This window comes from Cajanus cajan, chromosome 7 (assembly GCF_000230855.2).
Source record: "Cajanus cajan strain Asha chromosome 7, NIPB_CcT2T_4, whole genome shotgun sequence".
Lineage (NCBI taxonomy): Eukaryota > Viridiplantae > Streptophyta > Magnoliopsida > Fabales > Fabaceae > Cajanus > Cajanus cajan.
The window spans coordinates 55,298,162-55,360,892 of record NC_138523.1 but is presented as its reverse complement, the minus strand read 5'-3'; the positions used below and the strand labels follow the sequence as shown (position 1 = coordinate 55,360,892).

Genomic DNA, 62,731 nt, shown 5'->3' with positions numbered 1-62,731 from the left:
AGACATTTATTTTTAGGTCAATAGTTAATTACTTTATTTGATGAAACATAATACATATGGTTGTTTCAACATATTATTAGATTTTAAATTTTAAAATGATATTTTTAAAAAGAGGAGGGTTCAAACGACACTGGTGTAACTTTTATTAAGTGTTACACCACTCAATTGAATTTACAAAATTTGTATTTAATATAAAAGTTATTGAGCGGTGTAACACTTAATAAAAGTTACATCGGTGTCGTTTGAACCCTCCTCTTTTAAAAATAATAATAATAATTTAATTAAAAAATATTTTAAAGATGAGTTTTAAAAAAATAATTAATTTATATATCTTTTATAAATAATTTTTTTAGAATGAATTTAAAAAAATATAAAAAATAGCTCTTGAAGAAATTATATAAATATTAATATAAAAACTTTTCTTTTAAAGAAAGTCTAAAACAAAGACTTTATTTATTTCATGCTTAGACGAACTTTGTATGCATAAACTTTACATGAGAAAATCCAATAAATACCATAAATCGACATTTTGATCATTTGAGAGAAGATTTGTAGTTTGAAGGATGAAAGTTAGTTTATTGTCCATGAAGACAAACATTGGTTAATGTTAATGGTGCATATCTTCATATAGAAGCAAATAAATGTTTGGATCATCTTGTTAACATTGAACACGCAAGTTCTTTTGGGCGTACTTTCATAGATTAGGTATTTTTTGTGTAGTCCCTTTCTGTGATATGTTTTTAAATATTTACATTAGCGCTGACCAATGGTATCATTAAATACGTTGTATTGTATAATAAATTTTTAATAATCCTTGTGCTGCATATTCTTTGATATTATCCCGAGTTGAAAGTAAAAACACGTGGATCCACATCATTTTTTTTTCTTTCTATTTTTTCTTTTATTTTCTCCATTTGTGTGTTTAATAAAGAAGAAAAATAAGTGAAAAATAGAATAAAGTGAAATAAAAAAGAAATATAAGAGTAAAAATAGATATAAAAAATAGAGTAGAAATTTGATTGTTTGATTAAACAATAAGTAAAAAATAGATAATAAATAATATTATATAATATTATGCATGTTTAATAAGATAAAAAGAAATAAGTGAGAATAAAGTACAAAAAAAAGAGAATAAATAAATAACACAGTAAAAAGAAATAAAAAAATATTTTAAAAATTAATTATTATTATTAAATTTTTTAATCATTTAAATAAAAAATTATATAACTAAATAAATAATATTCTGAAATAAAATAAATAAATAATTAAAATTAAATGATAATTTAAAAATAATATTTTTAGATTAAAAATTAATTAATAATAAGTTTAAATTAAATTAAATAAATAAAATTTTAAACTATTATTCAAATAATCATAATTTTATTCAAATAAAAGTCGAAAGTTTATGTTTTCAAAAGAAAACGTATTTGAATAAAAATTTTATTTATTCAAATCAGTAAAAACTCTTTCACGTGAATAGTGATTTTTTTGAATGTGACTAATGTTTTATTTGAATATTTGAATATGTTTATGTTCTAAGCGCGTATTATTTATTTATTTGCGAAGAAATCAAAAGGCGTAGATTTCATTTGTTTTTTTTTTTTTTTTTTTTTTAATTTTTTCGTTGACAACCAAACGATTAAGAATTTTTCTCTTTTTGCTATTTCGTCTCCCTATTTACTATTTTTTCACTATTTCGTTCGTAACAAATGAAGTGTACATAATTTTCTCTTTATTGTATTATCCCACTCTTAGGCAACAATATTCTCTCCTACATTCTTTGTATCTAATTTTAGTGACTAAAAGACTTACCTAAATTATTAAATTTTTTTATATTTTTGTTTTAAATATACATAGTAACGGACTTATATTATAATGATGATAGACAAATATATCCTCCCACTTTAATTAAATTATTAATATATATTTAAAAATATTATATTTTATATATTATACTCATTGATGATTATTTTTATTTTTATATAATTTTATACATATAATGAGTGATACTAAACATGATATTAGTTAAATTAAATATCAATACATTTAAGGTTGAAACTTGAAAGTCTTGAAAGGACATGTCCTATTTTAATCCATAATAATTCAAATGTGTCTTGGGACTGAATTGCATTCTCTTGTGAAGTTAAATAGTAATATACAAAAAATATTGGGAAGCATCTTGGTCTCTTTTGAAATTAATAGAAAATACACAAAAAAATATTGGCAAGCATCCAAGACCAAGAGTAAAGAAAAAAAAAAAGTGGAATGGACTGGGTTACCATTACCAACCCTATTGACCCAACATTTAAAATGTGGATGATGCATGCCGTTTTAGATAATCCTTCATTCCTTGCTTTTTGAGCTTCAAACACAAGCTAGCTACCCCCTCATCCCTTCTTTTCAAAACCCTAATTCCTCTTTCTCCTTCCAATCCTCATTCCACCAGATCGGCTTCGCTTCTTCCTCAGGTGTGCCTCCCAATTCTCTTCTTTTCACATGATCACTTTCTTTCAATTTCGACATGATTTGCTTGATGAAATCTCCACATTCCAATTATGCATTTTTCGTTCTCTGTGGCATCAGATGTTGTAAATCATACGTAATTTGTATGTCTCTTGCGGTTATTTTCTGGAGATTAACGGGAATTTACGTTCCTGATCTTTGTATGTCCCAATTTTCAAGATTATCTCACCATTATCTGTTTTGTGAATACAAAAAATCCTCAGGTGGATGATTTATTGATTGATATCAAACAGTACTAAGTTACAAAAATTAATTGGGGTTGTTATGATTGGAGTTTGTTATTTTTATGTTGTTTCTTCTTCTTTTTCTTACAATTGAACATTAGTTGTTGGTGTGCCTGTGATCAGATTGGAATTTTATTGTTGTATCGGTTTATTGCAACAAATAAACAATATTCGGATGGAAAATTATCGAATGATTTGTTGTTTGTTTCATTAACCTTATTGGTGAGATTATGACTGCATGTAATGGTATGCCCTTTTTTCTTTTTGGTTCATATGATTTGATTTTGCAGGAGTTATGTCTTTTGCACGGAATTTTCAAGCAGAAGATCGTAATTTACATAGTGGTCACTGGTCCACCTGTGATGGAAACAACTTTGGCAACAACAATAGGAAAAGAAGCAGGAACAATTATTATAACAGGAATTTTAACATTTACAATGACAACCGGACAAATTTTGGGGACCATGGTTGCACCTTTAATTTTTACATGGCTGATCATGCTAATTATGTTAGATATGATGCTGTTGCGTCATCTTTGAAAAGGAGAAAATATCCTGCCCCTGTTTGGCAAGAAAGTCAGAAATACTATGTTCCACCCACCATCCATGACAATAACCCTTCATCATGTAATTTTCTAGCTCCTCCTTCAAGATCTGATGGTGATGCCTCTACTTCAACTAGCTGTAAGCTCGACTGCTCTATTTTTGAAGATGATAAACCTGTTTTCATGTCAAGGGAGGAGATTGATAGACACTCTCCATCAAGAAAAGATGGTATTGATGTACATCATGAGACACACTTGCGCTACTCCTATTGTGCCTTCCTTCAGAATCTTGGAATGCGTCTTGAGCTGTAAGATTCATATTATTGGTCATACACACACACACACTTAAGGAGCCTATCAGATGAAAACTCGTAGCTACTGTGAGAAATGAGAACTTTGTCACATGGTTTTTTTTCTTCTTAATTAAAAATTCACAAGTTTCTAAAAGATCACACGAGATATGCAACTGAAAACGCAATCTGAATCGTTAATTTAATCTATTCGTTATGGTTAAATGTTATCATTTCTCACAATAACTACAAGCTCTCACCTCTCAAACCCTAAACTTCAAATATATATTTAAAAAAGAACACTCCTAGTGATGTTAGTATGCGATCTTGGTTTGTGGATTTAATTCACTTCCTAATACTATTTGGCACTAGCATAAAATCTTGTGATGTTCATTTTGCAGGCCTCAAACCACCATCGGGACAGCTATGGTTCTGTGCCATCGTTTCTTTATTCGACGATCACATGCTTGCCATGACAAATTTGTGAGTTTTTATTTGTCCTCTGGCTCTAAATACACGTTTACATTTCTTACTTAATGCTTCAGTGAGAACCACATCATTCATAGTTATTTTCTACTGTTAGAAATGTACAGAATTTTTTTTTTATGGATCTGTATGTTGCAGCTGGTGCTTTTTATTTTATATAAATTAATTGTGCAATGTTATTTGTAACTTGTTCCTTCAAGTTGCATCTCTATGGCCAAGCTGTTTTTCAATTAATTTTGATCTCTTCTACAGTTGATTGCTACTGCTGCTCTTTTTCTTGCTGCGAAGTCAGAGGAAACTCCACGCCCGTTGAACAATGTATTGAGAACATCCAGTGAATTTCTACACAAACAAGATTTTTCTTTGATATCCTACCGATTTCCTGTTGTGAGTATAGATCAACCTAGCTAAAATCTCTTTTTATTATTACCATTGGAAGAGATGCAAACCAAATAATAGCCTCTATTAATTTTCATATGGATATGCCTGGTATGCCTATAAAATTACCCATGCATATGTTTGCTGATTCACCATAAAATTTTAGATAGGTATTTTTTTATTGAATAGAATATCAACTCAAATGAGTCAAAATTTCTCTTAAAATTGAATACTTGTCAAACTTTTATTGTAAACTTTCATTTATATTAACTTGATTTGAGTTTTTTGGCAGGATTGGTTTGAACAGTATCGTGAACGGGTGCTTGAGGCTGAACAACTGATACTTACTACTTTAAATTTTGAACTAAACGTGCAACATCCATATGCACCTCTTACCTCTGTTCTTAACAAATTGGGTCTATCAAAGACTGTTTTGGTGAATCTGGCATTAAACTTGGTCAGTGAAGGGTGAGTTTTCGTATTTTTCAATCATATACTTTATGTTTTCAATCGTGATGTTTGTTTTTATACCATTCACTTTTAGGACAAAACTAGTTGCCTCAAATCTTTATGCTCTGGTCTGAGCTATTGACTGATGTTCTCTTCAGGTATCCTATTTGTTGGTTCTGCTAGGCTCTTATGTAACAAAGTGAGAGTGACTGGAATAATAAAACCTAGTGTAGGAAACAGGACATGGGGCTTTGGTTGTTAAATCTCAAGCAATAGAATGCCTTGAGGTCTGGAGATCTAGTGGCTTGGAAGATACCTTGGTGTCTCCCCTTCTAAATTTTGGTTCAAAATAGTGTTGATTCTCTCAATATTATGCTTTAGCCCAACTTCTGTGTAGCTATACTGTCATGGGATATTGATTGTTTTGGCATCCATATAATTGCAGGATCTTCACAAGATTAACGTGCTGGCTTGTATGATATTCTTATCTGGCGGATTGATATGCTGTGCATCAAAAGTTTTGTTTTACATCTGAAGTTGAACTGCTGATGTCTAATGGATTGCTTTACCTTGAATATTTCCCTTCAACTTTTCTTTCGGCTACCCAAGATAGCCACAAGAGCCCTAAGCCCCCAACTCAGATTTTCTCTCCAACCTCAAACACCTTGTATATGCTGATTCATTAGCTAAATGGGCTCTCTATAATTTTAAATATCTTGAGTTGAAACTTGAAAGATCATAAAATGACCTGACAATCAAAAACCATCAAAAAGAAAAGAGAGAAGCGACCAGTCTTAAATTCAAACATGGAAAGAATCTTGTTCTGAAACAAATTTTGATTAATAATTACTCATTAATCAAAATAGTTTAAGATTTATTACCATGACTACTAAGCCTAGGAGCTGACTGATGTCCTAACAGCTCTCACTGTTCCAATTAACACTAACAACATGAAAAGTCAGTGTCTCTAGTACTATGTTTTTGCTTTTTTTCCTTTTCTTAAATGAAAAGAAACCACTTGCCAGTATGTGTGTATTGATCTGGTGAGAAAATAGTTACTAGGATAAACTTGCTGATAGAATTCTCTCTTTCAAAGTGTTTCCTTTGTGGTCAGTAATATAATTGCCAAATTTTGGGTTTTTGAAAGGTTTCTTAGTTTCCCCTTCATTTCCAACCCCATTGAATATTTGGGTAACTCAAAACGAATTAGTTTAATCAAACTTGATTCTTTTTTCACAGGTGTTTTAAATTTGGTTGTAATTCTGTTCTATTTTCAATCCATAAGATGTTTACACTCTATCCAATGATTTGTTGATGTATATGGAAAAAAGTTTGACTATGAAACTACCTAAAAAATCATATTCTTAAATGATGTGTGAAAAATGATTGGATGATATTGTTCAAAATTTTATGTTAAATTATATGAATATATGTTGACATTTATTCTAATTTTAACCTAACAATCTCTCTCTCTCTCTTTTCTAAAAAGATCAAATATCTTGGTCCTTTTAATGCCATCTTGTACAAATCACCTGTTGAAAAGTTTCTCCTTTGTTTGTTCACATTATTGTCTGTAATGGGAATGGAAACTTTAAAATTTGTATGGCTTTTATTTGGAACAGAAGAAGTTTGAATTTTTTAACTCAAAATTGTTAACTTATCTCACGTAGTGGGACAAGTCTTTGTTATTGTTTGTTTGATAACTCAAAATTGTGAGAATTCACTTCCTTGTAGTGAAGAGCAAATAATTTGTTAGTTTTAACATTAATGAGGGTGTACTCTTTATAGGTGGCCATTGTTATTTATAATTTTGATAAGCTCTTCCTTCATGTTAACACTTGGGTTGCAGCCAAAGTTATTGAAAATCTGACACGAGAAGCCATTAAGTTAGATACATGTGTTAAACATTTGAAGATGTCTTAAAACTTATATATATATTGTCAGTCAATAAATTGTCTTAGTAGTAACTTTGATTATAGGATCATACTTTGTCCTTTATTTATGTAGTATTTCTCTCCTAGCTATAGAAGTTCTCAAATTGTTTGTTGAATATAATTATGCTCATGTTCTCCATTCCCCTCGGAAAATGTAATACTGAAGCTGACTCACTATGCTTTCATTCATTTGGCATCTAGTAGTCTTTTTTTATTTTTTTTTTATGTCAGCCTTAGTTCTTTGGAAATGTTATTGGCTGGAGAGGTTGATCTTTATTTAAATCCCTGCATCTTCATGAAATATCAATACCAATGGTACTAGTGTTATATGTTGGTACAGTGGGCCTGCTAAATTTCAATGGGGATTATATATGAAAGAGCTTTGATTCCATCTGAGTTGAATTACTCAAATGTTTGCACAACTTAAAATCCTTCTTTGTCAGTTTGTGGGGATGGGTTGTGGACAGTGGCTCTCTTGTCATTACCTAAGGAAATTTTGTACTAGTCCTATTGGTGTTGTGCCAAGCAGCCCTTCTTTTTATCCTTCTCTTCTCCATTTGGATTTACAATTAATATTTTCATTGCATAAGAAAAGTAATGTACTTCATTGCCTGTGCTCAATCTTGAAGGACAAGGAGGATTTGAAAAGAGGAACATTTTCTTTCTCCCGTTCTATTTTGTTACGTTCTGTTTTAGTCCTTGTTTCACTAAAAACAGGCCAGTTGGTATTTAGGTGGATGTGATGTAGTGGTTCTGTTCAGCCTACATACCTTGTCATAAGCCTACATACCCTGTTCTGCAAATTTGTACTTTTTAAAAATAGTACTAGATTGGTTAGGGTTTGGTTTTAGTAGTATCCCTTCTTTTGATGGAGAGCCGCAAGTCCCTTTAATCTCCCCTCAGATCACAATAAGGACCTCTAAGTTGAAAAAAATAGAAAGTGCTTAGAACATGGGACATATATGTTCTTGTACCTTCCATGTATGCTTTTTGCATCAATTTCTTCTTTTTGGGCAAGGGAAATTCAAAAATTCTTTTCTTTTCTTTTCTTTTTTGATGTTTTATATTATGTAATGATTTTTAAAATTGTAATTTACACAATTACACCTGCAACATGGACATTCACTGGATTTGTTCAATAGTGTATTGAATAAGTTGCACTTGAAACATTACAACGAGCAATTGTGCATGGTAGCAAGGCTCTCCAGGTCAAAATATTGAGAAGATATGGCATTGGCATTAGCTTTGAATGATTCAATTGTTTGCAATATGCAGCACAACACTCCATGCATGCTTTGTTATTTTAGTTGCATAAATTTCTGGAGTTTAGAGCTCCCTCAGCAGAGTTGGGTCTGGAAGTCTGATAAATTCTCTAGATGAATGTAAATTGCTATAGTTTGGTACTCTTATCAGCAATCCTGCACAGATTCTTGGAATTGTATTCTTCCTGAGTTGCTGCTTTTCTAGTTGGTAAGGAAAGTTAATAAATTTGTTTTCCTCTTGGTATGAATGTTAAATACTATTGTATTGTCTAGTTCATATTACTGCTCATTTTAATAGCTGACATGATCTGTCATGGTGGGAACATATGCTAAGTTGGTGCCTCTGATGGTTAGTTTGACTATTTATGTATATCTATGTATCTAAATTTTGTGTTGAGCGATGCTGGCTGTAGTGATGACTGTCTTGTTTAGTCTGTGACGCTGAAAAATGTTTTGTAGGCTTCGGAGCTCGCTGTGGCTTCAATTTAAACCCCATCATATTGCTGCTGGAGCTGCATATCTTGCGGCCAAGTTTCTGAACATGGATCTCGCTGCTTATCAGAACATCTGGCAAGAGTTCCAGACAACACCATCCATTCTTCAAGGTATTCCCCATTATAATTATCAAGTAACATTGCTGGATGTATAGTTCTGTTCTGTAGTTATTGGTTCAATAGCAATAGATAAGTCCATTGTAGTTTATTAAGTTTGACATGTATTTTGAATCTTCCTTTATTGGTTATTAATATTGGTTCTCACATTGATGCAGATGTATCACAGCAATTAATGGAGCTCTTCTAAAAGTATGGAAGAACTAGATTACTGCATCCTTCTTAGTAGAGTAGGCTTTGAGTGTATAAATCAAAATGTCGTATACCTGGGAGGGAGAGCCACAGATCATTATATTTAGGAACTTCAACATATATTTTCGTGAGTTGCAGGATTAGTGGGTGCGACCTACGGATTTTTAATTGTTACCAACTTCTCTGAATCCTCTGCTTAAAATGTCGAGCATGCTTTGCGTTCATTGTTGTCGATCCTTTGTGATCTCTACTGCCAATGTCATAATATCAATTGTGGTCGAGTTTAGTGAATGAGATGCCTACTCCGATCGCACACAGATTTGTGACTTTGAATGTGCAACAATTATTATTGGCTTTGGAAATTATATTATTTTATTGGCTGCCTTCCTGACCCTGGTCTATGGCTACCATTCCATCACCCTAACTGTCTGTTTGTTAAGGTGGAAATGGAAGGAGGAGAAATAGAAGGGGGATTTTATGAAAGAAAAATCCAATTGATTTGTTTAGTTATGATCATTGGTGCAAATATTGGTTAAGTTTTCTAAATTCTTCACGTTGCATGCATCATTACCCTTGGTAGGAATGGAAATATGCAATATTAGACTATATTTTTAAATATATAGACTGAGTCTGTTTTATAAAGTTAAAGTTTATTATTTATTGTTTTTTTTTTGTAAGACTAACTTGGCCTTTATAAAATCTTGTCTGACTTATTAATTTATTTACATTAACGATGTTACTTAGATCAATAAATTTAATTTTTTAAAAATTAATAAATTTATTTTTAAAATATAGTTTATTTAATATTATTAAAATTTACATTTTAAATGAAATATAGGGGAAAAAGAAAATTATTTTCTATTGAAGGAATAATTTAAGTGTAATTATGTATGTTGACATATATTTATGTACATATTGTAAATTTATAAACTTATGAAAAAATTAATTATATAAAAAATATTTTAAATATTGATAATTTGTATTTATTTTATAAATTTATTTATTTATATTTTTAATAATATATGTATATTAGTTATTTTATTATATTATATAAATGACTTTATTTTTAAATTAAAGTTTATTCAATATTAGTAAAATTTAAATTTTAAATGAAATATGAGAGAAAAAAATAAATCATCTTTTGGACAATTCATGCTTAGTTATATATATTGATGTAGTACAAATCGTAAGTTTATAGATTTATAATAAAAAAAAGACAATTATATAAAAGAATATTTTAAATATTGATATTTTTTAAATAAATAAATTTATTTACATTTTAAATTATATATATATATATTATTTTTTTATTATATTATAAAAATAAATAGGTTAATCTATCATGTCTAATAGACTTTTATAATCTAAGTGTAGTTTTTTTATACAAATATTTTTTTTAAAAGTTTAAATTTAGTCTTTTTTATTAAATAAACTAGGTCAAATTTTAAAAGGGTCAAGTTATAGACTTTGTTTAAGGTTCGACTTATTCTCATCCCTACCCTTTGCATTAGAACTGGAATTCATGGAACATGACCAATGTTCTTTATTCTTTTGTAAAAAAAAGAAGAAGATAATTACACCTTCCATTATGTCTTGAGCTCCTCCAAATATATAGTCCATGCCTGTGTTCAATGCCTATGTTGCATGGACACGGCATGAGATTGTTGTGTCTCTAAGTCTGACACTCTTATAGAGCGGATATACCATGGACGCACTTCGGACACTTCGACAAATCATGTCTACACAAATTAGACACGTCTCCATTATACACATTTACAAAATTGACGTATTGTAGACATCTACGAAATTGACATATCTTCATTGCAGACACCTACAAAACTAATGTGTCTTCATCGCATGGACACCTGCAAATGAATACGTCTCCATCTTAATGTACTATTCAATACGTGAATTTCAATTTTTTTAAAAAAGAATAAATCTCAATAAAAATAGAAACAAAAAAGAAATGATTTGAGATTTAAAAAAAAATATATATATATATATATCTCAATAAAAGCATAAAATAAAAAAGGGAGAATTTTAGATTTAAAAAAAAAAGAATCTTGATAAAAATATAAATAAATAATAAAAAAAAGATTTGAGCTTTTTTAAAAAAGAAATAAATTTTTTTGATAAAAATATAAATAATGAAGAAAATTATTTTATCTCTCCTTACTTAACTTTCACTAATAAAAAATAATTTTTTTTAATAAAAATAAAAATAATGAAAGGAAGATCTGAGATTTAAAAAGAAAATTATGAATATGATGTCCCTTAATAATTTTTTTGAGACCTAGTAAGTTATTATTATATTAATATAATATTTTTGACATGTTATTTATATTATATATATCGTGTCCTCGTATCTTATATTTTTTTATTTTATCGTATCATCGTATTCGTGTTTGTATTATGTCCGAATCCATGTTACCTGGTTCTATAACAATCTCTATTTATAGTGAGTTTAGCTAAAATAGAGGGAAATAATCTTTTTTATTATTTTTTAATTTTATCTTGGTTTAGTTCAAAAACTTGGAGAATAAGAAATTGAAGAGGCTTAAGTTTCTCTCATTTAATTTTTTTTTTTCAATATCGAGGGGATTTGAAAGAGTGATATTAATTTATTATTTTTAGACTATATCGATTAAATTGTCTTAAATAATATTTTATATTCTATCTGATCTCCATTAAATATTTTCCCCCTTCTGCGTTTGCAAACTTAACAAGTTGTTATTGTTCTCTTCTATAACCTCTTCAATCAAATCAATTAAGGATTCTTTTTTTCTTTTCCCTTCTATTGCATTTATTAAATTTTTTTTTTTCTTTTTTACCCAAACATGTAATAAGTATTTCAACTTGCAAGACAAGAGTATCAGATTCGGTTTCTAGAAATTTACTAGGTTATCTTAATATCTTTTTCCTTGTACATTTCACTGCCGGCCCCCCAAAATTGACCAGTCACATGACAATTATCACAAACTTTATGGCTGTAGATTAGTGTTTCAATAACAAATTAAATACGCGCTTCTACAACTGTTTAGTTGACGGTAATCAACTTGCTATTGAACTCGCCTAGTTTGATACTGCCATCGAAGCTAGTGCTTTGTAGGTGTTTAGCTTTTAGTGTGTTTTCATAGAATAAGATTTTTGTTTGTGTAATGAGTTCATTTCATATGTATGATTGATTCCACACAGAACAATCGTAAATATTCTCACTAGAGATATATTCGTTTAGAGAAAGTACTAGTTTAGAGAATTTGATATATCATTAAATACTTTGGGTTACATAAAGAAGAAACTAAGAGCAACTCTAATGGGAGTTGCTTGTCCCATGAAGCAACTCAAGTCCTGGTTTCTTACCATTGGAGGACTCTGACGTGGCAACATGAATTGAATTGCTTGAAGAAGAGAGAGAGTTGCTTCCTCAAGCAACCGTTCCTTACCAGATTTCAAGTAAATCTTATTAAACATATTTGGGAACGTTTTGGAAATAATAATGATGAAAATTAATTTCATATAATATTTATGCATTTATTATTATTTTATTTTGTTTTTAATATCTACTTATTGTATATTTTTTCTCGTAATTTATTTTCTTTCATTGTAGTGCAATTACCCTTTTTAATAAAAATTTAAAATTGGTTCATAAATGATTAGAAAAAAAAATTCTAAAAGTTGAATTTCTTAAAGTTTCTTACCATTGGAGTAAATTTGTGTTTGAGTTGCTTAATACTGACATGACACACTTAGGACCACTTTTTTCATTTTTCAATGCATGAAGCAACTCAAATGAGTTGCTTCCATTGGAGATGCCCTAATATTCTTTTCAAAAATTTAATATAGCAAATATTATTTTGTTAATAATTTATTAAGTACTCTCGTTTTATATGATACAGGTTTTTTATTTGTGTGATTTTTTTATATAAAAATTATATCAAAACAATATTATATCCCTCTTTACTTATTTATAAAACAAAAATATTTTTCTTAACTTCTTTATTAACACACAGTTTAATACAAATAATATTAAAATGAGATAGGTAATAAGTAAGTTAATAAGTAAGTTAATTCAATTCATCTCACCAAGTTTAAAAAAATCAATTCACCCACTATGAATTGATGAATTAAATAGTTGATTCACTTAAATTTTAAAAAATTATTAAACTTAATTAAAAAAAATTACAATCTTAAATTTTAAAATCATAACTATGTCAACAATAATAAAATAAGATAGTATTTTATTATTTAATTTAATATCCTCTTAATTTTTTTTTACATTTTCTTTATTGTTTAAATCAATATATAAATCTTTTAAAAATTTTATATTTTAATCAATTTCTAATATCTTACAATTTTTAATGAAGTTCTTGTAATTTAAAAATTTTATAATTAAGTTCTTAAAAGTTAATGTTGTCAAAATATTACTAAATATAGTTAACATATTTACAAATGCATGTTCATCACATGAAATATTTATTATTTATTACTCATTATTATATAATAATTGTAGTTTAAATTTTTTATATATAGATTAAATATAATAATAAATATATTACTTTTCAATAAATTTTATTAAAATAATTCATAATCTCAATAAATATATTACTTTTAATTATAGTAGTTGAATAATTTATGAAAAAAAAATAAGAAAAATATAAGTAATAACTATATCTATTTCTATTTATAAAGCCATTTGAAATTTCAACGAAATTATTTCATTTTAAAAAAATAGTTAATTTAATTAGGAGTATTAAATTTATTAATAATTTTAAATCTCTTTTCCAAAATCATCTTGAACATCTTTTTAATTAACTATTTATCTTTTTACTTAATTGTTTCTCACTTAGTTAATTATTACCACCGTTTTTGTTTTTAAGAAACAAGGTAAAACAATTGTTTATTACTTTATATAAAATCCAACTTTTATTGTCTTAGATTTGATGAAGTGTTTCATTGGCTTAGATATGGTTTTTTTTTTTAAAATATATAATATGATGTGATTAGTTTCTTTTAATTAATATGAAAATTTTGAAAAATATATTAATTAAAGGATATATACCTGTCTAAAGGATACACTAGTAATTTTCTCGTACTCTGAAGGTCGAACGAGAACTCCAATCGAATATTCCAGTGAGAGGGAGGGTACTTGCAAAAGACACTCCGACGCTCAAGTCAGGACAAACACAAATATCAATAGCAATTAATGAACAATAACGTTACCTCGAGATGTGAACTATTTATAGTGACATTAATGGGTCCTGCCCTCTATGGGCCCCGTACTAGGTATATCGAATTAGGTAATACGTCCTTAATCTTCTTACATACGCGATTAGCCTCTAATCACTATTTAGGGATTATTTATCCTACCAATCATTCCTTAATTCCCTTTGGCAATCAAGAATGCCGATTGGGTGTTGGCGACCAGAAACAATCCTTTTGGATCCCGATTACCTTTGTAAAATGATTCTCCTCGGCACTTGGCTAAACCGAATTGGTGCAGTTTCGTTTAATCATTGTGAATGCTTCGTCTTGATGGATTGTGTCGGCATTCGGCCATGTCGACACTCCCGATGTCGAGCGGGATGACCGAACCGAAGGATATGATCAAAAAGCCTTACTCGTACAAGATATATTACTTAAATGTAATATTTGACTCACAATTATGTTCTACATATTATTTATTTTCTTATAAAATTTATATAAATTTAGAGGAGAAGGGGAACCTAATAGGCCTCATGAATCAAGTTATGGCAATAAATTTATGGCCACTTTTTATATATTGGTTTGTCGAGCTCAATCTAAACTGTACATTTATCACATCTAATGTAAATAATTATAAATAATTTTTTAAATGCTTTCATTTTCTTGTACAAATACTTCTTATGTGTATAAATAAAATTATATATATATATATATATATATACACGTTTATTTGTTTTTTTATTTTAGCTCTTATTTTCCTTATTCTCTTTACATGACAAAGATAAAATTATTAAAACGTTTCTTTGAAGAGGAAAAATTGAATATGGTAAATTCATGCCAGAGGCTTGTTAGAGTTAGAGGTTGGGTTATTTATTTTAAAATTTGGTGGAATTAATTTTAATTATTTTTGAATGGTCAAATATAAATGAGATGTATCTCTATCTATTATCGATTATACGTTTACATTAAAAATATGCAGTTTACATTTCAAAATAAATATACACCAGACCAACATAATAATAAATAAAAAATTGAATTAAATTATCATATTCTGTTAATATAATAAATAACATATTATAAGATAATAGAATAATATGTTAAATTTACAGTATAAGATTTTTTTTAAGGGTATTCTCCAACGAAAATTAAAGACAAACGTCCTCTCCATAGAGTTTTAGTTAGTCTAATAGACGGCAAATGAGAAAGGCAGCACGCCCCACGCAATCACAAAACGTGGATGCCTTAAGAAAAGACGTCTTACAATACAAAAGCATGAGTAAAGGTTCTCTCTTTTTTTTTTTTTTTTTATTGTAAAAGTATAAATATTACACTTTCTAAAATATGGATCAATTTGATTAATTTTATTTTATTATTTTTTTTCAAAACTTTAGAAAATAGAAAAAATGGAGAGGATCCATTTTCCTAAAAATATGCTTATTGCTTTGTTTTTTTTTTTTTTCAGATAAGAATGCAAAGTGCGAATATGAACACAATACACAAACTCATCCATCTCAATATCCGTTCATTTTTGTTGCAACTTGCAAACGTGTTATTCTATGAAAGCACTTCCGCGATCAAACCCAAAAAAACTTTTTTAGAATATCTTATAGTTAGAACTCAGTTTTGTTGGTATCGCTGCGTTCACAAGTAATATTCGAGATGCAGTAAATGCTTGGTAACAGTATCCTATACCTTTTTCATTTAGTCAAACCAAATCGCAACTCTTTCTCCAATGATTAAAGAGTGGACAACTTTTTTTTTTTTTCTTCCTTCTTCATTTTTAATATGAAATTAATATGCTTAGTTTTAAATTCATTTATTATCTTAATTGAATTTTAAAATATGTTAATAAACGGAATTTTAAAACATATAAATAAGGGCTAAAAACCTATTTTGGTCATTTATAATAATTGTTTGTTTCAATTTAGTCTCACTTTTATTTTCAGTTTCAATTTGGTCCCAAACTAATTAATTGGTTTCAATTAGGTCCCTAATAAATTAATTGGTTTCAATGTGGGGCTTTCGTCCAAATTTCTTTAACGGTGTTAACTATTGGCCACGTGGATGCCACATAGATGCATAGGTGGATGTCACGTGGATGTCACGTGGATGCCAATTTTTTTGAAAATACCTGGAACCAGAACGGCTCGTTCTGAAACCAGAACGGGCCGTTCTGGATGCACTCTTGGTGTGTTAATTTTGCATCTGAAACAGGCCGTTCCAGATGCAAAATTAACACACCAAGAGTATATCAGAACGGACCGTTCTGAAACCAGAACGGCCCATTCTGGATTCAGAACGGGTTGTTCCAAAATTGAGAATAGAATATTATTTATTAATTTTATTAAAAAATATAATAATTTTAAAAAATATTTTTTTATGGTAAAAATTTTAAAATTACTTATTTTTATAAAATACAATTATCTTATAAATAGAGTAATAACTTTTCTTTTTCTCTTTCTATCTGAATAAATATTTAAGTGTCACTTTATAATTTTTTGTAACTTATTTAAAATTAGAGGAATAAAATGATAAAAATTAATAAGATAAACATAATAAAATTATTAATTTATTTTCTTTTAGTGTCCTCTAAATTTTTACATTTATTTAAAACAAAAATATTTTGTATGTTAATTTGATCTAATTTAACGAAGTATCATATGATTTTTAATTTTTTAAAAAAATTTATAAATTTGATCTATACATGAAAAACTTTTTAATTTAACAATTAAATTCTTAAAAATTTGATATAGAACATTAATTATTAAATAGAATAAATCTATCAAGACTTATTCTTAAAGTAAGTAAATTTTTTCTTCATTAAAAATGAAGATAATTTTACCACAAAATAAAAAATAATTAAACAATAAAATAAAATATAAAAAAATATAAATATATTTATTATATTAGATATAACAACATAATTAAAATATAATTAATAATATATATTTTATAAAATTATTAATATTTTATATATAAAAAAAATGAAAAAAAATTTAGTGGGGGCAAGTGCCCTCACTATGATTAACTTAGATCTGTCCCCGCATATGGTTGTGTGGTGAAATGTTAGTCTTGTGTATCCTCTTCCTTTACTTCAAATTCTACTTCTTCAAAAACAGGTTGTTGTTGGGGTACATCGTTAATGACTTCAAGGAAAAATACTATGTCATTTCATCTTTACTAGTTTCAATTAGGTCCCTAATAAATTAATTAGTTTCAATGTGGGACTTCCGTCCAAATTTCTTTAACGGTGTTAACTGTTGGCCACGTGGATGCCACGTAGATGACATGTGGATGTCAATTTTTTTGAAAATACCTGGAACTAGAACGGGCCGTTCTGGTTGCACTTTTAGTGTGTTAATTTTGCAACTGGAACGGGCCGCTCCGGATGCAAAATTAACACATCAAAAGTTCACCCAGAACGGCTCGTTCTGGTTTCAGACGGGCTGTTCTGGTTCCAGTTGTTTTAAAAAAAAATTGGCATCCACCTATGCATCTACGTGAGATCCACGTGGCGAACAGTTAACTCCGTTTAAATAATTTGGACGGAAGTCCCACATTGAAACCAATTAATTTATTAGGGACCAAATTGAAACTAATTAATTAGTTTGGGACCAAATTAAAACCAAAAATAAAAGTGAGACTAAATTGAAACAAACAATTATTATAAGAGACCAAAATAAGTTTTTAGTCTATAAATAAGTAAATTATTAACTTTTTTTTTTCCATTTAAATTCTTTAATTTTTTGTAAAGTGATTAAAAAAAGTAAAAAGTAGAGGTTTGATTTGATCCGGAATTGTCCCGTGTGAGTAATGGCCAATGTCTGTACTTTTCATTGATTGCCGGCACCACTCTATATCTTTTTTTGTTTTTTTGAGCACTGCTATAAAATTCAAAAGATATTCCAAATCATTGTCCGAATTATTAAAATATTATTATTATTTTAATAAATTTATTATAAAATAATTGATTAATTTAATATTTTATTATTTAAATTAATTTTTTTAATAATTCGGAAGAATTTTCGATTTCATCTTTCAGACGATGCAGCATTTTCCTAAAATTTAGTACTCTACGAGTAGTATTATACTCTTCACATTTCCTTCTTTGGTACAGTTTTTCTGTTGCAATTAATTCTCAAATTCTTCCAATCGCAAATTCTTCTTTCTCTCTTTATTATAACTTGTTAATTTCTTCAATGGACTGGTTTTTCTCACTCAAATTTAATCAACAACATTTATACTCAACGTACTTATCCACTAATGCCAAAAGTAAGAGCTTACTATCACACTTTTCTCTATTATAAACAAAACTAATTAATTATATATATATATATATATATATATATATATTAAAAATTGATTATTTACATTAAATTTTAAAAAAAGAGAAAAAAGTTGTCGTAACCTTGTTGTGCGTGCCGGTTCTTCCGTCTAAGGTTGGACATGATCCACATCCTCTCGAGTTTTTCTTCCATCCATCCATCCACCTAACAGCACAAACACAAGACACGCAATCCGTGAAGCACCGAAACGCCACTCGTCTATTGTCGTTTGGATCTCATGGATCACACTCCCGCTGCGCAACGTCGTCTCCGAGCCATTCACGCTCACCTCACCGCCACCGCCACCGCCACCGCCGGCGATTCTAACTCCCACCTCCGATCCAGCCCCACCTCTGCCGAGTTCTTCTCCGGTACTCTCTCCATCCTCTCGTCTTTGCTGCCTCATATTGCACTTACGTACATCACTCGGTAAATTGCACGAACTAGAATAGGATGATACTGATAGTGACGTTAGATTTTTCCACCTTTAAGATCATGTTCTATGTTCTTTCTCTCTGGATAGAACTGAATTGTACTTTTTAAATCTGGATTGGATGGAGGCAAACAAATAAAGTAGAGATTTATTAATGAGTAGTGGAAAGTTGTTCTCAAAGAAAGAAGAAGATTCCTGTTGTCTCCACTTTTTGTTAGTGCAAGGACACTTAATAAAACTCCAAGCTGATTGGAGGATTTTGTGAATGAATATGGCCCAGTCTATACTTTAATTACTTTCTGAGTTTCCTGTCTTTGGGAACCATTCGGACATGTGTCCTCCTTTCATATGCAGAGAAAAAAATCCAAGGCATAGAATGGCAGTCAATTATTTTCTTTTCATGAATTAAGATTCAATGGAATGACGAAATATTTACGTGCAAATCAGTTTGGGGGGAGTGTTCTGTTCTGTTGTTATCAATGTTTTGGTGAATCGACTATTGATGACTCTCAGCATTGGACAAATCTGAGTGGGTCATATAACGTTTCCTAGTTCCCACTTCATTTACTGGGGCCCTGGGGGCTTCTTTATTTTAATTGTTTACTGAGAAGCTCGGTGAAGGTTGAATGGTGTAGCGCATAAATTTTAGTTCCTCATTCCATGCTCATCATGCATGATGAATCTTCACCTCATGCATCAAGTTATTTGGTACTTAATTGTTAATTAACTGTTATAATGATGTATTAATTGATGATGTGATTGGCCTAGTGCTCTGTGAATTTTATTCAGATTCATTTTACATTTTTTGGAGGCTATGATAGGACTAAGACTTAATTCAGAATGTCATTTGTCATTATTTGATAACACATTATGTTTCTCAAAGGTGATCATATTCAACTTTCCTCACAACTTAGCATTATTTTCTTCTATCCATTATTGACTAATGAGTATTTTCATATGCCTGGCTTATTGTCATTATTGCATTACCTTCTTGCAATTATTTTATTTGTCAGGCATATTTGATATGATCTTTACTTCTAACAGAGCAAGGTTATAGTGTTGTACTCCCAGAGAAATTACAAACAGGAAAGTGGAACGTCTACAGGTATAACTCTTCCAATGTTCTTGTCTCAATTTTTATACATCATTCTGGACCAAATCTCTGAGTCTGATATCATTTTTAAATCTTTCTGGCAGATCTGTACGATCTCCTCTGCAGTTGGTGACCAGGTTTCCTGATAATCCTGAAGTTGGTACCCTGCATGATAATTTTGTGTGAGCATCACTCCTTTTTCTATGCAAAATTTAGCTTTGAACTTCATATGATTAATAAGTAATCTCAGTAAACAATATTTTTTATAAAAAAAAATTCTTCCCTAAGAAACTGATATGTATTTTGTCAAACTCTATTAATAATAGGCGTGCAGTTGACACCTTTCGAGACTACAAATATCTGGGAACTCGTATCCGGGTTGATGGAACTGTTGGGGAGTAAGCAGCTCAATTATCAACCTATGACACTTTTGGGCCTTTTTTGGTTTTACAATTAAATTTACTTAACATCCTTCTCATCATTCCCATTATTCCTGCACTTTTGAAGGTACAAATGGATGACATATGGAGAAGCAGGTACTGCTAGGTCGGCAATAGGTTCTGGTTTGATTTATTATGGAGTCCCAAAGGTGAATGCTAGAATATAGTTTCAAGGTTGATTATTATTTTATTTTTTACAAAGTATCATTTTACCATTGATTTACATGTTCATTTTTAGGGCTCCAGCATTGGGTTGTATTTTATTAACAGACCCGAGTGGCTCATTGTTGATCATGCTTGCTCTGCATACTCATTCATATCGGTGCCTTTGTATGATACTCTTGGTATGCTGTCTACAATTTATCAGGAAACTTCATGTCTTTCATATCTACCTTGGCCTTCAAATTTAACAGCAACTGTTGCTCTGTAGGTCCTGATGCCGTCAAGTATATTGTTAATCATGCCGTTGTACAAGTTATTTTTTGTGTACCTCAAACATTAAATTCAGTAAGTATATCTGAGCTTCTTCGTAATATAGCATATCCTCTCTGTGTTTCCTTTATAATGAATACTGTACAAGCATTATTACCAATTTTGATGAATTAGTGTGGACTTGATGTATCCACTTGCAAATACTCTGCATTGAGTATCCACTTGCAAATACCATGTGTGTGTAGATATTAAGCTAATCCAAACGTATACTAAGATGATTAACTGCATATCCTCTCTGTGTTTCCTTTATAATGAATACTGTACAAGCATTATTACCAATTTTGATGAATTAGTGTGGACTTGATGTATCCACTTGCAAATACTCTGCATTGAGTATCCACTTGCAAATACCATGTGTGTGTAGATATTAAGCTAATCCAAACGTATACTAAGATGATTAACTGCTGTATATCAATAAGATTTGCTAAAACAAAGAAGCTAAGAGCCTGTTTGAATATTGTTTTCAAAAAATAATTTTCTCTTTTTCAAAATTAATACAACTTGATATCATCTGCTTTCGTTTGAAACATTTGGAAACAAGTTTTCAATATCAACTTTTAAAAACCAAAAAATCAGAACAGCTTCAAGATGTTTTCTTAATCGATTCTTTTGTTTTTCTATTTTTTCTGATTAATTTCTCTTTCAAGAGGAGAGTGAGGCATTGTAAACCCTACACTGTCGTCAACCCTTCAATTTTCATGCCCCTTCTGTAACCCTTTGAATGAGTTGACGTTGCCTGGCATTCTGGTCACAATAGAGTGATGTGGCAGTGGCAATTGGTTGACGGTGTGAGGTGTTCCAGTAGGCTGCAGCAGCAGACTGACACTGCATTTGCAGTCAGTGGATGGTGGGGTGGCTAGGATGGTGATGAGGGGTCCAATTCCAATGACACATGGTGGTAAGTGTCCAACAAGATGGAGGTGTGACGGTGACTTGCTGTTGGTGGTCAATCATATTCGGAGCTTACTGGTTCTGCATTGATGGTCCAAGACATGGGAGAGTTTGAATGGAAGTGAAGTTGTTTTCAGGGAGAAGTAGTGGAGGTGAAAACTATTATCAAACAAATCTTGTTGATGTGTTTTCAAAATTATTTATGGAACAGTTTAAAAAAAATCGAACTGTTTCAAACATGTCCAAAAAAAACTGCTTTTTCAGCAACCTTCACCACTAGTCAGTAGTCAATAACATCTGTATAAAGGGAGTGTAAGAATTTTTATTCCAATTTCCTATTCACCCAAGGAGTCAAGTTCCAGCGATTACAGGTTGATGTTTCAGTTGAAAGCTTGAGTTTAATTTTATTTTAGGTTTTGTTATCATGGTATATAAAATCACGGAATATATGTTATGAGGATGATAACCTTTTGGTTTTTGGGGATAGAAAAAGATTTTGTTGCCCACATTCATGAAATGAAATGTAGCCATGTTTATATCCACTTTAGTTTAGTTTAGTGTAGCTTATCTTGCTAGCATTATATATAACTATTGGTCTTCTTTTGCAAAACTTATGTATCATGCCACTTGCCCTCGCAGTTGCTGAGCTACTTATCTGATATTCCAACTGTACGTCTAATTGTGGTATGTGTGAATTTATGGCTCATGTTTGACATTATATGTTCATTCACAAAGTAAGTCATACTGATGTTTAGTTTGTTTGTTTGCAGGTAGTTGGAGGTATGGATGATCAAATTCCATCACTTCCATCGTCAGCTGGAGTTAACATTGTTACATATTCAAAGTTACTTAATCAGGTAATCTTATTACTTTCTTTGTCAAAGAATGTTGATTTTATGGAGCAATACATATTTTGTTCATATTATATTATATTGTTCACTGAATTAGTACAGAAACGTCACGTCTGTGGTGCTCTTTCTATCTATCTATTGTGTTCTATCAGTATTAAGTTCCTTTTATAAATGGTGTTGCTATTGATTTGATATGCTGCTATTTATTATGTTTGTTACCTCATTGTTTGTGTGGTTTTTGATTTAGGGACGCAGCAATCTTCAGCCCTTTTGTCCACCAAAACCTGATGATATTGCAACCATTTGCTATACAAGTGGAACAACTGGAACCCCAAAAGTGCGTAGGTCCTACAGAATTATGGTTTACTTTTTCTTGGTCATATATTATTTCCGCAAAATGTTTTCCCTGCTTATAGTAGCTCTATAAAGCATTTCATTTTCATGTTTCTACTCAACAAATTCTGGTCAGGGTGCTGTCTTGTCCCATGGAAACTTTATTGCAAGTGTTGCTGGGGCTACTGTAGACGAGAAATTCGGTCCTTCTGATGTGTGAGTCCATTTTGAATGTATATAATGTTCATTAATCATAGCTATTTTTGTCTGAGACAGTTTATTCTAATGTCAGTGCCTAAATTTCTTTTGATTTTCAGTTATATATCTTATCTCCCTTTGGCACACATTTATGAACGAGCAAACCAGGTCATGACAGTATATTTTGGCATTGCAGTGGGATTCTACCAGGGGGTGTGTCTTTGATAAATTAAGCTTCTTTCTTTCATCTCTGGTTTATGTTACTCATTTTGAATGAGCCTACGCTTTTAAGAAAAAATAATGCGCTATAATGTAATTGCTGCTTTAGACTTGTATTGCATGGATCTTGTGATTATAGCTACTTAGTTTTTATAAAAAGGTTGAATAAAGATCTCTCTTACAATATAATCTTTTTATGAGGCCTACATATTTACGTCTTCATACTTGCCATTTCATGAAATGCTGCATTAATCCATTAAAGATTTCTGTCAAATAGCTGTCTTTTATTATAGTGTTCTTGCACGTATACATATATATGTATGTAAGTATGCAACCTAAAATATAGAATTTCTAAACAATAACAACCTTTTCTGCTTGACCATTGTTTTGTTTTTTCTGGTTGTATAATATACTTTAATACACTATATTATATGATGTGTTTAAGGTAGATTTTACAATGCTTAATTTTATTTGATAAATTTTTATATTATCATATAAGCATAACATTTTCTTTTATTTGTATGCAGGATAATATTAAATTAATGGATGATGTAGCTGCTCTAAGACCTACTATCTTCTGTAGTGTTCCTCGGCTATATAACAGAATATATGCTGGGTAGTGTAATTATACATTTATACTGTACCTTTTAGATCTGTGTTTGTCAGTTTCTTGTATGGCGATTATACCAATTGGATTTTTTTTGCAGTATCATTAATGCTGTTAAAACATCTGGTGGTCTGAAGGAGAGGCTGTTTAATGCTGCATACAATGCTAAAAAACAGGCATTATTGCATGGTAAAATACATCTGCGATGATCTTTCTTGTGTAGCATACATTAACACAGTTATTTTGCCTGATTTATTCATTATTTTACGTAATTGATCACTATTGTGCCCTAAACATTGACTCTAATGATACTTGTACCTTGGTTGTTTTCCTATTCTTTATTCATTGGTGGTCATAAATTCCCTGTTCATATGTGCTATCAATAGCTTATATATGGCTGTATTTTTCCGGGGGACACAGAAGATTCTCCCCTCACTCCATTTTGATTCCTTGCAGTGGGTTGAATCCTATTTTCAACAATTCTATTGTATTTGTTTTCTAAAGCTTGTATTTTGTATTTTAAATAGCTGGAAAAGAAGTTCTCTTAGAATAACAGATATGGCTAAAAAATTGTAAATTATGATTTTGGCTTTAAAATGTAGTATCATTTAAAAGAAAACTTACTTTCAACATTCATATTTTCATTGGTTTCAGGGAAGAACCCATCTCCAATGTGGGACAGATTAGTTTTCAACAAGATAAAGGAAAAGCTTGGAGGACGAGTTCGTTTTATGGGGTCAGGTGCCTCACCTTTATCACCTGATGTCATGGAATTTTTAAAGATGTAAGTTTTTCATAATATTGATGTATAAATTACTAAATAGAACAGTCCTTCTTTTATCTTCAATCAGTTTTTCCCTTCTGAATGATGTCTACATCTATTTCACAGTTGCTTTGGTGGTCGAGTGACTGAAGGATATGGAATGACGGAAACTACTTGTGTTATAAGCTGCATTGATGATGGTGACACACTTGGTGGTCATGTTGGCTCTCCTAATCCAGCCTGTGGTGAGCACTTAGTATGAATTTCAATTCACATTAAGTATATTCATGATTTAACCTGCATGCTTGATATTACGTCAGGTAATTTGCCACGTACCAATCAACTTTATAATAATATCATTGAAATGTTTTTTTTTCCTTAGTAGCAACATCCCGTCTTTTTTGGTTATTCAAAATGTTCTCTCTTGGTACTGAATTTTTGAGATGGACCGTTTTTTTATTTGATGAGTTCTATAAAAATGATAGTTAAATTCTTTGCAGATTCTTTTATGCACCAGCTGAATGTGTAAGTCTAATTTATGCATGCTATTGGACTACTGAGGGGTTTTTGGTGCAATCTTACTTTTATGTTCAAAGGACCTGAATTATCATCTAATAGAAAGTGAGGAAGTTAATAACCTCAGTACATATTAAATCTGTCCAGAAACAATACACGTGTTGACTTCTGATGCAATTCTCTCCCACCAATGATGATTCTTTTATTTTTTTTTTGAAAAAAATTATTTGCATTGGTGTTTACTGTTTAAATTTTTATTTTCTTCCCTGCAGTGTGTGGGACACCGTCTAGTATTCTAGTAATCTTAAAAAAAAAGTGGATTTGAACACTTTTACCTGCGCCATCCTTCTATGCAAGAATTTAAAAGATGAAGCTATATTTAATTTATTTCATCTGTAGCATTTTTATGCTTAGTGCCAAGAGTTTTGTTCTTTTGTTTCAGAGATAAAACTTGTGGATGTTCCAGAAATGAACTATACATCTGATGATCAGCCCAATCCCCGTGGTGAAATTTGTGTCAGGGGTCCCACTATTTTTCAAGGTTATCACAAAGACGAAGTTCAGACGTAACTACCTTGCCTGTTCTGTGGTTCTTATGAATGAAATTTACCTTGTCATGTTTAGAAGTAATTGAATTTCAATCAAATTGTGCAGGAGAGAAGTCGTTGATGAAGAAGGATGGCTGCATACTGGAGATATTGGGATGTGGTTACCTGGTGGTCGTCTCAAAATTATTGATAGGTGAGACAGCATCATTCTAATTATAGCTATAATCCATATTATTTAGCAAGAAAAATGGCTTCTTAACTTACCACTTGTCATTAAATCGATTCTATATCTATTAAATACTTTAATTCATCTGGCTGCAAGTGTGCTTTGTTCAATGAGTAGACTAGAATGACACTTTAGAGTGAACTTTCTTTCTCCCGTTGGTACTTTGTTCAGTGAGTGCTGTTGTTGTAAGACTTATAGCTGCATGCTGCCTCCGTTCAACTTTTATATCATTAACTTCAGTAAGATGATCTAGAAACATGTCACCCCTAGTTGTCTGTCTACTTACTCAGCCCAATCTTTACAACATTGACTGAATTTGTCAAGCATATGAATGAAAGCTAACCGTTTTTCTATAGGAAGAAGAATATCTTTAAGTTGGCACAAGGCGAGTACATTGCTCCTGAGAAGATTGAAAATGTATATGTCAAATGCAAGTTTGTGGCACAGTGCTTTGTATATGGTAAGGAAATAAATTGTTCCACAAATTCAGTGTGTGCATTATTTGTATCTCTCTTACCTTATCCCTCACTAGCTTTCTGATGCTTCTTTTTCCTTTATAGGTGATAGCCTAAATTCTACTTTGGTTGCTGTTGTCTCTGTGGATCCTGATATCTTGAAAGCATGGGCTGCTTCAGAAGGCATAATGGTAATATAAACTTGTAAAATTGTTTTAATCCTTATTCCTATTTGCCTTGCATGTACTAAAAAGTCCATCTAGACAGAGCTTAAAACACAGTTTTACTTTGTTTTTGAAAACATTAAATATATTTTGAATCAGATTACTCTACATAGTCTACAATATAGTTTGGAAAATAAGTATGATAACGATTTATGCTCTGTTTGGATGAAGAATGAAATGAAATATAGAGGAAAGAAGTAAGAGGGGGAAAAGTAGAAAGGATAGAAATAGAAAGAAAAAAAAAAAAAAAAATATATATATATATATATATATATATATATTTATAAATAAGTTGTTTGGATGAATGAAATTAAGTAATGAAATAAGAGGTAATATAAGTCTTGTAATAATGAACAAAACATGTGATATAATATGCTCCATTTCATGCCTGGGATGGGAGGGAAGAATTTTATGTGGGGCCCGTGGAATTTTATTATTTCTCACTCTAATTTTCCTGCAAACTGATGGCTGAAATGATTCTTATCCCTCCCATTTTAGTTCCTTCTATTGCCCTCCCCTGTATCTCAGCCGAATCAAATGTGGTGTTGCTACTAATTTTCTTAAAACAAATTAGTAGGAGAAATTATTTAGCATAGTAATTTAGAGCCTGCATCTACTTTTGGTTGCTAATAATTGTACCTGAAATTAAGTGGACATTTTCAATTGAGTTGAAGTAACTTCTCTTTCACCTAATTGACGATCATAAAATTGAACTAACTTTTCTTTGATGGGTGATCATACATTTGAATAAAAGCTATCCTAGAAGTTACTTCCGGATCAATTAAGGTGCTTTATTGTGGTTCTTTGTCTTTGCACCATTTTTACATAAATTTTGATTAACTAATAGCCTTTGTGGTTGTTTGCACCGATTTTAACACACCGGCTCTTTACATGTATGGTGGCTCTTTATTTAGTCTTAGTAAATTACATAGGCTCTTCTAATAATTTTATTTTGCTTCAATGTGTTGATTTTAATTTGTCAAAGCAGTGTGCTACATTAAATGATGCTCTGTTTTGTGTGCAGTATAATGATTTACCACAACTTTGCGATGATCCAAAAGCAAGGGCAGCTGTCTTGGCTGAGATGGATGCTGTTGGACGAGAGGCACAGGTAAGTTATTCATTTTATGTTACACTTACTCCTACCTTATAATTTGGCTTCATCTTTAATTAATAATATTAAATATCTGTATCCTTATTTGATACCCTACAGCTTAGAGGTTTTGAATTCGTAAAAGCTGTAACTTTGGTGCCTGAACCATTTACTATTGAAAATGGTCTGCTGACTCCAACATTCAAGGCAAGCTTTGAGTCCTAGTATTATCTGTTTTTCATTTTGACCTGCTATGTGGCAATAAATCATATTTTGTGCATGTGATGCAACTTTTCAGATTAAGAGACCCCAAGCGAAGGAATATTTCGGAAGAGCAATATCTAATATGTACAGTGAGCTCTCAAGAACTGATTCTTCTCAGAAAACGTTGTGAAATTGAGGGTCTCCCTGCCCTTACCTCTACATAAAAGAGAGAAATAAAGATTCACGACTCATTCGCGTTGCAAGGCAACATAGCACAAGCATCCAATGGGAACAATCTTGCAATTTATCGTTGTATTATTTCTCAAGATTTGTGCTAGAACCCGAATAAGATTCGTAGCTATATTTTATTTAGCATACGGTCCGCTAAGTTCAAGTTGCCTTAACGCGATTTTTACTATTTTTTCCCTCTGAATAGATGTTATTTTAGTTTCTAATATATTCATTTCTATTTTTTTTCCCTTGTGAATCAATACCTACCCAGTAAATAGCATCGATAATTATTTCTTAGGTCATCTACAATAAAGGTTCTTAACTGTTTTTAAATATAAAATTTGGTTATTATGAATTTTATCATCAGTATTTAGTAGCCGAAGAATTTTAAGTGTATTGAAACTACAGGTATTTCTTTTCCTTCTTTAATTTACGTAGTAATTATGGGTTGGACACAATAAAAAATAAAAAACATTAAAGCTCCAGTCAAGTAGTGTAAGGAATTTTTTTTAAAAAAAAGCCAAAACTTTAAATCGAATGAGATAAGTGATTAACTTTTGGCTCTCTTGACTTTAAATGGTGCCGTCGCGTGAACACACCGGATATGATCAACCTACACGCATCATTCGCAGAGCACGCTTTGTTGCGTTACTCGGTCCCCGTGAGACTCCTACTGCAACAATAGGGGCTCTGTCCAGATCATACATGTATGCATTCATTCCCTCACTTTACCTTTTCCTTGTTCAACAACAAAGATAAATTCTGTGCAATAATTTTTAGGGGTTTCTTTGAAGAGAAAAAAAAAAACCTATGCACTTATACTATTTTAATCACACTATTTTAGGGGTTTTAATTAATCACTCATACTATACAAACATACCCTCACTTTTACACCGACACCGACACTGCAAATCCATTAAACCCATATTTAAAACCCCCTTAATCTCTCTATTACATCATATTTTTCACTTAATCCCCCTGCCCACGATATGCATCACAAAGACAATAGCATCAAATAAGACCGACAAGAAAAAGATAAAAGAGAGGAATTTCGATGTTCAGATTTTATTTATTCCAACCTATATCCATAAATTCACACAATCTCAACTCTTTTAAATCCTCCATACAAAGTAAAAATACATTGTAATGTATCTAATATTTTCTTTTTTGTTTCATTGAAAATGTGCCAATGATCTACGTGGAGGAATTGTAGAAATTCCCTTGATCAGTTCCAACACAAAAAGATAACAAAAAAAAAAGGTTCATAAACCAAACTACGCAAAACACTATCTTATTAAACATAGCTATAAAATGCAAGTGAAAGGATTCCGATGGCCAAACCCATCGCACCAAAAGCACCCCTTAGAGCAATCAATGGGGAAGCATTGCTGGGAGAAGGTGCAGGCACATGGGAAGCTTGAACTGTTGGAGAGGCCAAAGCTGAAGGAGTAGGTGCCTCTGCAGAAACCCTGAGCACGTTAATATCAACCTTTTGTCCTGCTTCGCAATGACCAGGGACACCACAGAAGAAGAAGTGGTGACCATGGTTGGTTATGTGGATGGAGTCATTGCCAGTGCTGAAGGTGGAAATAGGGGATGATGCGTTGCATGACTTGTACATAGCATGCGTCACTCGCATCACGTTATGGAATTTGGCGTTGTATTCAAATACTGAAAAAAAATAATAATACAAATCACCAACAGTTTGAATTCTGTTCCTACTTATAGTCGTAATTAAGCAAAGGGCATGCTCTATGATGATTTTGGTTTGAGTGTTTATGAAATATACTATATAAATGTCCGCGATGAGGCCAACAATCTCATTGCACGTTGTTTTGTTTCTTCATCTAAAAGAGTTGGTGCAGAGCACCAGAGCACAAAAAGTTAATGCCAGTGTGAAGTGGTGGGTCATGCTGGTTTTCTACCGTCATGAAACTGATGTGTAAAAGGCTCTTATATAAGAATAAAAACCATAAGACGAAAAAAATTGTATAGATGACTAACAACCAAGAGTTTTATGTAGGGGCCCCCCTTGAACACATACTTTATCTTAGTAATAAAGAGAAGCAACATTAAAAGTAGAAATTCTTGCCATGGAAGTGCAATTGTGGGGTACTTTATGCAGAAACAAGAAATTGAAGTTTTCAACACGGAACTAGGCATTGTTAGAAAAAAGGGTATCCTGGAATTGTAAAATAGTGTCAGCATTGTTTGGTGAAGAGGGCTAGACACAATGCAATCTTTTTAACTCATTTTATTATTCATTGAAATTTATTGAAAACTAAAATCATGTAGTCTAGCTAAATAAAAAGTGAGACCTGTAAAATTTTGTGAATTTTAATAAATTTTACTCAATTATGTATTATTAGCATGTTTCAATGTTTGTTTTCTTATCATTCTGAAGAGAAAGTGCAGAACTATCAAAGTGATTTGAACTGATCTGCTAAAAATGAATAAAAAGCAACACAAATACGTAAAAAAAAGCATGCAATTGGAGTGAGGAAACATACTGATAGAGTCACCAATTTGGAAGTTCTTGGTAGCAGCCCACTTCCTGTAGTCTATGTTGCCAAGGGTAGTCCAGCCAGCAGAGTCTCCAACCTTGTAAACCGCTGCATATGAAACCTGCACAGCTGCCATCACCATGAACAAAACCACACCTGTCTCTACAAAAGCCATGGTTTTAACTTTTAAGCCCTTCCCTTGAGAGATGTTTCTTATTGTGTCTCCCTTTTGCTGAGGTTGAGGTCTTTATATATCCTTTTGACTACCTGCCTTGGAAGGAGTTGGGTGTTGGAACTCTAAGAATAGCAAAGTGGATCAATTGGTCGCTTTCTTTTTCTTTAATTAATTGGTTTGTTTGATGAAAACCTCATCTTTGTTACTACTGTTTAGAAAAGGGAAATGTGGCCTGCATAATCTCATTAATCTCACTGCCTTCATGGTAGCGGTGGGTCTCCCTCATAAGTGCTCCACTCTCCTACCTTCTTCTTCTTTTTTATTTATTTATTTATTTATTTTTATAATCTTTTGTCCCTTGTTTTAACGTTGCCACATCTAACGATTCGTTGATTTAACTTTTTTTTTTTACGAAAATAGTTTATACAATAATTCTAACAATTAAAGATTAATATGTATTTGTAGTATAATTTTAATATTGATAAAAATTAATTATTAAAAAATATAATAAAAAACATTTTTATTAAAAACAAATGGCCTATAGAAAAGATACATATTATACTTAAATGTTGATAGGGATGAGCACAAAACCGAGACCCAAAATCGAACCCGAAAAACTCGATAAAAAATATTATTTTTGGGTGGATTTTATGGGTAAATCGGGTTAAAATTTTGATTTTATATGAGTTATATTGGGTGGGTTTGGTTTTGAATTTTTAAACCTGCTAAAAATCGAACCCAACTGAAAATGAGATACGTTTAGATTTTTATTACTTTTGTATAACTAAACAACAATGGTCCAAACTCAAAAGTCTTTATTTTAAGTATAATATAGCCATCAATTTGTAACTTTTTTTTTTTTTTTCTGTTTCTCATAATCTAGATGTTTCTTTTGTCTTCTCCTTTCTCATTTAACTTCTCAACACACTAGTCCATTTTTAGAGTTTTCTTTTTGTTTCTTTCTTTGTCTTTATTTTCCATCTTCTTATCTCCATTTTGAGTACAACTTATGCGGTTATGATTTCTTATGAGTTTTGTAACCTAATTTTAGATTTCTTTTGCATGTAACAACTATGAATTTTGTTATCTTTTGTTTTTACTTCTTTAGTTTGTGAATGTTTCATCTATATATGAATCTACTTATACCATCTATTGTCACCTTCATTCTATTTTTGTACACTATTTTAAAAATATATTTTTTTACCGTTTTAAGCTATAACTTCGTTAAGATAACTTAATCTACAAAAAACTTTTAACCCGATTGTACCCACCCGCTCAAATCCGAATCCATTTCAACCCGAACCGCTTCAAACTGAAAGCTCAGTCAGTCGGGTATAAGTTACATTTTTCCAAAGTCGATTTACAATGGGTTGAACATTTTTCACCTGAACTCGACCGAACCCACCCATTACTCTCTCGTAAATGTTGAGTTAGACGGAAAATTATTAAGTAGTCTTGAATCACATAATTCATAATTAGTATTAATTTTATTTCTATATATAAGATCAAATTACTTAATTTTTTAAAAAGAATAGATAATTTAGTTAATAACAATAAATTATATATATACATATATATATATATATGTTTTATAAAATTATTCTTATTTTTTTCTAATTAATACATATATATTCCCTAACCAATTAGATTGTATATCCTATATTATTTATTTATATTTATTTTTTCTAATTAATATTTGTTTTTCTTCTAACTGTATGTTTTTTAAAGAAATTATAATTAATGTATTTTATCAAATTAAGAAAACTACTTTAATTATAAATATTTTAGTCTAAAAATAATTAATATATGAGACAATAAGAATTAATTTTGTATAAAAGAATAAATAATTATTTAAAGTTAAGTCTTATAAATATCATATAGTGTTATTAAATTTTATGGTAGATTAAAAAACTTAAATATATGATATTGGCAAAAATTGTGAACACTTGATGATATTAAACTACCTAATAATATTTTTGAGTTAGCTTATTAACATAGTAAAAGTTGTTTATTTATTTAGACATTTATACTTCATAATAATTGTTTATTTATTTATTTACACATTCATACTTCATAACAATTCGCTTATCTCTACAATTTTTTTAATATTTAAATTTGCTATTGCTTAAATGGATTAAATTACTTAAATTTCAAAAGATGTTTTGTACTTGAAATATTTTTTTTTTCAAGAATTTGAATTTTACATGTTTGTTTATCATCTAAAAAAGAATAATATTATTACGAAAACATGATTTCCTTGAAAATATTTTTTATACGTGTTTTCCACCAAATTATTTCCTTAATATAGGTGGGAATCTAACATAGTTATATAGGAATGAACGTGACTCAATCCTACCCACAAACCTAGTCTAACCCAAGATTGATTTGGACATGTTTAGACTTTGAAATTGAACCATTGCATTTTAATCTGATTTAATATATAATATTATTTTAAAAGTATAAGTTTTATTGAATTATTGTGTATTATTAATAATAAAGATTTATTTAGTTAATAATATTTTTTATATCATGATATTATATTTATAATGAAATTATTTATTTTAAAAATATATTATATTATTATAAAATATACATTAATTTAAGTTTGTATTTATTTTAATTTATAATTTAACTATACATAATGATAAATTTAATATAGTATATCAAAGTTTGACTAATCTGACCTTGTACCATACATTTTTGAACATTAGTTGAAATAGATTTTAGTTTTAGAAAATGGTCCACCCAAAAAATTGAATCAAGTGGACAAAGATGGACTTGGCCCAACTTGGCTCATACTTACACCCCTAATCTAACATTCTCGAGTTAAAATGAATGTTTTATTGTGATAAAAATATTATGATATTTTAATTTTCCTAATCAATATAGTAAAAATATTTGATTCCCGACTAATATTTATAAATATTTTTAAAAATATTTATAATCAATTAAATAGATTTAATCATTCCTGTTAATTATAATTACCAGAATTTATTATTTCTAGTAACCATGATTCCCCGAGGAAGAAAAAATTTTCCTTTTGCCAAACTCGCCCCAAAAGTTTCGATTAAATGAGGTAGAGAAATGTAATTCAATTCGTATTTAACTGCATCATTTAAAAGTTATCCGGTACTCAGATCCATTTTGACAGTTGTACTGATTCACTGAAGATCAAACAATGTTAAATAGACCAAGACAAAACTCATTTATTATGTTGAAAGCAACAATCGATTAAATTTGATTTTAAATCCTTGATGTTTTATATCCATCTATTTGGGTTTGTGCTGCTACTGCACTTTTTATCTGCTACAAAACTTGTGGGTGCCGTGATTACCACTTTTTTATTTTCATTTGTAACGAATGATTGGTGGGTATCATCATAAATGGCAACCTCCAAATACCATACATAGTTTCTATTTGATGATCACATTACTTTGCATATCAGAGAAGCATTAAGCAATAAGCATGGCACTCACTTTATACAACTTCAAATGAAAAGCTACCTTATCATCTATTTGTGCATCAATATCAAAATCAGGCAATAAGCAGTTCTCCAATACAAATAACTGAAATAAGTCAACCAACCTGAATATTTATTTTTTTTAATGCAGTTACATACATTTTCTTGATAGCCACTGTTATACGAAACTCCACACTGTGACAGAATTAAAATTTTGACCTCAATCAAAATCGAGTCCTACTTTACCTAAATTTCTCTACGCTGCTAGCCATCAATTATTAACACCAAGTGTGCCGATTTCGCAAGCAATTAACGTAATTTAGGATTTCATAATGTAAGCATTATTCATTCCCCTCAATCTATTGTCTTACTTGAGGTTGGTATAACGACTATATCCTAGAGTATTTTTTTTTTCCCAACAAATGGCTTCATAAAGAATCCCTCATTCATATGAGTTGCACTGTAATAAAATACATGATGACTCCTACCAATACCATTGATCACCAACCATGCGTCCATCTTAATGCTCGTTAATTTATTTGATGCTTGCACTATATGTTATATGACTCGCATAACACGACAATTGTCGTGGCATTACAATGTTACAGACACAGGCCACTAACATAATGGGAATGATAACTTAGCTGTAACAGCCAAATCTTACCAAGCACTCCATAGAGTTTAAAATACTCATTTGACAAACCAAACTATTTTGCCAGAATTCCTCTAATTTACAACTGGGAAGCCAGATTAAATCCTTAAACATTCTCATTTCTGCTTGGTCAATTTCCAGTGGCTACTTTCTGTTCTCCAACACAATCATCTTCAATAAACCTCTTCCACAGCCAATGCTGCTTCCACACTCTCTCTGTCATCTCTTCAATGGGGACATTCTTTGTCTCAGGAAGCAGGAAAAGCACAAAGGTGAACATGATGAAGATACATCCAGAGAAGAACAAGAAGATGCCGAACTTGAAGAGGCACAACATTGAGAGACAAGCCTGCCCAATGACAAATGTGAAGAGAAAGTTGACACACACAGCAACACCCTGCCCTACTGAGCGACTCTCTAGTGGGAATATCTCACTTGGGATCAACCAACCCAGAGGTCCCCATGACCATGCAAATGCAGACACAAATATGCACATCATCACAACCACCAGCACTGCAAAACCTTTTGATAGGTCATCAGAATGATCCTTCATCTTAATTCCTATTACAATTGCAATCACTAATTGAGACAAGAACATTTGAACACCAGCTTCCAGCAAGAGCATTCTCCGCCCCAGTTTGTCCACTGAATAGATTGAGACAACAGTGGAGAGGACATTTACGGCACCAGTAATCACAGCAGAGTAGAGAGAAGCATCATTCTTGAATCCTAATGTGTTGAACAGAACCGGGGCATAAAACATGATGGCATTGATGCCGGTGAATTGTTGAAAAACCTGTTTTTTGAAAACACCCAAATGGAATAAGCATCAGATAAGTGCGTATTTGAATTTCAGTTAAGAGGGGTTCAAAAGTACTTTTATTTCTAAAGCAACAATTTCTTCAATTTTCATTTTGTGCAGCAGTATTCAGAATAATATATTCAAATTCTCAAAGTACTTTTCTAATTTTTATCCAAAGGAGGCCTAAATCAGCAAGTTGCAATTGAGCATTCTGATCCAGCTAACAATGACATATTGTGACAACTGTGTTAAGAGTAAATAATCAATTTTGCACCCAAATGTGGCAACTTTGGTACTTGAAAGTTTGTGTGTATAATGTAGTCTCCAACATGTCATTTTTCAAACTGATTCAAGGATTAAGGCCATCATATTGAAAAATCATTTGTACAGTTTACAAGAAATAAAATGAAAAGTTTGGTCTTACTACTACTTAATGTAATATATATGATAAACCCTCTCTTGCAAAGAATTGAACATCTAAAGCGTAAAGTTTATGAGACTAAAGATGTAATGGAAATCAAAATTGTATACTTAACTGATTGGAAAATGTTAGAGAACATAGTACTGAGTACTGACCTGCAGGGCAATGGAAATGAGTAGCTGGGGCCGGTTGCTGCGCTTGAGGATATTCCTGAAAGGGTGTTTGACTTGTTTAGCCACACGACTTGCGTCAACAAGTTCCAAGAACTCAGGTTCAATGTTGTCAATGCCACGAATCTTTCTGAGCACAGCTTTTCCCTCTTCCAAGTGACCACGTTCGATGAGACTGTTAGGGGTATCGACCACCAAGAAAGCTCCCAACGTGAGGAGCAGTGCTGGCAAACCACCCAAACCAAGAGATAGCCTCCATCCCCACCCGCCTTTTATTCTGTCCTTGCTCACCAACAATCAACAAGTGCCCAAGGTAAATCAAAACAAAGCAAATGTCACATGCTTTAGAATTCATCATCTAGAACAAATTGCCCATGATTTTGCATGATAATCAAATGCCTTGCAATTTTTTTTTCCATTGAATTCTAGATTATAGGATTTCTTTACAATTTGATCGGCATTAAATAACTGAAACCTTATTGAAGTGAGATTAGTAACAGAAATGGTCATTATTCTGTTGATTTTCAATGAACCAGAATCTCTTTGCAGAACAATTGAACAACTTATATCGGCCATCAATTTTCAAAATTTTGACCAGCACCACTCTCACTGGAGCCATTAATTCAATTTGCTGAGTTCGACTAGTGATGCTTTCACTTGGGCACGAGTAAATAACACCGGGGAGATGGATTAAGCTTCTAATTAATTAAATTAATGGCTATGATTTGTTCTATACACACAACTCGTGATTCGTTTCCGTTGCAATGAACTTGATTATTCAAATAAAAAGTATGAAATTGGGAGCATGCAGGGAAGGAACTTACTTGTTGGTGGCATAGTTGACAAGGTTAGCAAAGAGAATGCCAAGGGTAATATTCAGCTGGAACAGTATATTCAATGCTCCACGTAGTCTTGAAGGTGCGATCTCTGAAATGAAAACTGGCACAGCCTGTCATCATCATATTAAACCAACAAAGAATCAACGATGAGTGAGTTCCGAAAGCCACTTCTTATTACTATTCCACCTCCTGCATCGACACCCCTTATACATAATGTTTTTCGAATAATTAAAAGTTATATATATATATATATATATCTATGTATCGATATCGAAAAAACTCACTTTATAACAGAACTAGATTATATTAATAACATTTATTAAAACTAGGATCTAACCCGATGATAATGTTAGTAGAAATAATTTTCGTTTTTTCTCTCTCTTAATTTATTGTATAATTTATTATACAATTAATGTTTAAGAATAAGTTAAAGTAGAGATTTTTATGTAAAGAAAGTCATTTGAGTGCTTTTTGAATGAAAATTATTTAAGTAGTATATATAGTAGTTTTAAATAATGAAGGATTGATATATTATGGGGGAGGGAGAAAAACCAACTCCAGAACCAAGTAAGAGCCTGCCAATGATGAGCATGGGAAGGTTGGGAGCTGCAGCGCTGAAGGCGACTCCAGCGATGAAGATGAAGCCTGTAATCAACATGGAGGCTCTTCTCCCCTCCCTCCGTGTGATATAAGACGCTAAGAATGTGGACGTACGCTGAACCCGCAAGGTACACACTCGACGTGAATAACTGCAGTTTTTGGTTGTCATACTTGCAGTAGTTGCTCTCCACCACTGTCTTTTTGTACACCTCCGCAAAAAACTTATTCAGGAATGGTGCCATCGATGTCACACCTCCTGAGATGTGAGATCCAAATGAGAGAAGTAATTGAATAAAGAGAGTAAGAAGTAAGAACTAAGCATGCATGCATTACCTGAAACGCCAACGACATATCCGAACATAAGACCTCCGGTAGCAGCCATTATGCATGAAATTATAACTATTGGAGTTATCTTTGCCTCTAAATCGCTGTCGCCTCTGCCACCCATTGTTATTTCCGATAGTTCTTCTTGCTTCAGTGTTTTTGTGACCCTCAGATGCACACTAGAGTGTGAGGAATGTTTTTTTTTTCCTATCACTGGCCTTTACACTTTGATTTTTCTTTTTTGGTTACATTACATTGAAAATAAGTTTCATTTTGCTCTTTCTTTAATTTTATTTTTCCACATCCCATGCACTTTGAAAGGAAATATAGAAAAAGTAATAGTGATAATAAATGATGGGAAATATATAAATAACTAAAGAAAAGCTTAAAAAATATTAATGCAAGGTAAATGCAAAAATTAAGGTGAAAGAATTAAGAAGGGGTGAATTAGTTGTTTGGTTTTGATGACAAAGTAATTATAATTTGTTTTAATTATTTATTATAAATATGTTTAGATAAAGTTCTCTTTGAGCATTCCTAAAAAATAAAATAAAATAAAATAAACATTTCTATAAATTTAAATTCATAAATTATCTTATATATAAGTTAAAAAAAATTATGAGATATAATGGAAATATTTTTATGAATCAACTTATGTATAAAATAATTTTAATTTATATAAAAAAAAATCATTTTTCCTCGATTTATAACGAAGGAATAAATGTATTCCAAAATCTCATTAAAGTAATTTTAGATTCAATCATATATTAAATTTTAGTTACAGCATATTGTAAGATATTTTAACCAAATAAATCACAAATATAAAAGTAATAAAAATACAAATAATTTATTGAAAATAACTTTTCTACTTGTTCAAAGATATAACAAACATCATCATAATTAAAATCCCAACATGATGTATATAAAAATTGCAAAAATTATTTCTTTATGTACTTGGTGATTTGACATATTAATTAATTACATTTTAAGAGGTATAAATAACTATAAAAAATATTATGTTGAAAAATTAAGCTCCATTTTTTTTATTATGAAGATGGTTTGGGAATGTGGGATAAGAAAGTGGAGGGAGGAATGCTAGTTGCCATTATTTTAATTGATTAATTAATTTATTTGATATTATTAATTTTCAATAAATATAAGGAATATTATGAGACTAATTAGTATTATATATTTTATATATTATTAAGGTTAAAATTTTATACTTCGTTGTATATTTATAATTATTGAAGAAGAGAAAAATAAATAATAAAAAAGTCAATATGTTTAACTCCTTTTGAGTCTAAAATATAACTTCAAATTTTACGCATATTTTTCTAAATCCACCACTAAATCGTTCTGATGATTTGAGTTCACGAAAACGTAAATTGAAAATCTTTAATATATTTTCAAGCCTAGATAAGTTGGATATAGCGCGGCTACCTCTTGAATTATTCATTGATCTGATTAAGTATAAATTATTTTACTAAATTATTTTATATTTTATTTATTATTTATTATTTTAATAAATTATTTTACTAAATTAAACCAAAGACAAATTACATGCTAGCTAGGCTATGCTTTTGTCTTCTGAAAGAAAGTAGAAAGCAGATGAGATGAGGATAAAAACGTAGTATACATTACAGACGTTAAATGAGTCGCATAACAGAACAATAAACGTGGCATTACAATTTTACAGACACAGACCATTAACACAGTAGGAATTATAACTTGGTTAGCTTTAACAAGCCAAATCTAAGCAGGCACTCCATAGACTAATTTACAAAGCATCGTCAGTGGCTACTTTGTCTTGTTTAACACAATCATCTTCAACAAACCTCTTCCACAACCAATGCTGCTTCCACACTCTCTCCGTCATCTCTTCAATGGGAACATTCTTTGTCTCGGGGAGGAGGAAAAGCACGAAGGTGGACATGAGGAAGACACATCCAGAGAAGAAGAAGAAGATGCCAAACTTGAAGAAACACAACATTGAGAGAAAGGCCTGTGCAATGATGAATGTGCATAACAAGTTGACACACACCGCCACACTCTGCCCTGCTGAGCGAGTCTCGAGAGGAAATATCTCACTTGGAATCAGCCAACAAAGAGGACCCCATGACCATGCAAATGCAGAGACGAAAATGCACACCATCACAACCACCAGCACTGCATAACCCTTTGAGAGGTCCTCTGAATGGTCCTTCACCTTAATTCCTATTACAACTGCAATCACTAATTGAGACAAAAACATCTGAACACCGGCTTCCAGTAAGAGCATTCTCCGCCCGAGTCTGTCTACTGAATAGATCGAGACAATTGTGGAGAGAACATTAACGGCACCAGTGATCACAGCAGAGTAGAGAGAAGCGTCGTTCTTGAATCCCAATGTGTTGAAAAGAACCGGGGCATAAAACATTATGGCGTTGATGCCCGTGAATTGCTGAAAAACCTGTTTTTTTAAAACACCCAATTGGAATTCAAAGACTAAATTGTATTGTACGTAAATGTTTAGGAATGAAGCCATTGAACAAAAAAAAATGTTTAGCAGTGACCTGCAGGGCAATGGAAATGAGTAGCTGGGGTCTGTTGCTGCGCTTGAGGATATTTCTGAAAGGGTGTTTGACCTCTTTAGCCACACGACTTGCGTTGACAAGGTCCAAGAACTCAGGTTCAATGTTGTGAATGCCACGAATCTTTCTCAACACAACTTTTCCTTCTTCCAAGTGACCACGCTCGATGAGACTGTTAGGGGTGTCCACCACCAAGAAAGCTCCCAACGTAAGGAGCAGTGCTGGCAAACCACCCAAACCCAGAGATAGCCTCCATCCCCACCCACCTTTTATTCTGTCATTCCCATCACCAACAATCAACAAGAGTCCATGGTAAATCAAACAAATGCTTCGTAGATGCTTTAGAATTCATTATCCAGAAAAAAAAAATGGCAATGATTTTGCATGAGCATCAAATACCTTTCACTTTACCATTGAATTCTACATAGAAGAATTTATTTTTACAATTCATGGAGTCCCGTAAAAATGTTACGTGCATTAAATAATTGAAACCTTATTAACCTGGATAATTCTAAATCTTCATTTTAATCCAAAGTATATCATTGATTTATTAAATTTTGTGAATGTTCATGAAGAGGGATGAATGTTACGTGAGTGTTTATGAAAACATTTATTTTTTTTGGTTTAATACAACCATTGTGCAGGTTAACATTTCTGGGTCTGGACCATGTGGGCCTTTATAGCAGGATGGGTTTCCAACCTGAGACTCACGAGAAGCACTTGATGAAATCATGAAAATGATAATTTGTTGTTTCTGCTCCCACTAAAAGATGAAAAAAGAAAGTGTTTGGTTTTTCATTTGTTCCCTTGTTTGAGAAGCTATAAGGCATAGGTTTTGCGTCAAAAACGGCTTTTTTTAAGCAGAAGCAAACACGTCTGCTTCTTAAAGGAAGGGTCAGAACAGAGCAGACAGTTGTTCTGTTAGCAGATGTGAATGAGTAATTGCTTATCACCACGCCTTCGAAGCATTTATAAAAGCCCAAAACACTAAGCAGAGAAGGCAAGCATGTGCTTGACTTTTGGGTTTGTATGTGAGAGGAGTAACAGAAAGGTCATAATTGTGTTGGTTTGCTATGCACCGGAATTCAATCAGGCTATCTATTTTCAAAATTTTGACTACCACCACTCTCACTATAACCATTAATTCAATTTTGCTGACTACGACTAGGGATGCTTTCACCTGGGTTTGAATTTGTTTTATAGAGAGAGGGTGAAATTGGGAGCAAGCAGGGAAGAAACTTACTTGTTGGTGGCATAGTTGACTAGGTTGGCAAAGAGGATGCCAAGGGTAATATTCAGCTGGAACAGTATATTCAATGCTCCACGTATTCTTGAAGGTGCGATCTCTGAAAGGAAAACTGGCACGGCCTGTCATCATCAAATTAAACCAACAAACAACCGATCATCACTGATTTCCAAATTAAAAGCCACTTTTATTACTATTCCACCTCATACCATTCAAATATTAGTCAAATAATTTAATTTTTCCTTTGTAATTCAATTAGACTAAATCGGCTTAGCTTTATCGTTTATAACGGATAAGATGTGGATAGAATTTGTGAACTAAAAAACATAAAGTAGCACAAGTTGAAGTTTTGGTTGCACTTTCAATGTCAAGAACAGAGGTTCTTTACCATAAAATATACCTGATTTTATATAATTAAATGAGAGAAAATACAAAGTCATCTCCATCGAGGGTGTTAACATCAAGTAGTGAGAACAAATTAAAGCCTAAAAGGTGCGTTGAAGTTTGAAGAAACAAGTGGACGATTAAGACTTTGGGAGTGCATTCCAAGAAGCCTATTTATATTTGTCTTTAAAAACTTACCGGTTTTAGTTACTCCCTCCTCTGTTTTTTATTCATAGTCGTTTAAGATTTTGTACAGGATTTAAAAAAATGATTGATATTTTAGTTTTCAAAAATATTTATTATTTACTTTCCTATTCTATCTTCTATTTTTTTATTGTATTTCATTAGAAATATATTACCTTTTTAAATGTAACATTAACTTTACATAGGTAGTTGGAGAAAAAATAGATAGACATTAGAAATAAATAGGCACATTATTCAGTAAACATACATTAATTATCAAGGGTAAAAATGAGAAGAAAAAAATTAATAAGTCATTGATTTTAGTAAAATGACAATGAAAAAAAATGACAAATTCTGACAAAAGACTATGAATAAAAAATGGAGGGAGTATATAATTGCCTTGCATTAAAGCATAATAATTCATATTAAAAAAATATATTTATATATTAATTAATTTTATCTTATGGATAGACCATTTAGTTACAAAATTATTCAGTAATTTAGGATATCAAAGCACCTTTATCTAAATATGTCTAGTATCAGACACTGAAGCACTCTTGTAAATTTAGGTACATTTGTTCATAAGTCTAGGTATGCTCATTCATCAACCTCATACATTGAAAGACTCTTGTGAATTTAGATATATCTGTTCGACAATCTCGGACACTAAAGTACTCTCATGAGTCCAAATACAGTCATTCGACAACCTCAGACACTAAGACACTTTCATAAGTCTGTGAATGTTCATTCAGCATCCTCAGACATCAAAATACCCTCACAAGTAGAGGAACATTCAATCGACACCCCTTAGAATACCTTTATTTGGTGCCCTCGGTTGCCAATCACTTGTAGCATCAAACAAGATAGGTGATCCTTCATTTTATGAAAAGGTAATTAAGATGATTACAATATAATTATAGTACGGAGCAAATTATCAATGTATTATCTAATTGGTAATCCTAGGTTGAGGCCCATTTGATTTGAACTCATTAAAGTTAGTATAAATAATATTGTATTTCAAGATAAATTTATTGTTCACAATATATTTGCATGTTCACTAGATGATTCACTCTCTTCATATAACTCACTTACTTAAACGTCAGAGTATCTTTTATAAGTACATCTCATCTTAAAATCATAAAGTGAATAGGAGACTCGACATTATAAAGAGAGAGAATAGAAGACACTTTGATACAAGTACATCTTTTTTAATAAAATTATCTCTAAAATATTTTTTAAAATTCTAACTCCAATATTTATGTATTTATATCACATTTAAATTAAGAATAATTTAGAAAAAAACCAAAAAGTACTCCCGGTAATTAACATAAATTATTTTTATTTTAATTGAAACTATAATTAATATAATTAAAGATAATGATAAATTAAAAAAATTGTGGGACCCACACCGGAAGGAATATATGATGTTTTTACTACAACTTTTTATTCATCATTATCTTTAATTATATTTTAATCATTGAGGTTGGTCAGATATGTCGGCCACCTTGTATGTAATTAATATTTACACACTACACTTGGTAAAAACAACAAAAACCTAATTTTGTCTTCAAGTAAGGGACACAAGGATCTCACGTCAGCTTATTAAGTTTTTACTCATAAACAACAATTATATTTCAACTCTTCAAGTTATATTAGGCAAAGTATACAATAAAATAAGACTTTGTATTATTAGTATATATATGTTTTTAAAGTCAGCAGGAAACAGAAGCTTGATTCTGATCAAGACATTATTAAAGCACATTCGTTGAACAAATACGAATTATCCTAAATGTAGCATATTAATATATTATCTATCATGATGTATCAGCAGGGACGGATTCCGTCTAAACGGGCGTGATTCCGGCCCTCTTTTCCTTCTTTTTTTTAATTTATAAATATTGTGCATGTTAACTCTAATTTTTATTTAAAATGTAATCTTCTTATTCATTAACATATCAAAATTTATTTACATTCAATGCTTTGATTATTAAATCTATCCTAACGTATTAGTTGTATATATGAGGACGGATTAATTGGGGAGTAAGTGTGGAACTCAATCCTCCTTAATTCTCTTTTTAACTTCATGCATAAAATCTTTATTTTATGTATAAAAAAAAAAGAGTTTTAAAATTTATTAATTGATTTTAGCTTAAATAAATATTTATTACTTGTAATTTATATTTTTTTTATTTTTGTATGCACAATTATATATATAAAGAGAGAAAAAAAATAAATTAAACGATATAACTTTTATCAATTATTATATTATTTAATAATTTTATATTAAATATGAATTTTGTTAATATAACTGTTAAGTTATAATTTTATATCACCTTGTATGTGTATATTAAATTTTATTAAAGTTGAATAACAATTTAAAAGTAATTAAAGTGTTCAAGTTTTAATATATTTTATTTTATAAGTATGAGATATTAAATTATTTTTTATTAATATAAAATTATATATATATTTATTTATTATAATGCAAATGTGGCTAATAGAACTTCAATTCATTACAACACCTGTTGTGTTGCATATAATTTGTGTCATGTAAACACATTGTAATAGAGACTAAAATCAAATAAAAAGACTAAAATGGAAATAATAAAGGCTAAATAATTATACAAATTAAAAAATTTATAAAAATATATTGATCATACACATTATTTTATTTGATTTAGTTGTCATCATTATTTATTGACTTGAAAAAAAAAATTAAATGACTTCAAATATGTTAAATATGAGTTAGATCTCAATTAGCCATATTAGCATTTAAATGAAAAAATTTAATAACAAAGATACACACATTATTTTTTTTTTCTTAAATATAAAAAGACTTTATCAAAAAATTATTATTTTAAGTAGTTTCACACTTTTAATCTTTAACTAAATACTAGAGTTTAATCTTCACCTTAAGTATAAAATTATAACTGAGAGAATCACTTTATTTTTATAAGAATCGACTGGATGGGAAGAAATTATGTCTCCTTATCAAATGAAAAAGAAATACAAAAGACTTGTCTTAATTTACCTTTTTAATGTATTATGCAACTTATCTTATTTAAATAATCTATACTTTGTCATTTTTTTTTTGCAAATACTTGTATAAATTTAATCAATCTCAACATATGAAATTATTATATAATACCAAAAAAGTTCATAGCTATAAATTTAAAGATTGTGAATTTAAATTGATACATCATACCATATTAATTATTTTTCCAGTAATTTATTTTATAACTTCTCTGTTTTAAAAGTGTTAATTTTTAAATTATTCTTGAAGAATAGTTTCAAATTTTTATTTATTTAATTCGTTCTTATATATTTATAATAACTTTATAAATATATCATTTTATACTTTATTTTTTTAAAAGACTATAAAATATAGTAGCAACATAAACATTTTTTAACTCATTATAGTCAACTTAGTAATTATACATAAGTTCATAGAGTTTTAATTTTGTTATCGTCTTTTAAAAAATTAAAGATATTATCGTCTAAAAAAAAATTGAAACCCTATGGGTGGAGGTGAACCGAGTAAACAAACTAGATCGGACTAGCGTGCTTACATGGATCACATTTTTTTTCTTATTTCATGTCCAACCCATTTAACTCAAACGCTAATCAACTTGTCTGCGAGCCAAATATAAATAAAGCTAAAAACAAACAAATCTAAAATTGATTGACAACCTATAAATTGTATCTAACATAAGACTAACTAAAAATATCGAAGTGTGTACATGGATTAATGAAACAGAAACATTTAAAAGAAAAGTTCATTTACATCAAAGAAACATTATAAATATTAAAATACTAACAAAATGTCAATATATGCTAAACACTAAGTAGTAAGTTATTGAAAAACATAATAATCTTAAACACAAATCAAATAATGTTAAGTAAATAAAAGTGTAAAAGGCTATAAAATAAAAATAAATAAATAAAAATGGTATACGAAACCTGTTCAACATGCTACAGGTAGTTAAAAGAAAGTTTATTTAACGTACCTGATTAGCAAAACCAACTCCAGAGCCAAGTAAGATCCTGCCAATGATGAGCATGGGAAGGTTTTGAGCAGCAGCATTGAATGCAACTCCAGCGATGAAGATGAAGCCTGAAATCAACATGGTGGCTCTTCTCCCCTGCCTTCGTGTGATATGCGACGCAAAGAATGTCGCCGTTAAACCCGCAAGGTACAGACACGACGTGAATAGCTGCAGCTTTTCGTTGTCGTATTTGCAATAGTTGCTTTCAACCTCTTTCTCTTCCACCGTCTTTCTGTACACCTCCGGAAAGAATTCTCTCAGGAATGCTGCCATCGATGTCACTCCACCTCCAAAATTAAATATATTTTTTTTTTTCATTTTAGCAAAACAAACCAACAAACTTTTTTCTTTTTCACATATTTATCTTTTTCCAAAATCTCCTTAAACAGTAAGGGTCACTGTCAAAAAATCATTATTCTAATTATATATATATATATATAACAGTACATCTATAAATTACCACGAAGTTAATACGTACGAAGGTTAAACATAGACGGTGAAGAAAAATTATCAATCTACACCTTACTTTTTAGTGCATGCATGGATGTAAATAAAAGATAAATAAAAAAGAAGAAAAAAGTTGGTAAATGTGACAAATGTGATGAAAAATAAAGGGAAAGATAAAATAGAAATGGGATGGTAAAGAAAAATGTATATTAATAATGGTTTCAAATGAGAGAAGGAATTGAATTGAATGAAGAAAGTATGAAATCATGCATTACCGGAAACGCCAACGTCGTATCCAAACATAAGACCTCCGGTAGCAGCCATTATGCATGAAATTATTACTATTGGAGTTATCTTTGCCTCTAAATCGCTGTCGCCTCCGCCAGCCATAGCGTGAAGAGTGTTTATCTTACTGTCACATATGCACTTGCCTTTACAATTTTATTTATAACCATTGAGGAAGAGTTTCACTTTGCTTTTTCTTTCTTTTTTTCACCCCACATCCCTTAACGAAAGATGGAAAAGTGACCCAGGTAATAAATAAATTAAACCCTAAACAAAAAGTTAAAATAAAATGTAAGGGTAAATGTAAAAATGGTGAAAGAATCAAGATGGGGTGAATTATAATAAATTTACTTTACTTAATAATTTAGTGTTTTACACTAAATTTTAATAATTTATTTGTTGAATTAAAAAATTTTAATATACAAATAAAGCTTATTAATATTATTAATAAATTATTAAATTATTCTATAAAATATTTTTATAATTATATATTAATTTGAATTAGTAAAATAGAGTATTAAAATATTTTTAAAAAAAATTAAAAATTTGTAGACTTAATTTATATATTAAAATTTTTTAATTTAATTATTGGATCGTTAAAATTTGATATGAAATATGAATTATTGAATGAAATAATTATATAAAAAATTATATTTAAAATTTAATACTTCATATTATATTTATAATTTTTTATATAAAAAGGAATAAATAAATAAATTAAATCTTTTCACTTTTCACCCCAAAAAAATGTCAAAGTTGAGGAAGGATGAAATGATGCATATTTATGAGTTAGAAGGTAACATGAAGATAGTATATACTTTATTCATTTAGAAGCCTAAATAGGTTGGATAGCCGCCACCTCTTGTATTATTATTCAATTCATTGTTTCATTGATCTTATGAACTTGAGAAATTAAAGTATACGAATGTCTCATGCTTTATGGTTCACATGCAAAAAGAGAATCATGTTGATGATTGGCCCGAAGGTTTCTCCTGTAGCTTACGTCTAGATATGCTTCATACTTTTATTAATTGGAATTTGGATATATATGTACCGTTCCCTTTTATAAGATTTTAGTTTCTTTCTTTCATAAAATGTTAAGAGTAGTTGGAGCTTTGTTTCTGATTAAAATAAAACTAGTATTTTTATCATAAAATTTACACATTAAATATTATCAAGTATAACTAAAATTTATAATAAAATAGTAGCTAGATTATATATAAATAAATATTATATTAAATAGATACATTATATTTAAAGTTTATATATGCATATATTTTTAAATGTTAATATTCTATTTTATATTTTAAATAAATAATTTATATTATGATACAATATTATTGTTAATTATCAAAATTTTAAAAATTAATTTATAAATGAATATAATAAATAAAATATTAAATTATTAAAAAGTTAAGAGAATTTCTAGATAGTCATACACTCACTGCCTTCCATTACAAAATACTCAACTCTAAGATAATCACTTACTCGAAATGACTTTGATATCATTATTGGACATCGAAGGTTCACATACACATATTTTTACATTAGTATAATATAGTCATATCTCAAAAGGTCTCATAAGAATGAAGAATATGAGTGTTTTATAAACACTTGTTTATCTCATAATCCAATAATGTGTTACTTTATTTGTATCCTAACAATTATAGTGATATTAAAAGTACAATTTAACCTTAAAAATAATTATTGTTCTTCTCATTCTATTTTGTTGCAATAAATTTAGATCATAAAATGATATCATAATCTTTAAATTATATTAAAGTTGTTTAAATTGTGATATTTACATTTTTATAAATTGTATTATCAAATTCACAAAAAAAAATATAGTAATGTCTTGTTTTTATATACATTTTAATAATATCTAAAATAGTATTACATTTCATAGAATATCACAAGTTATACAAATTATTTAAAATTAATTTAAAATTTGTGAAAGATATACAAATCACTTATATGAATATATTTATATAAAATTAATATTTTAGCCAATACAATTAACATGTTAAAAGCTTATTATATAATTAACAATTATAATAAATAAACTTTTATATGTAAAACATAAACGATTATAACGAACAAGAATATTATTAGAATCAGAGAATTTTTAAGAATTCTTTCAACTTCAAATTTTATTCAATTTTTATTTATCATAATTATTGATGAATTAAATTTTAATATTTTTGAAAATGATCAATAAATAAAAATAATCTTATATTACAATATAAATTGTTTATTATGAAATTAAAATATAATTATATATTTAAAATATCTACTATATATATAAATTACATTCAAATTATATTAACTATTTATATTCTAATTTTAAATATAATTTATATATTCAAATATAATATTTATTTATACATAATTTATTTTGAATTTTAATAATATATAATAAACATTTAACTTATACATTATACAAACTAAATATTTTAAATATATAAATCATATTTTAGATTTATGATAAAAAAATTATATTGTTACATAATATTATTTTTATTTATTAATATTTTAAAAATACAATAAAATTTAAATCACAAATAATTATGATAAACCAGAATTAAATTAAATAAAAAAAATTAAAATAATTCTAAAAAGCGACTCGGTAAAAAAAAAATCCTCTAAAAGTTTTAGCGCATGATAGTGGTTCAAAAACATCTATAAAAAATGATTGTCAGATGAAAAATAAAAACAACAGTACAGAATTAAAAAAATCGTTTATTATCAAATTAGATGAAAAATTAAATATATATATATATATATATATATATATATATATATATATATATATATATATATATTTACAAGCATTAAGAAAACAAGATGAAAAGTGATTGGAGCATAGAATTAAAATTTGGGCGTGAAAAAGAGATTATATAATGTTTGAAAAAGAGAAGGCCTACAAGTGCAGTGGCATGAGCAATGTATTAAAAGTAATGGGATATACACTGAATCATCCCTGCATATATAAAATTCTCCCTGCCCAAGTGGGTCCCAAGACCATGCAAAATATGTCACAAATGTGTGCAAACCATATCACCACTGCCTACCCTTTTGCTCAATCTATCTTAGACACAAACATTTCCACACAAGCTTCCAACAACAACATCCTCCTACCAACTTTGTCCACAAACTAGACAGACACGTCTCTTGTGATCACAAGAATGTCACTCTTAAATTCCGAGAACACTCCAGCATACAACATGAATGTTACTCAATCGTTGGAAACATCTATTCCAAAACAAAAATTATTAATTAGTCAATGGATTAATTAATTTCAAATTATGAAAGTGGTCATAAGTGTAAAATTTTAATGGAAGAACTGATTTAATTTGGTCTCATGCTGTAACAAAAACAATTAATTTGGTCTCATAGGATTGCTTAAAAAGATATAGGGAAACTTTTTAAATTTAAAAGATGAAATTGAAATAAAATAAAATTAGAATGAGATTATAAGTATCTTAGGCTAAAAGTTGTTAAAATAATTTTTTAGTTTCAAACTCATCCTAACTGATATAATCCAATTACTAGGTGGTAATCAGTATTTGTAGTGTATATTTATTCTTGTTTATATGTATATATGTTTATGAAGTTACAATTAATGGAGTGAATTGTGATATATATTTTGAGATATTTTAAAAGTTTAATTAATTTGTAAAATTCTTTTAAATTTAAAATAAATATTTTATTAATTATTGGTATTAAATTCTAATTAATACCAGTTTTAATGAGATATAATAAATTGACCATTATAGTTTTAATGATCAAATATTTTAAAATTAATTGGTTTTAATTATTGAGATTAATTAAAGTCATAACAATCGGTGTCCCTTCTATAAATATTGAGATTCAGTAGGCATCAGAAGGACTAAGCACTATTCTATTTTTTGTTCTTTCTTTTCTAAGTTAAAAACTTGCTAATTCGGTATCCTTAATCTAATATTGGGAAGATCCTGTTGTATCTATCTTGGGCCCTTACGTGGGAGTCTACAGATAAGTCTTTGTATCTTGGAACCTTGTGTGGAAGTCTGTAGATAAGTTCTTTAGGATAATGCATTACACGCCTAAGGAGTTCATGTCAAATGCATTACACGTCTCAGGAGTTCAAATCAGTTTGTGTTCTCAACATTCATGAACAAATATCTAAAGGATTTAAAGTTGTTTATGAAAATTCTCAACAAAATACACTATTACAACAAGGTGCACTTGGTCTCACAAATCCCAAGGCTAGTTGGAATTTGAATTCTCGGTAGTGGCATATGGTTGAGAAGCGGAGCCAACAATATAGATTATTTCAAGCTTTTGTTGTGACTATCATAATTGACATGAACATAAGCATCATGGTGGTGTCACTCACAAATTTCTTGGGCTCGAGTTACCGCAACACCTTAATTATGAATAGTATTACTCGTGAGAGAGAAGGAACCTTCATCTTCAAACACCTTCTTTATTCAAAATCGATCGATCTAGAGGGAATATTGTTAATAAAATTATTTATTAGTTTATTTTGATTTTAGATAAATTCTTGTTGCAATGCTAATTTTGCTTTGTTTGGATGGTGAGATTGATCAAGGATTCAGAAGCAGGAACTAGGAACGAGAGCATCATGGTCAAAGATGCTCAAACCAAAATTGGGATTGGCGTATCTCCAGCTATAATTGGGACACTTAAAGCCAAATGTGAACATTTAAAGTAAGTGTTAGTTTTATTTAGATAAATAGGTTGAGCACAACAAAGATGCCAAATTTGCTACTAGTCACTAGTATTGTGTTGTCATAAACCCTAGAAATAAGATTTATAGCATGCTATGTTGCGGGTTATTGGAGGCAGCATGAGCAACAAGGATTAAGGATTAAGAGAGAGAGAGATTGTAATTGTAATATTTTTATTACAAGATGTGCATTTGATTAAAGACCATAACACACAAGATATGTGACTTTGTTCACAAAGAGGCATGAATCATATGGCTAGGAGGTTGCAGTTACCAATCTGAGTTTTTCTATTTAGAGGAAATTTAACAATTTCATGTGTGCTCTTTTTTATGTGTTATGCACATTATTGAGAAATATTATGTATAATCGAGTTAAAGTGGCTTTGTGAAAAAAATATGAAGTGAAGTGATGAAGGGTGAGAAAAATAATTATGAGACTTAATATATTTAGCTGTTTGTGTTAAAACATTGAGGAGAATTAAATCTTTGTCTACAGAAGGACTAAGCATTGCTCTCTTTTTTTAAGGTTAAAAACTTGTTAATTTAGTATTCCAATTTAATATTGGAAAAATCTTGTTATATTTGGAGGACTTGCATGAGAATGTGCATATAAATCCTCAAGAATTCAAATCAGTTCGTATTTTCAACGACATGATAGTAAAGACCAATGGAGGAGGGATGCGGCGTTTGAGGAGACTCTTGAATGGATAGTTGACCATTTTAGGCATCTTTAGTTACTGGCTATAAGGATCTCCTGAAACTCTAGCCTAACATTTTTCGCACCACAAATCTTCTTGAACTTATTCCTCAAAACTGATGGGAGTGTCATCCATCATAAATGACCCCTGTTAAAGTTAAATAAAACCATAGCTGACAAATAACAATGTTATTCTTTACTCGATTATGAGTTATATGATGTTATCCCCAAAATTTGATAAAAACAAGACACTATTATCTTAAGCACAATAGCATAATAGAAAATTTTTATTAGAAAACTGAGTATTTATCTATGTTGCACGAACACAGTATGGGATAGTCGTGTCCTCGAGTCTGACACTCTTTTCGAGTGGACACACCATAGACGCGCCTCGGACGCTTCAAAATATGTGTCTACACAAATTAGACGTATCTTCATCGTGGACACTTACAAAACTGATGTGACTCCATTGCAAACATTTGCAAATGAACAAGTCTTCATCTTGACGCACGTGACCCAACTATCTGATAAGTGGATTCAAGATTTTTTTATAAAAAAATAATATATCTCGATAAAAACATAAACAAAGAAGGGAGGATTTGAGATTTTAAAAAAATCTTGTTAAAAACAAATAAAGAATAGAGAATTTGAGCTTTTTTTTAAATAAATCTCGATAAAAATAAAAACAAAGTTAGGAGAATTCAAGATATAAAAAAAATTGTTGTGGACTATGATGCCTCTTAATAATTTGTTTGAGACTTAGTAAGTTATAATCATATTATTTATATTATATATTATATGTATACATACCATGTCGTGTCTACATGTCTTATATTATTTTGATTTTGTCATATTCTCATGCTCGTGTCTGTGTCGTGTTGTGTTCAAATATGTGCTACATAAGTATTTATTAATAAATGTGTTTTTAAGCTAGAAAATAAATATAATTTTAGAAATTAATGAAAAATAAATCCAATTTACCACTAAAATATTTGTTTCATTTTTAGTTATATGTGCATTTAAGAAGCGTATTGGATTGTGATTTTATAAGATTTTTTTATCGTTAAGAAAAGGTTGGTCAATTTTTAAAATTTTTATAGAAATATAATAATTTTAAAGATTTTTTTCAAATGACTTTATAGAAATGTAATGACTTTTAAGATTTTTTTTAAAAGGTTTTTTTAATCAAGATTTTGTAATGTGAATTTTAATAGATTTGTATCTCAAGAATTTATGAGATTTGAAAGGATTTTATTAGATTTCAAAGGACAATATGAATTTATTAAAACTAATATTTAAAAAAAAAACATGAGTGACAAGGTTTGAATTAAGAAAAAAAATCAATAACTTTTTCATCTTTTGATAAATAATTGATTATGGTTTCATGTCTTCCTAAATAACACTTCTTTACATTCAGTCTCCTATGCATTTATATTTTCTCATTCATATTATTGAATTTGAGCAATATGTTTAAATTTATAATATTCATTAATTAGTAGAATTATCAAAAATATATTTCAATATATGTTTAAAATTTTGATATTTTAACATTAAATTTTATTAAAAAATATTTTTTAAATTTTAGTAATTTAAAAAATCAACAATATATAATATTTAATAATTAAAGAATAATTTTAAATATTTAATAATAAAAAATATTGATAAATAAAAAAGATAAGAGAAAAATATAATATAAGAAGTAGAAATAAATGAGACAATTGAACAAAAGAAAAATGGGAATATGAGATAGAAAAGACACGAGAAAGCAGAAGGAAAAAAAAAGGGAAGAGAAAGAATAAAGAGAAGTTGAGAGAGAGAGAGAGAGAATGGGAGAAAAAAATGAGAAATAAAAGGTTATATAAAATCTCAAATATTTTGGTGAGATGGTTAGATAAGTGAATTGTATTATATGTAAATTCTTCTAAAAATTCTTACAAAACTTATCATTCAAAATAATAATTCATTGAGATCTCTATGTTATAATATTAGTAGTCTTTTTTTATAAAGAATAACTTTTAATTGAATACTACCTAATTTTGACGTAAGCATAGAAAAATATTTTGATTGTTTTAATTGAATATCATTATTTTGATATACTTTTAAAAAAATTTAATTAAATATCACATAAATATTTTTAAAATTAAAAAAAAAATAATTGAATACTATAAGAATTTTTTATAATAAAATGGTCTTTTAAATTCGTTTAAAATTTCAATCCAATACAATCTCTTAGAAATAAATTTAATTTTAAAAAAATAAATATATCAATATTTGTTTCATTAAATATATCAATATATTAATATTTTTTGGTAAAATTAAATTTTTTATATATATATTTACAACAAATTTAATTTTACCCACAAAAAAAATTAAATATATCTTTTAAAGTACGTTACGGATTTGGCAAAAGGAAAATCGGGAGGTGCGAAAACGGGATATGAAACATGCACTGAAGTGATGTACTTTCTCAGGAGACTTTCTGTTAAATCTGTGTTAATATTATAAATAAATTTTTTTATGTTTGGTCGGATAGAAAAGTAATATAGAAAAGACTTTATAAACAGATTTTCAATTTTTTTCTTTCTTACACTTTTTCTTTTATTTTCTCTTCTTACTTTTCTTAAAATATAAATTTTAAACTTTTGTTTTCTTCTTATATTTTTCAACACAAACACACACCATAAAGATATGGATGTACTTATAATGGAACGAGGATTGGATCACGATTATTATGGTACAAAGACGACATTAAAAGAAAGTCCATAAATGTCCACAATTGTCATGGATGCCATGGAAAGTGGAAAAAAGATTGTGATAAAAAAAATATGTTTTTAATCTTTTAAAATTTAAAATTTATTTATTTTTAATTTCTTAAATTTAAAATTATTTTTTAGTCATGTAATTTTAAAAATCTTATATTAGTTCTTGTAACGACTCGCCTGGCCGTCACACAGTAAAACACCACAGCACCTCACAGAAAAGAGCATGCATATATATAAGCAGTTAAAATATATACATAAGATCTATCCTGGAACTTAAAAATCAATATACAAAATACAGCTAGAATAGCCAAACTAGTGGCCAAAAACAACAAAAGTAACTCCATCTGCCAGTTGCAGACATGCCTCAAGTGCACCAACCTATCTCTGTTCTGCTCTCATACACAGTATGATCATTGCAGTTCAAACCACATGGAAACAACAAAAGGTAAGTTAGTGAAAAGAATAAGCATATACACATATAATTACAAGAATTATAATTAGCTACAGCTATCAGCATATCATCTAATTCAGCAACATCAGCATACAATGCATCATAGCATACATTTCACATCATTCAACAATAACAGCAGTAAAAAAATAATGCATCGTCACGCATATCAGCTCGGAGATCTCCTACAACAGCTCAGTCTTACGGCCTACAACAGTTTATATCAGCATGCAGCACAACGCAACATAACAACAATAACAACATACAACACAACTTAAACATCATAATTCAGCAGGAACAACTCACAACACAACAATATTATTAATCAGCTTAACAACAGTCATCAATAACAGCTCAACTAAGCAAACATCAACAATTTCAGCTAAAATCAGCATATAACCAATGATCACATCCGCGCCCGGCACACTCCTGATCGCGCCCGGCGTGGCCCAACCAGAGAGCACCAAGGCTCAAACGTGTCGGGCGCAATTAGAATTGCGCCCGACGTAAACCCAAGCAGAGACTTCAAAGAGTCTCACGCGCCCGGCGTGCCAAACCCGCGCTCGGCGCATGGAAGGCAGAGACCTCCCCAAGGTCTCACGCTCGGCGCAATACCAATTGCGCCCGGCGCTACCCCTGGCAGAGACTCCCAAGGAGTCTCCACGCCCGGCGAGATAGAGTCACGCCCGGCGCCACACCATAACTCCAACAAAGTGAGTCACTGACTGATAACACGCCCAGCATGTTCCAACCACGCCCGGCGTGAGCCATCTAGGGGCATCCATCCTCAAGCTCGCCCGGTGGGCTCGACCAATGGAGCCCTCTGATGGTCACGCGCCCGGCGCCAAGAACTGCGCCCGGCGTGCTACCAATCAGCAACTCTCCAAGTTCGAAAATCTTCATCAAAACCTGCACAAACAACCAGAAATTCCACGTGCAAGCCACTCAAAATACCACATTTTCATCAAACAACCCAAAAATCAGCTCATTTTCAGCATGCAACCATCAAACAAGAAAATCCCAAAATTTCACCCAAAAACCCCGAAAATGAAATTTTCTTCAATCTTAGCCAACAATCATCTGAAAATCACCCACACATGAGTTTATGAACTCATTTCCAACACAATCAGCCAAAGACCTAGCTTCAGCCAAAGACCTAGCTTCCCTTACCTCGGTGAGACGATTCTTAGGTCCGGGGAGAAGAACGAGAGAAGAAGCTTTGAATGGAGAAAAGGGACGGAGAAGAAAAGTCTCAGCTAGCCACCACCAAACTACTCAGCACCTAGAACAATCAAAGGAAGAGAATGACCCAAGCAAGGTGAGCATAGAATTTGGGGAAGAAGAAAAGAGTGAAGTGAGTGAGAATAGAGTTGAGAGGGAGAAAAGAGAGAGAGACGGGTTTCACAATTCTTATATTGTTAAAGAATATATAAAATATTATCACATAAAATATATCTATAGATATTTTATTAGTGAAAATATTACATTAAAGTTAAATGATATTACATTATTATCTTAATATGTTACTTTTATTATTAATATGAAAAAATTAAAAAATTAAAAATTAAATAAATTAAAAATAATAATTTTAAATTTAAAAGATAAAAATAAATTTATCCTAAATTTAAAGAGCTAAAAAATATATTTAAATTATTTATATAAAGCTTCCACGATTAAAAAGTATTGTGACGATTATAATTTATATCTATTATAAGGGATATCTTACTTTTGATAATTTTTAGACTATTTTATTTTTAAATTTTGTAAATAATAAAAAATACTAAAATTAATTAAATTAAAGATTTAAACTCAAGATTTTAAAGTTAAAATTAAACATAACATTAGCTATTTTAATAAATATTAATAATTTTTAAATAAATATTAAAATACAAAATACTTCAACCTTAGTGACAATAGAGTTGATAACGCTTAAAAAATAAAGTGTTATAACGATTGTTTTTCATACAAAAATTACAATCTTTTTCCTAATGGTCACTCGGTATCTTCTGATTGGACTATTATGCATAAATCCTCCTCTAGTGGGTCTACTGGTGTCTGAAGATGCCACCGGCTGCTCTTTGCCCTCCTTAGTTCCTATGGGTTTTTTTTCTCTCTCTCATGTATCAAAAACAGAATATTCTTATACCAACCAGAATATGTAATTTTAGTCCCAGTTTTATAAAATGTATAATTTTGGTCCAACGACATATCTACAGCTAAAATTATAATATTAATAGTAATCTAAATCAGGTAAAGACAGATAAATATTTAATATAAAGATAAGATTCTTTGCTACCATGGTTTTAAATTACTAAAATGACATTTTCACTTTTATAGAATATAAATTCTACATATTCAACTATTATATTTAGTGATATTACTAAAAGTATGATAAAAAAAATATTTATATAATGTGGGAATGAAATTTTCAATTATTTTAAAGAGAATGTGTTGAATTATTTTTTGTCTGCTAAAAAATATTAGAATGGGAAGATGTTCACAAAACTATCTAGCACTCACAAATAAAACACACTACGAATTTTAGATGGATATTAAATGGTCGCTTAATATAATATAATGGTGGCGAAGACAAATTGTAAGACAAAGACAAATTGTAAGGTACACATAAATGTTAGTATCCACATTTTAAATATTAAAAATAATTTAATCATATATAAAGTAATTTGATTTAATTTATTTCCACAATAAATATGTGTTATGATTTTTTTAATAAATATTCATTACAAAAATATTTTTAATATAAATATATGTTTAAAATGATTCATTTTTTATTTTTATTTAAAATTAACATTTTAAAAATAATATCAAAGTCGATTGTTTGACTAAGTGATCAACTCATAGTATTGATTAATATAAGAGTGAGATATTCTATCAAACAATTGAATTGACATGAGATTCAAGAGTGAAATCACCCCCTGATCGGAAGAATTGTAACCATATGAAAAGATGAGTATTAGCTAATCTAAGGATGAGATTTTCTATCGGACAATGGAATTGACAAGAAATCCAAGAGTTGAGTTGCATCATCTCTTGTATCACAATTGAATACTCGTGAACCATAGAAAGCATGACCATATATTTGAAGAGGAGCGTTGGAGTTCCAATCCCTAAGATTAGGGGATCTCCCAGATCTCCCTATAAGAGTTGTCCACCAAGCAAAGAAAGTAGTGTCACAAAGAAAGTAGTGTCAGAGAGTCGAACCCCCAACCATAAAAAAGTGGACCCCCAACCATAAAAAAGTAAAAATTTGATCTAAAACCTTAACCACTTGTGCCAACCTACATTAACTCAGGGTGTATTAAATTGTGTTTTCCCATGTATTATCTTTAATACACTTCCTACAACATATTTTTTTAATTTATATTAAGTACTCTTTGGGTCCCAGATTTTCCCATTTTAATCATTTTTTTTTGTTTGTCTCAAAGCAATTATATTTCTTTTCTCCATCAACTATTTACTCAATTTTTTTTAATTAAAAAGATAATAGAGTTGATAATGACATATTGAATAAAATTATTTTAATTCAAATTTAAATCTATTCAATATTTTTTAATTCATATACATTAATTTTACAAAACTAAAGATCTGTAATTATCTTATGTATATAATATAATAAATATATTGTTTAACTAAATTACGTGTAACAATCTATTTTAATTAACGAACTATATTTTTTTTAAAAAATAACATTCTAGATAACATGTGAAACTAATTAAATAAAACACTTTATAAAATTGAAATACTTTGAGTTAAAAAGGAAAAAATGAGTTTATTATTTACATAATAGATACAATTCATTACAAGTCATTTCTAGTAACATTCTTATCCCAACTATTTAAAAAAGAGAGAAAATGTGTTTATTTTATTTTTATACAATCCCATTTTCCTATATCTTATATTTATTTTATTTTTTTATATAAGGAAGGATACTATATATTATAAAGCTGATTAACGTGAGTGGTTGGTAGAAGAGTGAAAATAATAATCACATATGACATGACTGTCAAGGATGATTGACATTGGTTGGTTAAGTAGTAGTATAATAGAAGATTATTGTCCTTTGAAGATTATTGTATTATTGTGAATATTAACGGTTCACTTTAGTCCCAAAAAATACAACTTGCACTAGTGCCATGAAAGGCCCAATATTTAGAGCATTCATCTATTTTAATCAAATTTTTTATTTATATATAAATACATATAAAGGAAAACAAGAAATACAAAAAAAGTGAGTACAAATATCATATAAGCCGATAAAAAAAATAATCATACAATCATACTTCAATCTATAATACAATTTTATTATAGTAAGTATATACTCAATTTTTAATTCTATTTTATGGTTGGATTTCAATAAGGATTTGTAGTGATTAGTTGGGTTAAATAAATTTTATAATAGTCTTAATTGTAACGACCCGGCTGGTCACTACACTCACAATCACAGCACACCGGAAACACTAGACAGAATAGAACGAGTATATAAATATAGGATCTAGAATATAAATATATACAATGTTCCAATCCGACTAGAGTTAGAGTGTACAAACGAAATACAACAAAGTAGCCAGATAGTGGCCCAACAAACAACATCCGCCAAACAAGACTCCTCCCTTTGCCAGCTGCTGACTTGCCACTATAGCCAGTCTAACCCTGCTCTGCTCCCATACATAGTATGATCATCGCAGTCCAAACCACATGGAAACAACTAAGGGTAAGCTAGTGAAAAAGAAATAACATACATAAATATATAAATAGTAATTAGCTACCCCTATCAGCACAATCAAATCAACACATCAATCAGCTTAACAAAATCCATTTAAAATTTCACAACATTCGGCAATAACAACACACATCTCACATCATCAGCATACAACTCATCAACCATACAACATAACAGCAATAAAACATACAATGTGTCATCACGCATATAATTTAGTATTGGTCGCTTGTAATCGGTATAGGTCGACCTGGCTCCTATACTGTGGTCGCTTTGTACACGTGTGCCTTGACCTTGCCCACACACGGGACCACTAAGACTTAGAGGAGAACAGCAAGTTACCACTCCAAGGGTCAGCTTCCCAGGGAGGATTTTCAACAAATTGGGCTCCAAGAGCACCACAACCACTCAATCCACACAATGGGATGAGGGAGTTTCGAAAACAACTCCTCTAGTCTTAGTGATCAACAACTCAGCCTTTCGGCCTACATCACCTCAGCCTTTCGGCCTACAACACCTCAGCCTTTCGGCCTACAACACCTCAGCCTTTCGGCCTACAACACCTCAACCTTACGGCCTACAACACCCGATATCAACACACAGTACAACACAACTCACAACAGTATACAACTGATACAGCTCAACATCAACAAGCAGCGTTAACCACAAGTCATCACATTATATTCATCAACTCAGCTCAACATATCAACTCACAACAGTATACAACTGATACAGCTCAACATAATCGACTTACAACAGCATACAACTGATACAACTCAACATATCAACTTACGACAATTTATAACTGATACAACTCAACATATCAACTTACAACAATTTATAACTGATACAACTCAACATAATCGACTTACAAAAGCATACAACTAATACAACTCAACATCAACAAGCAGCGTTAACCACAAGTTATCACATTATATTCATCAACTCAGCTCAACAACATTCATCATTAACAGCTTATACAACCTACAACATATTCAACACATAATACGACTCATCCACCTTAATTACAACTTATCTATCTTGTCAAATTACCCATCCAAACAACATCAATCATCCTAAGCACCTAAAACAACTTTCAACTTAACCAAATCACTAAATGTGAAATGGAAACCTTCACAGAAAACAACGCATCAGGAGTAATACTACTCCTATCATACTCATCCTTATCTCATATGAAAGATAAGAAGATTTCCTACAACTCTCAATGAGACACCAAGTCCTAATTCCTTCATCTACCTTGTTAAAACTGATAAAAACCGCAACAGCTATAAGTAAAGCTGGCAGCTTGACCCCTCTTCACTAAAACAGCCATATCTGGAGTTCTAAAACTCATTTTTGGGTGATTCCAGTGCCATTGGAAAGCTAAGATCCAAGGCTACAACTTTCGTGAAGACTACAAAGTCCAATTCTGAAAGTACAAAAGCTCTCAGCGCCTCCAAAGCGCTCAGCGCTTTACCTTTAGGGATTTTTCTCTTGCTCTCTGCCTCAAAAGCGCTCAGCGCCTTAAAACGGCTCAGCCGTTTGGTTCCAGAAACTCTCCCCTGTCACGAAACTCTCAAAGGGCTTAGCCGTTCAAAATGGCTCAGCCGTTTGTGACAGCAAACACAATACCTCCTCCATTTTTGAACAACAACCTGCAACCAGAGAATTCCCAACACATGCAAACCTTCCAAATAACCACATTTTCATCAATCAACACAAAAACCCCTTCTTCTTCAACATGCAACCATCAAAGAAGAAAAACCCAAAATTTGCCTAAAACCCCGAAAACCCAAAAACTAATTTTTCTTCAATCTCAGCCAAAGATCATCCATCAACAAGCATCTAATGAGTTTATAAGACTCATTCTCAACCAAAAACAGCAAAACCTAGCTTCCCTTACCTCGGTGCGAGAATCCGAGCTCCGAGAAGAAAACGAGCTTGAACGGAGAAGAAACGGGGAAGAAGGAGAAGCTTGAGGAAGCTCCGCACGGCACGACTCCGGAAG

The 62,731-nt window shown here is 30.3% G+C and overlaps 4 protein-coding genes and 1 pseudogene across 8 annotated transcripts; 2 read left to right on the top strand and 3 right to left on the bottom strand.

The window, feature by feature from the left end:
• Window positions 1–2,309: 2,309 nt before the first annotated feature.
• LOC109795332 (cyclin-T1-3) lies at window positions 2,310–9,278 on the top strand. 4 transcript variants are annotated; one of them, XR_002239546.3, is made up of 7 exons: window positions 2,310–2,468; window positions 3,038–3,599; window positions 3,983–4,064; window positions 4,320–4,454; window positions 4,738–4,913; window positions 5,054–5,182; window positions 5,341–8,146. XR_002239546.3 is itself a non-coding variant. In XM_020354790.3 (7 exons), the coding sequence occupies exons 2-7, from the start codon at window positions 3,043–3,045 to the stop codon at window positions 8,890–8,892; spliced, it is 1,128 nt and encodes a 375-aa protein (XP_020210379.1). In that variant the 5' UTR covers window positions 2,310–2,468; window positions 3,038–3,042; the 3' UTR covers window positions 8,893–9,278. The 4 variants fall into 4 exon arrangements, 3 of the variants coding, with proteins under 3 accessions (XP_020210379.1, XP_020210380.1, XP_020210381.1); XM_020354790.3 differs by lacking the exons at window positions 5,054–5,182; window positions 5,341–8,146 and adding exons at window positions 8,551–8,696; window positions 8,861–9,278; XM_020354791.3 differs by lacking the exon at window positions 5,054–5,182.
• A 9,217-nt stretch (window positions 9,279–18,495) lies between these two features.
• On the top strand, window positions 18,496–28,485 carry LOC109814440 (long chain acyl-CoA synthetase 6, peroxisomal). The gene is made up of 23 exons (XM_020378873.3): window positions 18,496–18,792; window positions 19,899–19,959; window positions 20,052–20,129; window positions 20,274–20,345; window positions 20,455–20,536; window positions 20,626–20,731; window positions 20,818–20,894; window positions 22,410–22,454; window positions 22,541–22,627; window positions 22,869–22,958; window positions 23,091–23,170; window positions 23,272–23,365; window positions 23,899–23,987; window positions 24,079–24,167; window positions 24,633–24,762; window positions 24,868–24,986; window positions 25,700–25,823; window positions 25,912–25,998; window positions 26,388–26,491; window positions 26,592–26,677; window positions 27,735–27,821; window positions 27,924–28,010; window positions 28,102–28,485. The coding sequence occupies exons 1-23, from the start codon at window positions 18,660–18,662 to the stop codon at window positions 28,195–28,197; spliced, it is 2,103 nt and encodes a 700-aa protein (XP_020234462.2). The 5' UTR covers window positions 18,496–18,659; the 3' UTR covers window positions 28,198–28,485.
• Window positions 28,486–29,274: 789 nt separating this feature from the next.
• On the bottom strand, window positions 29,275–31,194 carry LOC109791200 (mavicyanin). The gene is made up of 2 exons (XM_020350469.3): window positions 30,749–31,194; window positions 29,275–29,909 (listed from the first exon to the last, which is right to left on the bottom strand). The coding sequence occupies exons 1-2, from the start codon at window positions 30,915–30,917 to the stop codon at window positions 29,533–29,535; spliced, it is 546 nt and encodes a 181-aa protein (XP_020206058.1). The 5' UTR covers window positions 30,918–31,194; the 3' UTR covers window positions 29,275–29,532.
• A 3,941-nt stretch (window positions 31,195–35,135) lies between these two features.
• On the bottom strand, window positions 35,136–38,450 carry LOC109812908 (sugar transport protein 13-like; annotated as a pseudogene). Its single transcript, XR_014428211.1, has 5 exons — window positions 38,195–38,450; window positions 37,805–38,117; window positions 37,247–37,376; window positions 36,408–36,699; window positions 35,136–35,825 (listed from the first exon to the last, which is right to left on the bottom strand). The product of XR_014428211.1 is annotated as a sugar transport protein 13-like (transcript).
• Window positions 38,451–39,799: 1,349 nt separating this feature from the next.
• LOC109812898 (sugar transport protein 13) lies at window positions 39,800–47,489 on the bottom strand. Its single transcript, XM_020376963.3, has 5 exons — window positions 47,337–47,489; window positions 46,576–46,901; window positions 41,999–42,123; window positions 40,738–41,029; window positions 39,800–40,634 (listed from the first exon to the last, which is right to left on the bottom strand). Exons 1-5 carry the CDS (start codon window positions 47,449–47,451, stop codon window positions 39,963–39,965), a joined length of 1,530 nt encoding a protein of 509 aa, XP_020232552.1. The 5' UTR covers window positions 47,452–47,489; the 3' UTR covers window positions 39,800–39,962.
• Window positions 47,490–62,731: the final 15,242 nt, after the last annotated feature.

Bases quoted from the DNA above. Each gene is read 5' to 3' on its own strand.
- LOC109795332 (XM_020354790.3), top strand. From the start codon at position 3,043: ATGTCTTTTGCACGGAATTTTCAAGCAGAAGATCGTAATTTACATAGT. The intron at 3,600-3,982 runs GTAAGATTCATA...TTCATTTTGCAG, and splicing joins CTTGGAATGCGTCTTGAGCT to GCCTCAAACCACCATCGGGA. The intron at 4,065-4,319 runs GTGAGTTTTTAT...TCTCTTCTACAG, and splicing joins ATGCTTGCCATGACAAATTT to TTGATTGCTACTGCTGCTCT.
- LOC109814440 (XM_020378873.3), top strand. From the start codon at position 18,660: ATGGATCACACTCCCGCTGCGCAACGTCGTCTCCGAGCCATTCACGCT. The intron at 20,130-20,273 runs GTGAGCATCACT...TATTAATAATAG, and splicing joins ACCCTGCATGATAATTTTGT to GCGTGCAGTTGACACCTTTC. The intron at 24,987-25,699 runs GTGAGCACTTAG...CTTTTGTTTCAG, and splicing joins CTCTCCTAATCCAGCCTGTG to AGATAAAACTTGTGGATGTT.
- LOC109791200 (XM_020350469.3), bottom strand. From the start codon at position 30,917: ATGGCTTTTGTAGAGACAGGTGTGGTTTTGTTCATGGTGATGGCAGCT. The intron at 29,910-30,748 runs GTATGTTTCCTC...ATTTTTTTTCAG, and splicing joins CCAAATTGGTGACTCTATCA to TATTTGAATACAACGCCAAA.
- LOC109812898 (XM_020376963.3), bottom strand. From the start codon at position 47,451: ATGGCTGGCGGAGGCGACAGCGATTTAGAGGCAAAGATAACTCCAATA. The intron at 42,124-46,575 runs GTACGTTAAATA...TGATGATGACAG, and splicing joins GAGTTGGTTTTGCTAATCAG to GCCGTGCCAGTTTTCCTTTC. The intron at 41,030-41,998 runs GTAAGTTTCTTC...TGGGAATGACAG, and splicing joins GTCAACTATGCCACCAACAA to AATAAAAGGTGGGTGGGGAT.